The 72,089-nt window shown below is 45.4% G+C and overlaps 1 protein-coding gene and 3 pseudogenes across 4 annotated transcripts; 1 reads left to right on the top strand and 3 right to left on the bottom strand.

Moving 5' to 3' along the window:
* Nucleotides 1-22,943: 22,943 nt before the first annotated feature.
* On the bottom strand, nucleotides 22,944-31,280 carry LOC308171145 (inverted formin-2-like; annotated as a pseudogene). Its single transcript has 3 exons — nucleotides 29,423-31,280; nucleotides 24,673-25,202; nucleotides 22,944-23,094 (listed from the first exon to the last, which is right to left on the bottom strand). The product of its transcript is annotated as an inverted formin-2-like (transcript).
* Nucleotides 31,281-33,072: 1,792 nt separating this feature from the next.
* On the bottom strand, nucleotides 33,073-33,938 carry LOC308171144 (chromobox protein homolog 1-like; annotated as a pseudogene). Its single transcript has one exon. The product of its transcript is annotated as a chromobox protein homolog 1-like (transcript).
* An 897-nt stretch (nucleotides 33,939-34,835) lies between these two features.
* LOC308171143 (chromobox protein homolog 1-like) lies at nucleotides 34,836-35,701 on the bottom strand (annotated as a pseudogene). The gene has a single exon. The product of its transcript is annotated as a chromobox protein homolog 1-like (transcript).
* Nucleotides 35,702-50,505: 14,804 nt separating this feature from the next.
* On the top strand, nucleotides 50,506-68,395 carry LOC308171142 (zinc finger MYND domain-containing protein 10-like; the record flags this gene model as incomplete). The annotated part of the gene is made up of 15 exons (XM_080546001.1): nucleotides 50,506-50,600; nucleotides 55,253-55,358; nucleotides 55,990-56,106; nucleotides 56,313-56,366; nucleotides 56,659-56,811; nucleotides 57,354-57,442; nucleotides 58,074-58,168; nucleotides 59,381-59,556; nucleotides 65,359-65,464; nucleotides 66,059-66,142; nucleotides 66,523-66,583; nucleotides 66,744-66,951; nucleotides 67,271-67,494; nucleotides 67,587-67,720; nucleotides 68,379-68,395. The coding sequence occupies 15 exons, from the start codon at nucleotides 50,506-50,508 to the stop codon at nucleotides 68,393-68,395; spliced, it is 1,719 nt and encodes a 572-aa protein (XP_080402127.1).
* Nucleotides 68,396-72,089: the final 3,694 nt, after the last annotated feature.

The following is a 72,089-nucleotide window of genomic DNA, read 5'->3' as shown; positions in this document are numbered from 1 at the left end:
TGGCAAACTATTTCTCAGCTGTTTGCAATAAACAAATTACACAATAACTGTTTAAGTAGTTCAATGAAACTAATATTACACGTAAAAAAAAAAAAAAAAAATCAACACAAAATTCTACTTGAGTAGGCTACAGCTCAAGCAGGAGTTGAAAATGTGAGAAAGATGCGGTGCCAACAACAGATTAACATCGCTATTAAAATCGATTTTTCTCGGACCTAGCAAAAGTGAACCCTCGCATATGGAGTATACGGTTTTAGCAACAATGCATATCAGACTGAAAGGATATTATGGAAGGAGTCGCAGAGCTATATTATTTACAGTGCAATAAAATATGAAATAAAATTGTATTGGTCATTTAAACACAATATGCAAGACACAGCGTAATGAAGTGCTTTTGGGCAAACAATGATGCAACAATCAACAATACATTTTGTTGTCCTGGTGACGCCATGACGTAATAATAACGTAACGTCATCATACATTGATATATAGCCCATAACAATCATCAACAACATTCAGACACGCTGTATCTATCAGAGAGTACACGTATTGCGACAGACTGCGCTTACTTATCTATAGCCATGGCGATGTTACCGGACCGTTAACATGTCAGCCACTTCAACCAAATTCGTGCGCTTCCGCGTGCCCTTGCAGTCGTCTGCAAGCTTGGATCCAAGCTCGGTTCCAAGGTTGGTTCCCAGCTCGGAGCTTCAAGGTTTCGATGCGGTCATTGGATTGCAGCTCATGGTGTGTATCCTCTCCTTGCTCTGGCTCCTGAGCTGGATGATTAACCGGAGGAAAGGTGGCACCGGCGCGCTCCCGGCAAGCGAGGTAAACTGCGCGTCAATATTAATATTAATGAGCGTAAAGCACCGTTGGGCTAGTGCTGTGTGTTATGATTAGGGTTGTGTGTCAGGGCTGTGTGTTTTAATGCTGTGTGTCAGGGCTGTGTCTTAAGGCTGTGTGCTAGGGCTTGCGTGTATTTAAAAGGCTAATACTTACATTACATTCCCATTTTGTATTTGAACAGGAGGAAATCTCGACACCAACAATTGACCAAAAAATGTAAGTGTCATTAATTATGATTTGTCATAATTCTTTGTTAAACTAAAGTGGTTTGATGATAACATGAACAGCCTAAATGCCTGCTGTGTTAGCCAGAATGAGAGCCCTGTTTGTTGTCCTCCTGCAGAAAGCTGTTGAAGGAGTTCACAGACCAAATAAAAAAAAAGCGATTGGAGAAGATGCTGGACATCCTGGAGTTTAAGCTGGATACTCACCTGGGCTCTGACTCCTCCTCTGACTCCGCCTCCTGCTCCAATTGGCCCTCCTCGGCTCAGTCGTCCAGCTGCTGGTCTCAGAGGCCCTGTAGAACGTGTCGCCATAGGAACAGAAGAGGGGGGGGGGACAGGTGTCCAGGCGTGCCAGACTTCTTCCAGTCAAAAAGTTCAGCCTGCCAGCAAGACTCCGGTGCCTGTCACAGTTCCTCTGAGAACACGACCCGTGACCCCCTGCTGTCTCTGGAATTTCAAGACTCTGACCCGGACCTCCATCACAACCAGCACAAACAAGACCTGACCACTAACCCCCACGCCACTCTCAACCAGAGCCCCGAGCAGAGTACTACCCACGCCACTCTCAACCAGAGCCCTACCCCCAGACCGGGCCGGCTGGTCGTGCAGTGGAGGCGTGGACCCCCGGAGGCCCAGTGCCGCCCCAGACGCCCCCTGGAGTCCGGCACGAGTGCCTCCTGCCCACGGGCCAACTCTCCGTGCCAGCCTGTCACCACGGCAACGGAGGGCAAGCCCATCATGATGTTCCTGCGGGCCGCCTCCGTCCCCTTCATCTCTCAGGAGACCAGAGAGAAGTTGGAGTCGCACGTCCGAGGCAAACTCAGCCATCGTCTCTGGGGCTTCCCCCAGCGGGTCACCAGGTACGTGGGAGACCTGACGCCTCTTCTGGTGCCCTCGCTGGCCACGGGAGACAGCAGGGTCATGGGCCATGTGACCGGCTCTGTGTTCTCTCTGTGGGACAGCCGGCTGAGGGACAAGAGCAGACCACAGGTTAACCCCAACCTGAACACAAAGCCTAACCTGAGAACGGTCATCCTGCCCCACCCGGCTAGTACTGGTGACACCAACCCTTCCCAGAGGGCTTTGCAGGAGAAGCAAGAGCCCAGGCTGGACATGAGCCTGAGGAGGAAGTGTCTGGAGGTCAAACTGTCTCACAATCAGGGAGATTCCCTCCATGAACCAGCCAACCAGGGAGGTACCCTCCACCAACCATGTCATCAAGGAGGTTCCCTCCACCAACCAGCCAATCAGGGAGGTTCCCTCCACCAACCATGTCATCAGGGAGGTTCCCTCCACCAACCAGCCAATCAGGGAGGTCCCGTCCACCAACCAGATCATCAGGGAGGAGAAAAAAAAGCTCAGTGGCTGTCAGTGGCTGTCTCAGTGGCTGAGTCAGTGGCTGTCTCAGTGGCTGTGTCAGTGGCTGTCTCAGTGGCTGTCAGTGGCTGTCTCATTGGCTGTCTCAGTGGCTGTCTCATTGGCTGTCTCAGTGGCTGTCTCAGTGGCTGTGGCTGTCTCAGTGGCTGTCTCAGTGGCTGTCAGTGGCTGTCTCAGTGGCTGTCTCAGTGGCTGTCTCAGTGGCTGTCTCAGTGGCTGTCTCAGTGGCTGTGTCAGCGGCTGTGTCAGTGGCTGTGTCAGTTGCCGTGTCAGTGGCTGTCTCGGTGGCTGTCTCAGTGGCTGTCTCAGTGGCTGTCTCTGTCACGTCCTAACTCTGTCACGTCCTAACTCTGTCACGTCCTCTCATTTGAGTGAGGATGCTGCAGTCATGGCTGATGCAACAAGAAACAGCAGAAAAGCTGGTTCAACCCCATGGCTCCCGGACATATTAAGCATTATATTTTGGACATTTTGGATACAGTGGAAGATGTATACATTAAACTGTCTATCTTTCTCTACATATTTCTCAATTTTGTGTTCCTGAGCTGATTGTTGACTTCATGTAGCCTATGGGACCAGCCTCATTTATAAAGCTTTGCGTATAACTGGCGTAAACGGCTTGCGTACCAACGCAAAGCAAGAACATTTACCCACACCAACATTCGGATTAATAAAACGGTGCGCACGCCAGTGGCATTTGCAAGTCCCACACCTGCTTCCATTTATGAATCACAATCAACTCTAAAATGTTGTGCACGTGAACGAGCATCTTGTACCACCCTTTTGACGCCCATAGTTGCCTATAATAATAACTTTGTATTTGTATAGCACTTTTCCTGCAAACGTTGCATATAAATGGTCAGTCAAAAGCCAGACAGAACTCCGAAAAATGCCTGTAATAACTCCGCATAACCAGTAGGTAATGTGCGTACGTCAAGTCAATTACCTGACGTAGAGCTACGATCGTTTCCACGGTCAAATTGACTCACGTTGAAATTTTATAAATCACTACTTTGACGTGGTTTTCTACGTACGACACGGGTAAGATCAAATTTGATCCAAAGTACTTTCTATAAATGAGGCCCCAGGAAACGCAGATGCATTTCATGATCATCGACACCCCAAGAGGCGAGATCTTGTGAAACTGTGCGCACCTCTAAGCACACTGGCAGCCATGCGTACGCATAGAAACTGGAGAAATTATCAACTGCGCCTCCGCTGGCAGAAGTATGAAAGAGGAGAAACGCTTTGAAATGGATACCATTTCCACCGACATAAGAAATATTGCCTCATGTATTATGAAGGAGTGCACAAAGGATACGTGCGCACTGCACATATCTTATTCGTCCTTGTCCTGTACGCATCACACTGTATAGATATATCTTTACTGTACATATTGATATTCATGCAAATATATTTACTTTTTACATTCATATTCAGTGCACGTAGCGCGAGGCTACATTAACAACTTGACCACCGTCCGCATTGACTTCACAGTAATCAACGTCACTAATGACTATTCTGAAGAAAATATGCTTGCTTCAGCTTGATAAAAGTATGTACATGTCAATGAATAGACAGTAGGCTACAGTGGTTAATGTGGGGTAATATAACCAGGCTATCCAATTTTATGGAGAGTGAGGACACGATACTGTACTATCAATGAGCAACGACATGGTCACTAGGCTACCAAGGTATGGAAGCATATAGTAGACTTAACTCAAATGCTAATGCAATATGAGATTGCAATTGCATGTTCCACTTTTGCATGCATTCTTTCAGACAATATTCAAATTCAAATACAATTCTAATGATTTTCATTTTCATGTACCTGATGTGCACATTCACTGTCAATATTAAAATTATAATGCAAAGCCATTTGACATTTAATTTTCAAAGTCATGCGCTGCTTTGTAGCTGACAAAATTCTAAAGTTCATTCTAATGTGCAAATGACTATGCAATCCCAAAATAGCATATTCATTTGCCACTTTTGCCTGCGTTATTTGAGTCAATATTCAAATTGTAATGCAATAATGTGATTCGCAAAACCGATTGCTAAACCGTATACTCCATATGCGAGGGTTCACTTTTGCTAGGTCCGAGAACATCGATTTTAATAGCAATGTTAATCTGTTGTTGGCACCGCATCTTTCTCACATTTTCAACTCCTGCTTGAGCTGTAGCCTACTCAAGTAGAATTTTGTGTTGAATTTGGATTTTTTTTTTAAACGTGTAATATTAGTTTCATTGAACTACAGTTATTGTGTAATTTGTTTATTGCAAACAGCTGAGAAATAGTTTGCCAATAAACCTAATGTGCAATTGGGGGTTGAATAATTTTGATTGCAACTGTACAAGACAGGTTGCTAGTCTCGATTCATTGGTTGTGACCTGTGTGAAAGATGCTTTAGAGACGAGGAACAACTGCAGAACAATCATTTATAAATACTTTTATTAAGAATTCAGCAAGCCAAACATTCCACATAACTTATGTTAAACTAATGTTTGCTAACTATTTATTTTACAAAAATATTACATACCAGTCCAATAACATTTTAACAACGTATGCTCTTCAATGGTAACGCATGTAAGGAAGGAGACGAAGGAGGGAGACATATTTACTTGAACCGACATTTTGTCACACAGTGCGCCAAGTGTTCCATCAATCTTAATCAAGGTTATACAAAGCAAAACTGACAGCAACAATTATTTGTGTAAAACACAATAGCAAGTACAATAGATTTACGTACAACAACAACATACAGGGTTTAACTATACCACATCGATAATATCAGACTATACCTGACCTCTTCCCCCTCACTGGTTCCCTCTCAGCCTTACACCTAGTCTATAGGGCTTGGGGGACAGAGTAACTCCAAACACAGGAGTGTAGTCAGGTTCCCCTGCGTCCTCAGGCCAGACAAACTGGAAGCGTCGCAGAAGCGTCACCATAATCAGGAAAAGCTCCATACGAGCTAGTCCTTCCCCAAGACACATACGAGGCCCTGAAACATTAACAACAATAACAAGAAAAAAGCTCAATCAGCCATTTATTTCCATCCATCATCAACATTTATCTATAGCGATGTACTTTGTTTTGCGCTATATACCTGCAGAGAAGGGCAGGAAGGCCTCAGGCTTCTCAAACTCTCCCTGCTCATTCAGGAAGTTGGAAGGGTTGAAAGAATAGACTTTATTGTCCTTGTACAGTTGCCTATACAATGAAAATGTGGTTCTTCTGAAGGTGCAAAAACAGAAAAACATATTCACATATTCACAACAATATTAAGAAAATAAAAACAACTATAAAAGCAAGCTAAAAGACATGAGGTCAGTGTCTCATCTGGTTCATCAGTGGTTCATCTGTGTCATATGCGTATAATGCGGTGTGAGAGAAAACTATTATATGTAATAAGACATTTTTCTCTATTTAAGATTCAAACTTCACAACAGAAAATTGAATATCTAGAGAAAGCTATAGAAACTGATTTCCTGTTGTAAACACAAAATGAAACCAGTTTCTCTACTTGAAGCTTGACATTGGCTAGACAACAGACATAATTAAATGATTACAAAGACCTGATTGCTCTCTTTTCTACCTAGATGGACTAAGCCATCTAGAGCAGTTTTGGACTTTTGTGTTTCCCCAGACCCAGTACTCTAAGACCAGACTAAACCAGTTGTAGCCATTGTGTTCCTTTTTCACCTTTGTGTCTTTAGGAGAAAGTGGGGGCCGATTCCCCCTTAACCTTCATCCCCCATCATCTTCCTCGATGTACAAATCCACACCCATTGCTCATGATTGGTCTAGACCTCACCCGAGGGCGGACCTCTTACCTGAGGGTACCTGAGTGCATAAATACTGAGATGTAATGAATGATCTTGACTTTACGAGGAACTTTGAATCTTCAGATGCGTCTGACGAACCTGTAAACTTCCTCCTTCTATAGAGGAAAATATTAAATATCATTTCTTATACATCTTGAAATGAAACAGGCTGCCTTTATTGATAATTTGCTCTAACAGCGGTCAACAAAAATACATTGCTCCCCTCTCTCTCCACTACCGCAATGCAAGGTGCGCAGGTGCTTAAATTACCTTGCAATATCACCCCCCATAACCATATGACTTCTCAATACGGTGATCAAGGCAATAAACAAACAATCAAAGTAGGATTACAGACTTTCAGTCTGCCTCCATCCATGTGGATGAACCACCCAAAGACCTGAGGTGTTGTCGGAGGCATGAATATGATTTAGGGGGTATTTAGTATAAATTTAGTGGGTTTATTGTGAGTTTACTTGTTTGTTTATTGCCTTGATCACCGTATTGAGAAGTCATATGATGAGACACTGACCTCATGTCTTTTAGCTTGCTTTTATAGTTGTTTTTATTTTCTTAATATTGTTGTCTTTATTTGCACTTGACACCACGGACCTCATTGTCTCTTAGCTTGTTTTATAGCATTTTCGCTTTTGAATTTTTCTAGTGTGTAATATTTGTGATATGTTATGTGTATAGGTTTGTGAATATGTGAATATGTTTTTCTGTTTTTGCACCTTCAGAAGAACCACTACAATTTCATTGTATAGGCAACTGTATTCTATTCTATATTCTATACGCATTGTTTGTTATTTTTCTGGTTTTGATCGCTTATGGATTATTTTTGTACGTCGCCAAGTTTGATTGTTCTATTCAATAAATGCTCTAAAACGTACTTTTCATCTCAGCGGATTGTTTGGCGCATCATACAATTACCAGCCCAGACCCTGGTTGCGTCTCTCAGCGACTTTTTACTTTTGGCTCTATCTATCTATCTCGCTACAGGTGTCATATAACCCTAACCAATATCCTGTCATATAAAAGTACCTTATTGAATCTCCAGGTAATGTATTTCTGACATCCATCACTTTTGCTGTCGTTAAGATACTTTATTTTTCTGTTTTGGTAGTCTGTCCAATGTGACAATTGCCTTCCTCCACCGGCCCTAGTTTTGGATCTAGCTTGCTGTTCATTATTTTCACGTCATAACATCTTCATATACACCATACAGGATACATACTGATTAACAGTAGGCTACTTTGGCAAATGCCCATTGAACAGATTTATTTATTATCCTATCTTAAGAAAACTAATGTAACACTCATCTGGGGATTTACACAGCAAATCAACTGAAGAACTACAAATGCCTGATGACAGGGAGATGACGTATGACTGCTCTGATGAATCAACCCCTATTTCATTCATTTTCTCTATATAACGACGTCGATCATTGATCGGCAATGACACTATATAATAGTTTGCCTAACTGGCCATCGGATTTGTGCTCCTAATATCTAAAAAGCACTACGGTTTTCTTATTTTATCGGATTAAAGTAGCAAAGACCAGAAATTCCCATTGACCGCCAGTCAAACTTCTACTCTTCTATCACCCAAAAAGGGGCGTGGACATTACGGGAGGGGAAAGCACCCGGATGCGTTGCTCTGATGAATACCTCCATTGAGAAGTTGGTGGAGCTCACACAGGAACACCTCTCAAACTTCTCCAGGCACATTTATAATATCAAGCACCAGTTTGAAAGACTGAGGAGTTTGAGAGAAACCCTGACCCAGAATGACATAGTTATTCACGTAGACTATAGTGAGAACTATTCTTGTAAATATAGCAGAGAGATTAAAGAAACTCACTTTGAAGGTGGCAACCAGCAGGTAACCCTCCATACTGGACTGGAGTCATCTATCACAGTGGGGGCAGGGTGGAGTAATTTGCATCGCTTTCAGCCTGTCTTCAACACGACGCCACAGCCACATGGGCTCACCTTTACCCATGACCATGAGGCTTTGCGGCTGCTGCACCTAAACTTTGGAACAGCCTCCCCCTCCACGTACGGGCCGCTCAGACCCTGGAGATTTTTAAATCCCTCCTTAAAACACACCTGGCTCAAAACAAAGGGTGGCCGTGCTTTTACTGTTGGAGCTCCAACATTATGGAATCGCCTCCCCCTCACTGTCAGGTTAGCTGGGTCTGTACCACTTTTTAAAAAACGTTTAAAAACCGTAAAAACGTAAAAAACGTTTAAAAACCCACTTATATAGGATGGCATTTTTATACGTTGTTTTCTCTTTTTACTTCTGATATTTGCATTGATTTTATCATTCGTTCATTTTATCATTTGTTTTATTGCTTGTGTGAAATGCTTGTTTACTTTTTTATGAATTACGCTGGCTGTTTATTTGCTGTGTTATGCAATATTCTACCAAATGTACTGTGAAGCACTTTGTGACTGCTGTCTTAATAAGTGCTATACAAATAAAGAAAAGTACAGGATGTCTCTTTCTGGCACCATCATGAGGGACTGCGTTCCATATTGCTTTTGCAATTTGGGGTTTGTTCACTGGGAGAAACACTGTTTTTGAGCAGAGCGCAGGTGGATACCCACAGAGTTCATACTTGAAGGCTTCAGATAATTTGTTCAGTTTGACTGTGGATTTGTAATCCATGGTGACTGCATGTGCTTTCCTCTTGAAGGTATATTCTGTCACCCTTTTCCCTACCATGTCCTTTAAATGAAGGCTGTTCATAATCGTGGTGTAATCTTTCCAAAGTTAGAACTTACGTGGAGTTTTTCAAAATGTAGAAAGTCCTCCACATTCTCTTTGCAGACCGAAGCTATAAACGCCTCTCGCTTCGACATTGTTATCAAATGCCGTGAGATAGATAGCTATGTTGTGAGATTTAAGACCCTTCTACCAACCTCTTTTGAATGGTCCACATTCACCGTATTATGGGCTGTCACACCAGTGATTAGGTGTTGAAGGTGTTCATACCCGGCAACAGATTTTGTGACTCCAACAATCAAGTATCATCAAGTATTTTGATGTCTGCCTATGTCTGTTTATTTAGTGTCTGCGTTGTCTCTTTCCTGTGTTGATGCAGAACGGTCCTTGTGCTGTTCACTAGTTTCATAGTTTACCCATGTCACTTCTTTCATTGCATTGTTGATTTCAGATGTTGCAGGGTTGGAAAGAACCCACATCCACTAGAACCAAACGTTGTGTTTCAAACATTTCATACTTCGCATGAGGGCTTGTTCTAGTACAAGGTCGGGGGACCTTTAGCTCAGCTTTTAACACAATCATCCCCCAGCAGCTTGTACAAAAACTGGATGGGCTGGGAGTGAACACCTCGCTGTGCTATTGGCTGTTGGACTTCCTGACCGACTCTGTGAACCATAGACATTATGGTATTTCATGCAGTTGAAAATCAATCAATCAGCGGTGTTATGATACAGTTGACAGATGACATTTATATAGGCTACTTCATTATTGTCTAATTATGTATAATGAGTAAACATGTACTAACTGTTTATATTTTTTGCTTTATGTCCTGTTTCATTGCAGACAGTCAGCAGGTGAAAAAAAAAGAGAGCTTTAGCAAAGGCTAGGCTGACAAAATTCAGAGCCAAAATGTACACCGACCCAGAACTACAGGAAGAGTACAGAAGGTTACAGCGAGATACATTAGCATACAGTAGCCCATGCCCTTGTAGCCAAGTCAATATTGTCTATTATGCTATTTTATTTGTGTTGTGAATTTCCCCAAAATGAGATTGAGATGATTGGTTCCTACCCCGTTAATTACATTGCATACCTTTTTTTGTTTCACTAGGGAGCGCTATTACGGTGACACGCATGGTCCAACTTCAGAACGCGTTTTACTCTGAGCTCAGTGAGCTGGTAACACGGTCTTTTTCTGCTCTCTCCATCGTCAGTTATTTGAGATTTTGCGGTTGAATATTTTTGCGACACACACAGAATATAATGTGGATGTTTATGTGTTTGCTAAGCTGTGTAGAAGAAATTGTCTTCTTATATTTTGTTTTGATTAAGATTGAGGAGTGAGACTGGCTACTAGGTTGTATGCTAGCAGCTAGCCATCGTGTGAACGTGAGGGGAGAGGCGCGCGCTGGTCTTGAGAATGTACATTGTGCCAGTTGTAATGGCGATGTTGCCTCGTGATACAGTATATCGTGAGCTTAGAATGAGAAGGTTCTATCTCCATTTAGGGTAGTTCAGAGATATTGAGCACCAAAGTTTTTACATTCCATTATGTTCTATGAAATGGAACCTTTGTATTTGATTAATTACTAACTGAAAAATGTCAACATTTTAAAGATAACACCACACAGGCATTAATAAACACCTAATGGATCAGATTATGTAGAAAACTAAATGTTGACAAAAATTGAGATAGATATAATTCTAACGTCACAATATGTTGGTGTTCATCATTGTATTTAGTTTTTACAGTATGTGGATGGTGGAAGAGAACTGATGTGACACCTGTTTCTGATGTGTCTATGTTAAAGGGAATAAATCCACTGCTCATCCAACCGGTGTTTCTTCGTGAAAAAGACACAACGCAGAATACTAACCCAGCAGAAAGTAACCTGCTACACCCTCATACAGTGTAGGAAGTCAATACCCTACAGTGTTAGGAAGTCTACACACATTAATACTTTTTACAGTCGCCAAAAGCAAAGCCATATGCAAGCTGTGTGCAGTGGAGGTTACATTTTGTGGAAACACCACACATCTACGGAAACCACTTATTGAGGCATCACCCTGACGTGAAACATGGAAAAGCGGATCCGAAACAAGCCTCAGACATCAGAGCAGTCATACGTCATCTCCCTGTCATCAGGGATTTGGAGTTCTTAATTTCAGGGATTACGTCGCTACGACGGATTTCCGTCAATTTATTCCAAGTTGTGACGGATTTATTCCAAGTTGTGACGGATTTTACCTGGTGTAATATGATTTGTAGAGGCATACAATCTATTTTGATGTTGGTATTAGGTATATAAATGATATATAATAGCCTATATAGCCTACATAAAGGCCTTTATTGGCTACAACTATGCGACAGTAACAGAGCGGGGTGCACTGACGCTGAACCCCTCATAGTGATAAATAGGTGGACAATGCGTGGTGCTGAAATAGCCGACATGCGGTGTGTGGTTTGAAAAAAGTAACGCCAGCTCAGTAAATCATTCAAACTTAATGTTTACTTATAGGCTATGTGAATGTGACTGCACCACACATGTGAACAGTAACAAAGTAAATGCAGTTTAATTTTATGAAAAACATTGACAACAAAATCGGCGCAAAAAAAAAGAAAGCTGAATCCGCTTAGCCTATATGCTCCTGAAACGACAGAGCAAACACGCTACATTACTAGGGATAATAATTACAATGAGCCATTCATTAAAAATAGAAAAAATAATATTAGGCTATTAAATCTCACTTAATGAGAAAACTGGCATCTCCCATCGGTCACTATTTGTTGGCTATCTGGTGATATGGACGTCTTTGAGTGTCTAGAAAAGCGCTATAAGTCTAATGTATTATTATTATTATGGACGTCAATTTAATCCGGCAGTTCTCAAGGTTTTTATGCATCAATCGATTCCTCTAGTCTGTCTTTATCGCATTCATTGACGAAAGGACGACTCGCATGTATAGGTGGAAGGGAACATTCATTGTGAGCACGTAAAATGTGAGTCTCACAACGGCTTTGCATTGATGAAACCAGGTAGGATGAACGCATAGTTCGCTGTCCATTCCTCTTTAAATGCCCTGTTTTCACCGTCAACTTTCCTCTTTAGACCTTTGGAGAGTGACATTATGTGTCTCTTGCTAGCTAGCAGGTTAAATGTTTAGCTAACTTCACCCGGCACGCAAACAACCAATCCAATAATAATGTGACCTTGTAAGTCTGGGAGGAGGGGGGAATAATTATCACAATAAAACTATGTTAAATAATTATTAGAATAAGTTAGGCTGCGCTACATCGTCAGTCCACACATTTATTATTCAAAACTATGGAAAAGGGTGAAACTACGTTTCAACGTTGTTGAGAATCACAACACAAACTCGCTAGTCAAGCCAAAATACTGCAGCGAAATGGATTGGACTGCTACCTAGTTAACTAGAACACTACTTTACATTGTTAGCAGGCTCACAAAACAAGCTGTGTTAGTTGACTAGCGATGTGTCATTGATTTTATACAACGCGGAAATGTGTTCACATTTTTCGAAAGAAAAGTCAAAGCATTAGAACATAGAACGGAAAATCGCACGCACGCTTTGCGCACGGAAAGCCACCGGCCCCGATTTGGCCTGAATTTCTTTTTCCGTCAGGAGATTTTTTTTTGCTTTAATCCCTGTCATTTGATTTGCCGTGTAAATCCCCAGACTGCCCAAATCCGATGGCCAGTCAGGCAAACAATTATATAGTGTCGTTGCCGATCAATGATCGACGTCGTTATATGGAGAACATTTATGAAATAGGCAATGAATGTGTGTCCTTTCAGTCTGCCTCCATCCATGTGGATGAACCACCCGACCTAAAGGCCTGAGGTGTTGTAGGAGGTATAAATATGATTTAGGGGGTATTTAGTATAACAGGCTAATGGGTTTATTGTGAGTTTACTTTGATTGTTTGTTTATTGCCTAGATCACCGTATTGAGAAGTAATATGGTTATGGGGGGTGATATTGCAAGGTAATTTAATCACCTGCGCACCTTGCATGGCGGTAGTGGAGAGAGAGGGGAGCGATGTATTTTTGTTGACCGCATTATACGCATATTCTATACGCATAGTTTGTTATTTTTCTGGTTTTGATCGCTTATGGATTATTTTTGTACGTCGCCAAGTTTGATTGTTCTATTCAATAAATGCTCTAAAACGTACTTTTCATCTCAGCGGATTGTTTGGAGCGTCATACAATTACTAGCGACTTTTTTTATTAGCGACTTTTTACTTTTGGCTCTATCTATCTCGCTACAGGTGTCATATAACCCTAACCAATATCCTGTCATATAAAAGTACCTTATTGAATCTCCAGGTAATGTATTTCTGACATCCATCACTTTTGCTGTCGTTAAGATACTTTATTTTTCTGTTTTGGTAGTCTGTCCAATGTGACAATTGCCCTCCTCCACCGGCCCTAGTTTTGGATCTAGCTTGCTGTTCATTATTTTCATGATAAAACGTCATAACATCTTCATATACACACACCATACAGGATAAATACTGATTAACAGTAGGCTACTTTGGCAAATGCCCATTGAACAGATTTATTTATTATCCTATCTTAAGAAAACTAATGTAACACTCATCTGGGGATTTACACGGCAAATCAACTGAAGAACTACAAATGCCTGATGACAGGGAGATGACGTATGACTGCTCTGATGAATCAACCCCTATTTCATTCATTTTCTCTATATAACGACGTCGATCATTGATCGGCAATGACACTATATAATAGTTTGCCTAACTGGCCATCGGATTTGTGCTCCTAATATCTAAAAAGCACTACGGTTTTCTTATTGTATCGGATTAAAGTAGCAAATGTTACGGCTGGGCCGTCACACACGCCCTCCCCCGCCCCCACAACCCGAGCACAGCGTGCTCTCCGCCGCAGGTGAAGCTCGTTCCCGGTGATTGGAGGGTTATCCAGCCACAGTCAAACCCACACACCTGTCTCCACTCCCCAATCAACCCTCTGGCTACATCTACCCTGGACTCCCTTCAATCATCGTCAGTTCTTCCCTAAGAATGACCTGGCAAGTATCCGCTGTGATTAGTTATGAACTTTGCTCTTGTGCCTATTCTTGTGATTCGTTGATATCTTGTGTACTGACCTACCGTGGAGACTTACCCTGCTTTCCTGTTCCTCCACAGCCTATGCCAACCACTACCGCCATCCCGCCAGGTTGAAACCCCCAGCCCGCCAGGCTGAAACCTCCGGACTCATCATCTGTGTTTCCACCCACCTGCACTGTAAATAAATACCCTACGGGGCTAACACTATATTCTGCCTCCGGTGTCGTGTCCTTGAGCTCCCTCGCCCCCGTGTCATAACAGAAGAACTGACCATGCAATTGGGCTCAGACGACACGAAGGACCGGACACCATCTCCCACCCCTGGATCCGGCCCGACGGCTATCCAGATCCTCACGGAACACACTCACCTCCTCCAGGCGGCCGCTACAGCGTGCCAGGCCCTGAACACTCGCCTGACAACCCAGGAGGCTAACCAGGAGCACCGCGCCACCCAGATGCAGCACCTCATCTCTACGACCCAAGCGCTTACAGCACAGGTGGCCGCGCTCGCAGCCTTTGCCCCCCCCCCTGCTCTCCCTGACCCTGCCCAGCTACCGGCACCACCTACTGGACAGCCACGGGAGCCCCACCTAGCCAGCCCCCGCCCCTTCGACGGAGCCTTCGCCCAGTTCCGAGGCTTCATCCTCCAGTGCGAGTTGGTGTTCTCGCATCAGCCCAGCCAGTTCTGGTCGCCGGCAGCCCGGGTGGCGTTCATCACCAACCTCACCACCGGCGACGCCCTGAATTGGGTCCAGGCCACCCTCTGCGCCCGCCCTGACCTGTTCGGTGACTACGCTACCTTCCTCACGGAGTTCAAGAGGGTTTTCGACCACCCCACTGCCGGACAGGAGGTCGGGGCGCGACTGATGTCACTCCACCAGGGGAACCGGACCGCGGCGGCCTACTCTACCGAGTTTCGCACCCTGGCAGCCGGAAGCGGATGGAATGACAGGGCACTGCGATCTGCTTTCCGCCAGGGGCTGAGTGAGGCCATCAAGGACGAGCTCGTCCGGGACAGACCCGCCGCCCTGGACGAACTAGTGGCCCTAGCCATCGACGTTGACGAGCGCTCCCGGGAGCGTCGGAGAGAGAGAGGCCGCTACCAGACCAGCTCGCCACGCCCCCAGGACCCTATCGTCACAGCCAACCCCTCCTCCGCACGGGAGTCGACCTACACCCCATGCACTGGCGAGGAGCCGATGCAGCTTGGTCGAGCCCGCCTCACCACGGCGGAGAAGGAGAGGAGAAGGGCCCAGGGACTGTGCCTCTACTGTGGAGAGAAGGGACACCTCCGTGACACCTGCCCGTCCCTATCAAAAGGGCAGGCTCACCCGAAGGGGGAATCCGGGTGAGCCGTGCCTCTCAATCCCCACCTACCACCAGCCCAGCCAGGTTCTCTGTCACCCTCTCCTGGCAGGGGCAGAACCTCACGGTCGAGGCCATTATTGACTCGGGAGCAGACGAGAACTTTATGGACGCCCAGCTGGCCCGCTCAGCTGCCGTTCCCCTCGTTGCCCTCGAGACCCCCCTCTCCGTCTCAGCCCTAGACGGACACAGCCTGGGGCCTCTCACCCACCGCTCTACACCCCTCTCCTTGACCGTCTCGGGGAACCATGTGGAGGAGATCCGGTTTTACATCCTCAAGACCCCCCAGTCCCCGCTCATCCTGGGACGACCGTGGCTCGAGCTCCACATTCCCCATGTCAGCTATGGTGAGGGACGTATCCTGAGCTGGAGTACCGCATGCTACGCCCGGTGCCTCCGTGCCGCCCATACCCCCACATCGCCTCTGCGACCGCCTCCGGCTCCCCCTGACCTCTCCTCCATCCCAGAGGTCTACCACGACCTCGGAGAGGCCTTCAGCAAGGAGCGTGCTCGCACCCTGCCGCCTCACCGGCCCTACGACTGTGCCGTCGAGCTCCGCCCTGGCAACAAACTTCCGGTCAGTCGCCTCTACAACCTTGCCCCCCCGGAGAAGGCAGCCATGGACACCTACATCTCCGACTGTCTGGCTGAGGGGCTCATCCGTCCATCACACTCCCCGGTGGCAGCGGGGTTTTTCTTCGTGAAGAAGAAGGATGGAACCCTCAGGCCATGCATTGACTACCGTGAGCTCAATGCCATCACCGTCCGGAACACCTATCCTCTCCCCCTCATGAGCTCCAACTTTGAGCCCCTCCTTGGGGCCACCATCTTCACTAAGCTGGACCTCCGGAACGCCTACCATCTGGTCCGGATTCGTGAGGGTGACGAGTGGAAGACGGCGTTCAAGACCCCCCGTGGCCACTATGAGTACCTGGTCATGCCCTTTGGTCTCACTAACGCCCCCTCCGTCTTTCAGGCCCTCATGAACGACGTCCTCAGGGACATGCTGGACATCTTTGTCGTCCTCTACCTGGATGACATCCTAGTATTCTCCAGGAACCCTGAGGAGCATGTCCAACATGTCCGCCTAGTCCTCCAGCGCCTACTGGAGAATCGCCTTTTTATTAAGGCTGAGAAGTGCTCGTTCCACACTCACTCGGTGGAATTCCTGGGGCTCATCGTGGAGGGTGGGTTGACTCGCCCTGACCCCAAGAAGACTCGGGCCGTCGTCGAGTGGGGCCAACCTACCACCCGGAAACAGCTGCAGTCATTTCTCGGCTTTGCCAACTTCTACCGGCGATTCATCCGGGACTTCAGCCGGGTAGCCGCCCCCCTCACTGCCCTCACCTCCCCCCTGCGCCAGTTCACGTGGACACCAGCAGCCAGCGCTGCCTTCAGTGACCTGAAGAGGCTCTTCACCTCGGCGCCGGTCCTAATCAACCCAGACCCCTCTAGGCCCTTCATTGTGGAAGTGGACGCCTCAGACACGGGCGTCGGTGGCGTGCTCTCTCAACGATCGGAGGACCAGACCGTGCACCCCTGCGCCTTCTACTCCCGCCGTTATACCTCCGCCGAGGCCAACTACGACATCGGGAACCGCGAGCTGCTGGCGGTGGTGGAGGCGTTCCACGAGTGGCGGCACTGGCTGGAGGGCGCAGAGCACCCCTTCACCGTCTGGTCGGACCACAAGAACCTAACCTACATCAAGTCGGCCAGGCGGTTGAACTCCCGTCAGGCACGCTGGGCCCTGTTCCTCGGGCGGTTTAACTTCCACCTCACGTTCCGTCCGGGCTCCCTGAACGCCAAGGCTGACTCCCTTTCTCGGCTCCATGCCGCAGAGGAGGAACCCACCACTCCTGACACCATCGTTCCATCCTCCCGGGTCGTTGGAGTGGTCACCCTGGAGATCGAGGCGGTGGTCAGAGCTGCACAGCGCACCCAGCCAGATCCCCGACCGGGGTCCCCCGGCCGTCTCTTCGTCCCGGACGCCGTCAGAACCAAGGTGATGCAGTGGGGCCACGCCAGCCGCTTCGCCTGCCATCCTGGGGCCCTACGCACACTGTCCTTCCTGCGCCGGCGGTTCTGGTGGTCCACCATGGCCGCGAACGTCAGGGAGTTCGTCTCGGCCTGCCCTACCTGCGCTCGCAGCAAGGCATCCCACCGGCCGCCTTCAGGACTGCTGCGGCCTCTACCCGTGCCCGGTCGACCGTGGTCCCACCTCGCCATGGACTTCGTGACCGGCCTTCCCCCGTCCCTAGGCAACACGGTCATCCTCACCATCGTGGACCGCTTCTCCAAGTCCGTGCGGTTGGTAGCTCTGGCAAAGCTACCGACCTCGGCGGAGACGGCGGAGCTACTCACCACCCACGTCTTCCGGCTTTACGGGCTTCCCCAGGATGTGGTTTCCGACCGTGGCCCCCAGTTCACATCCAAGGTGTGGCAGGCCTTCTGTTCGGGGATTGGGGCCACGACCAGCCTCTCCTCCGGCTACCATCCCCAGACCAATGGGCAGGCGGAGAGAGCCAACCAGAGCCTGGAGTCGGCACTCCGCTGCATGTCCTCCCTCCATCCATCCTCCTGGAGCAAGGACCTACCCTGGGTGGAGTACTCCCTGAACGCCATGGTGAATGAAGCCACCGGCCGGTCCCCCTTCGAGTGCTCCTTGGGGTACCAGCCACCCCTGCTTTCTACCCAGGAGGGCGAAGCGTCGGTACCATCAGTCCAGGCACACCTCCTTCGCTGTCGTCGGGTCTGGACCTCCGTACGCTCGGCCTTGCTTCGGGCCACCGCCCGAACTACCCGAAGCGCCAACCGTCGTCGCACTCCAGCTCCGGTGTACCAGGTGGGCCAGAGGGTCTGGCTCTCCACGGCGGATCTCCCCCTCAATGTCCCCTCCCGGAAGTTGGCGTCGAGGTACATCGGCCCCTACGTCATCGACCGGGTCATCAACCCCGCTGCCATCCGGCTGGTCCTCCCTCACTCCCTCCGTCGGATCCACCCGGTGTTCCACGTCTCCCGGGTTAAGCCCCATGTCGCCAGCGACCTGATGCCACCAGCCCCTGCACCGCCCCCTCCTCAGTTGGTGGATGGCCACCCCCAGTGGGCGGTAAGGAGGCTCCTCAGGGCTCGTCGCTGTGGCCGGGGTTTCCAGTACCTGGTGGACTGGGAAGGATATGGCCCAGAGGAACGGAGCTGGATTCCCCGGTCCCAGATCATGTCCCCAGTCCTCCTCAGGGACTTCTATCGGGCCCACCCGGAGGCTCCGGGCCGGTCGCCAGGAGGCTCCCCCTCGGGGGGGGGTCCTGTTACGGCTGGGCCGTCACACACGCCCTCCCCCGCCCCCACAACCCGAGCACAGCGTGCTCTCCGCCGCAGGTGAAGCTCGTTCCCGGTGATTGGAGGGTTATCCAGCCACAGTCAAACCCACACACCTGTCTCCACTCCCCAATCAACCCTCTGGCTACATCTACCCTGGACTCCCTTCAATCATCGTCAGTTCTTCCCTAAGAATGACCTGGCAAGTATCCGCTGTGATTAGTTATGAACTTTGCTCTTGTGCCTATTCTTGTGATTCGTTGATATCTTGTGTACTGACCTACCGTGGAGACTTACCCTGCTTTCCTGTTCCTCCACAGCCTATGCCAACCACTACCGCCATCCCGCCAGGTTGAAACCCCCAGCCCGCCAGGCTGAAACCTCCGGACTCATCATCTGTGTTTCCACCCACCTGCACTGTAAATAAATACCCTACGGGGCTAACACTATATTCTGCCTCCGGTGTCGTGTCCTTGAGCTCCCTCGCCCCCGTGTCATAACAAGCAAAGACCAGAAATTCCCATTGACCGCCAGTCAAACTTCTACTCTTCTATCACCCAAAAAGGGGCGTGGACATTACGGGAGGGGAAAGTACCCGGATGCGTTGCTCTGATGAATACCTCCATTGAGAAGTTGGTGGAGCTCACACAGGAACACCTCTCAAACTTCTCCAGGCACATTTACAATATCAAGCACCAGTTTGAAAGACTGAGGAGTTTGAGAGAAACCCTGACCCAGAATGACGTAGTTATTCACGTAGACCACATGTGTCAAAGTCAAGGCCCGCGGACCAGATCAGGCCCGTGAATGAGTTCTCTCTCGCCCGCGGGATGATATTTAATTACTATTAAAACCGGCCCGCAGTATTCTGTGCCCGCAGCACCATAATACTACAAGTCCCAAGATGCACTGCGAGTGCATTGGCGCGTACCGAGTGCCCGCGAGCGAGCGCGACCCCGCGTCTTCTCCTCACGTCAGTACTAGTCATGAGCAGTAGCAGCACAGTCACAGTGGAGGTCTGAACATCGCCGTCAATTCCCGAGTACACAGTTTGCTGACAAACCGCCGAATTCAGGCGGAGATTTTCCGACTTTGAAGCCCAAAAAAGCAGGCTTCAACTGCTCAGCAATCCATTTGCAGTTGACGTGGAAAGTGCATCAGCAAATCTCCAAATGGAGCTGTAATGACACACTGAAGGCAAAATGGCGTCCGTGGCGCTGCTGAGTTTGCTCGTTTCATCCCCGACACAATGCCTGAGCTGCGCACCCAAGTTGCTCGCACGCTGTCTATGTTTGGCAGCACATACGTGTGTGAACTACTGTTTTCGTTAATGAAACTAAACAAAATATCACATAGCATCTTGGGCATGTGCATCTTACTGATGAACACCTGAACTCAATCCTGAGGATTTCCTCAGCTCAGAGCCTGACCCCAAACATTAATGAACTTGTACTCAAGATGAGACACCAAGTATCGGGCTCAGCCTCAGACAAGTGAGCAGAAAGGACTTGGACTTGATATTTCTTTGAAGGGAATTATTATTTTTTTCTCCAGTTGAATGGACCCAGGGAAATGTTGCCTAAGAAATTAATGCAACTGTTTTGCACGTTTGCACTAACTTTTCTAATTTTATTATAAAAGACAGTCATTGGTGAGGATCAGAGCAGCAAACTGATTTGTTTTTTAATGCATGCTGTTTCATTTTTGCATTTATCTTGCCATTGAGCTTTGAATGAAAATTACATTTTGCTGTTTACCTGTTAAAAAAAAGAAGAGAAAAAAAACGTTTTCAATTCATTACTGAAAGAGCTCCGCGACCACATCCCAGTCGCCGGCGCTGAGCCCCTCGGGATGGACTTGCCAAGGCTATCCTGGGTGAGGCTCAATCGTCTCCGGACCGGCGTCGGGCGTTTCCGCTCATCAATGCACAGATGGGGCTTGGCCCCAAATGCGTCGTGCGAGTGTGGCGCAGAGGACCAAACCGCAGACCATATTATCCTGGATTGCCCGGTGTACCACCCACCCAACGGGATGCATGGTCTGTCGGTATTAGATGACGAGACGATGACGTGGCTTCTGGAGGGGTGTCCAGAAATATAGCCCGGGTGAGCCCCTCAACCAGGTCTCGGGGTGGTAAAAGGGTAGCCCCTCGGCCCCGAGCCTGGTGGAGTGGAGAGGAAAAACAACTACCCATACGCCGAAGAAGAAGAAGAAGAACTGAAAGAGCCTTGAGAAAATATTGCAACTGATTTTATTTATGTTTTACTTAATTTAATTTAATGATTAATGTTAAGTGCAATATAGGCTGTGTTATTGGTATTGGTTCAATATGTGCAATAATTGCGAGTTTTACTAAACATTGAACCAGCCCGGCCCTCCACTTGTAACAATTTTTTATTTTGGCCCCCTGTGTATTTGAATTTGACATGACTGACGTAGACTATAGTGAGAACTATTCTTGTAAATATAGCAGAGAGATTAAAGAAACTCACTTTGGAGGTGGCAACCAGCAGGTAACCCTCCATACTGGACTGGTGTCATCTATCACAGTGGGGGCAGGGTGGAGTCATTTGCATCGCTTTCAGCCTGTCTTCAACACGACGCCACAGTCACATGGGCTCACCTTTACCCATGACCATGAGGCTTTGCGGCTGCTGCACCTAAACTTTGGAACAGCATCCCCCTCCACGTACGGGCCGCTCAGACCCTGGAGATTTTTAAATCCCTCCTTAAAACACACCTGGCTCAAAACAAAGGGTGGCCGTGCTTTTACTGTTGGAGCTCCAACATTATGGAATCGCCTCCCCCTCACTGTCAGGTTAGCTGGGTCTGTACCACTTTTTAAAAAACGTTTAAAAACCCACTTATATAGGATGGCATTTTTATACGTTGTTTTCTCTTTTTACTTCTGATATTTGCATTGATTTTATCATTCGTTCATGTTATCATTTGTTTTATTGCTTGTGTGAAATGCTTGTTTACTTTTTTATGAATTACACTGGCTGTTTATTGCTGTGTTATGCAATATTCTACCAAATGTACTGTGAAGCACTTTGTGACTGCTGTCTTAATAAGTGCTATACAAATAAATAAAAGTAAAGTAAAGTACGGGATGTCTCTTTCTGGCACCATCATGAGGGACTGCGTTCCATATTGCTTTTGCAATTTGGGGTTTGTTCACTGGGAGAAACACTGTTTTTGAGCAGAGCGCAGGTGGATACCCACAGAGTTCATACTTGGAAGTCTTCAGATAATTTGTTCAGTTTGACTGTGGATTTGTAATCCATGGTGACTGCATGTGCTTTCCTCTTGAAGGTATATTCTGTCACCTTTTTCCCTACCATGTCCTTTAAATGAAGGCTGTTCATAATCGTGGTGTAATCTTTCCAAAGTTAGAACTTACGTGGAGTTTTTCGAAATGTAGAAAGTCCTCCACATTCTCTTTGCAGACCGAAGCTTTAAACGCCTCTCGCTTCGACATTGTTATCAAATGCCGTGAGATAGATAGCTATGTTGTGAGATTTAAGACCCTTCTACCAACCTCTTTTGAATGGTCCACATTCACCGTATTATGGGCTGTCACACCAGTGATTAGGTGTTGAAGGTGTTCATACCCGGCAACAGATTTTGTGACTCCAACAATCAAGTATCATCAAGTATTTTGATGTCTGCCTATGTCTGTTTATTTAGTGTCTGCGTTGTCTCTTTCCTGTGTTGATGCAGAACGGTCCTTGTGCTGTTCACTAGTTTCATAGTTTACCCCTGTCACTTCTTTTATTGCATTGTTGATTTCAGATGTTGCAGGGTTGGAAAGAACCCACATCCACTAGAACCAAACATGGTGTTTCATACTTCGCATGAGGGCTTGTTCTATTACAAGGTCGGGGGATAGTCCAGCCTAGTATTAATTATTAATTATCAAGGTGCTGATCCCAATTTCCAGTTTTCTCCAATCTGATGAATGCACGGACTAGGTCAATCATCTCCATGTACTGTGGCCAGAGTGCTGCTGTCCGGTCATCTACCAAGGTTGTCTTCTCTGCCTCCAAGCGCTGAGCTATGATCTGGAGTAATTCACTTGCTTTGTCCCGGTTATGGTGGCAGCCATAACACTGTCATACAGATCTGAGGCTTCTGCTAGTTCCTCTGGTACTTTGGCATGGTCTGTGGATTCTCCATCTGGCTGATCAGAAACTGGTTAATCTGGAGCTGTTTTACTTGTGTGTCCTCGCTGTCATCAGCAACGGCACCATCTTCAGTCAACTCTGACACATCCTCTGGGTCTACTCTACACCATCATTTTATAGCCTACATACTTTTTTAGATGATATTTTAGATTAGATTCAGACAACGAAATGCAGTAAAACGTGTGTCTGAAGAGGGATTTGAACCATCATCTTAAAATGATGATTTAATACTATGGCAGCGGTCAAAACCACTATGTCATCGTGACAATATGACTATATGTAGCCTGCTACTGATATCACCACAGTAGTAAATATTCATTCATTAAAATATGAACATTTAACAATAACTGGGGCTAGTATGACCTACGCATTTAATCGGTCAGCAATTTCTTGCCAAACCATTTCCCTCGCCTTGTTAATTGCGGCAGTATTGCACTATTTTACATCTTATTTTTCGTCTTCTGTGAACACTGATGACATAAGCCTGATCCTCGTTCGAGGAATCACCTGAGGCTTGAATCCCATTCACGAGTTGCCTGAACGCAGCTTTTATTTTAATCACTGATATACTAATCAACGTACGTGGAATACCCCCCTGCATTGTTTACTAAGCTGTGTGTATGTACAAGTTTGTATGTTTATTGCCGACACACCGACAGTGAGTTACATGGCATAGCCAAATGTGTTAGTTTGTTAACTATGTAGTAGGTTACATTCCATAGCCAAACATGTTAGTTTGTTAACTATGTAATCACATTCCATAGCCAAACGTGTTAGTTTGTTAACTAGTGTACTGAGTTACATGCTAAGCTGTGTCAGTGTTTACTAGGCTAGCCACACAGGTGTTGGCTTGTTAGCTATCTAGCTTTGTTAGAAGCTTGTTTGTTTGTTTTTTGTTAGTGTGGTTTTGTTTGTTGTCTACGAACGTACACAAGTTATTGTGTGTGTGTCAGGGTTTTCGTTAGAAAAAATTGGTGTCGGTCAACGTGTCCGGGAAGATTTCAATTTACCGGACAAATGTGAGATATTCCGGTCATCATATTAAAATATAATATAGATGTTTGTCGCGGTGATTACTGTTGTGTAGCCTATATATGCCATTTAATGTCTATTTCTCATCCGATACGATTAGATGCGAGCTATATAATAAATATAATAATATAGGCTTTCATGATTCGCATGCGCGCTATGCCATATGTCCAGCGCTGAACGCGCGCCACACTGGGAACTGAACAGACTGCATCGATCAATGAACGGACTCCACATTACGTTAACTGAAGTCTGTTAAATTGTTTGGGATTAATGTGAGTTTTCTATTTTCTCTTTCCAGTTTTACCCTTTTTTATCAATAAAACAACGTCATTTCTATAACCAGGTCTCGCTGGTTGGGAAGGCATTTAGTTTAGCTGCCTGTCAAATCATACTTAATCGGACTCGGGAGTATGACAATGAGGAGAACATAACTGTTTATTGAGAAACAATTGATAGGCAGGCTGGGATACGTATATAAAGAAATACCACAATGTCTAGATTTATAACATTTTATTGAAAAGTGCAAGAGGTTACATGTAGGCTTCTGGCGTGACACATAGGCTAGCCTAATTTCCGTTCATATGCCTTTTATCAGATAAAATAAAATAAAATAAAAAGTCAGCTTGTCAGCTTGTCGTGGTCTCTGCCTCCGGCCAGCTCCGGTCAGCTTGTCGTGGTCTCTGCCTCCGGCCAGCAGCTCCTCCGTCTTCTTCTTCAGCTCGGCGCTCAGCCAGTTGTTCTGGTTCTGCAGGAGCTCCTTCTCCTGCTGCACACGCCTCTCACGGTGCTGGATGGACACCTCTGCTGACTGTATCTCGTCCAGTTGGAGCTGCAGCGCCACCTTGGCTGTGTTGGTCTCCAGCAGCTTGGCGTCCAGACGCTTCAGGTCCTCAGTGAGATTGTCCACCTCCTGGGTCCTCTTCTCCAGCAGGCGAGCCAGCTCTCTCCTCTCAGCCTCGATCTCATACTTAGCCTTGCCCTGTGTTTCTCCTGGTTTCTCTCCTGATGATTCATCATCCAGACCTTTCAGTTTGTTCAGTTCCTCAACGAGCTGCCTGTTATCGTACTTCAGGGCGGTGTAGACGCGGGTGTGAGACACCACCTGCTCCTGGCTGTCCGTCAGACGCTTCTCCACGTCAAAGAACTGCTGCTCCCAGTCCGAGGTGAGCCGCTCGCGCTACGTTCTGAGGGCGCCGTTCTCGCGCTGCAGGTCTGTGAGGCGGCGCTCGAGCTTGTTCTGCACCGCCTTGGGCAGCTGGTTGAGCTCGGGCCGCTCGAGCACATGGAGCAGCACGGCCGCCATCTCCCTCCTCTTCTCACGGTGTCAGAAACCCTCAACACGTCAACTGTCTCTGTCAGAAGTCAACTGTCTCTGTCAGAAGTAAACTGTCTCTCTCAGAAGTCAACTGTCTCTGTCAGAAGTAAACTGTCTCTATCAGAAGTAAACGGTCTCTGTCAGAAGTCAACTGTCTCTCTCAGATGTCTGTTTATTTAGTGTCTGCGTTGTCTCTTTCCTGTGTTGATGCAGAACGGTCCTTGTGCTGTTCACTAGTTTCATAGTTTACCCCTGTCACTTCTTTCATTGCATTGTTGATTTCAGATGTTGCAGGGTTGGAAAGAACCCACATCCACTAGAACCAAACGTTGTGTTTCATACTTCGCATGAGGGCTTGTTCTATTACAAGGTCGGGGGATAGTCCAGCCTAGTATTAATTTGACGTATGAACAACTTGCAGACCATCTTCCAGAAATCTTTTGTTAACTTGGGGATGTGTGTCTTCTATTTGGCGCATTTTCTGGAGGTATGGAAAAGATCTGAATATTCATTTATGTAAAATAAAGAAGGAACACTAGTATTTTGTCAATAATAATATCTGTTAAACAATAAATAACCAATGATGTCATCAAATACATGTTTGTAATACCATCAAAGATCTAGAAAAAGTTAAGAGACATTTGGAAAAGCTATCAATCGTTCACATTCAAATCAACGACGAAGAGAATTGTATTTGGCCCACATTTTCGCTGTGTATTCAAGTTACAGTTAGCAGGTGCGGGTATAGAATTATAGGATTATTGTATATTTCACATACAAGCTATGTCCGGAGGCAGCCGGAATGAATGGCATCATGTCTGTCAGGGTATCAAGGTGCTGATCCCAATTTCCAGTTTTCTCCAATCTGATGAATGCACGGACTAGGTCAATCATCTCCATATACTGTGGCCAGAGTGCTGCTGTCCGGTCATCTACCAAGGTTGTCTTCTCTGCCTCCAAGCGCTGAGCTATGATCTGGAGTAATTCACTTGCTTTGTCCCGGTTATGGTGGCAGCCATAACACTGTCATACAGATCTGAGGCTTCTGCTAGTTCCTCTGGTACTTTGGCATGGTCTGTGGATTCTCCATCTGGCTGATCAGAAACTGGTTAATCTGGAGCTGTTTTACTTGTGTGTCCTCGCTGTCATCAGCAACGGCACCATCTTCAGTCAACTCTGACACATCCTCTGAGTCTACTCTACACCATCATTTTATAGCCTACATACTTTTTTAGATGAGATTTTAGATTAGATTCAGACAACGAAATGCAGTAAAAAGTGTGTCTGAAGAGGGATTTGAACCATCGTCTTAAAATTATGATTTAATACTATGGCAGCGGTCAAAACCACTATGTCATTGTGACAATATGACTATATGTAGCCTGCTACTGATATCACCACAGTAGTAAATATTCATTCATTAAAATATGAACATTTAACAATAACTGGGGCTAGTATGACCTACGCATTTAATCGGTCAGCAATTTCTTGCCAAACCATTTCCCTCGCCTTGTTAATTGCGGCAGTATTGCACTATTTTACATCTTATTTTTCGTCTTCTGTGAACACTGATGACATAAGCCTGATCCTCGTTCGAGGAATCACCTGAGGCTTGAATCCCATTCACGAGTTGCCTGAACGCGGCTTTTATTTTAATCGCTGATATACTAATCAACGTACGTGGAATACCCCCCTGCATTGTTTACTAAGCTGTGTGTATGTACAAGTTTGTATGTTTATTGCCGACACACCGACAGTGAGTTACATGGCATAGCCAAATGTGTTAGTTTGTTAACTATGTAGTAGGTTACATTCCATAGCCAAACATGTTAGTTTGTTAACTATGTAATCACATTCCATAGCCAAACGTGTTAGTTTGTTAACTAGTGTACTGAGTTACATGCTAAGCTGTGTCAGTGTTTACTAGGCTAGCCACACAGGTGTTGGCTTGTTAGCTATCTAGCTTTGTTAGAAGCTTGTTTGTTTGTTTTTTGTTAGTGTGGTTTTGTTTGTTGTGTACGAACGTACACAAGTTATTGTGTGTGTGTCAGGGTTTCCGTTAGAAAAAATTGGTGTCGGTCAACGTGTCCGGGAAGATTTCAATTTACCGGACAAACGTGAGATATTCCGGTCATCATATTAAAATATAATATAGCTGTTTGTCGCGGTGATTACTGTTGTGTAGCCTATATATGCCGTTTAATGTCTATTTCTCATCCGATACGATTAGATGCGAGCTATATAATAAATATAATAATATAGGCTTTCATGATTCGCATGCGCGCTATGCCATATGTCCAGCGCTGAACGCGCGCCACACTGGGAACTGAACAGACTGCATCGATCAATGAACGGACTCCACATTACGTTAACTGAAGTCTGTTAAATTGTTTGGGATTAATGTGAGTTTTCTATTTTCTCTTTCCAGTTTTACCCTTTTTTATCAATAAAACAACGTCATTTCTATAACCAGGTCTCGCTGGTTGGGAAGGCATTTAGTTTAGCTGCCTGTCAAATCATACTTAATCGGACTCGGGAGTAAGACAATGAGGAGAACATAACTGTTTATTGAGAAACAATTGATAGGCAGGCTGGGATACGTATATAAAGAAATACCACAATGTCTAGATTTATAACATTTTATTGAAAAGTGCAAGAGGTTACATGTAGGCTTCTGGCGTGACACATAGGCTAGCCTAATTTCCGTTCATATGCCTTTTATCAGATAAAATAAAATAGAATAAAACTTTGAAAATAAATAGGCTGTTAGTGAGGTTATGGGAAAGGACTGTATAAGGTGAATAGTTCAATGAGAGTATGCTCCATTCGCCCCCGGGGCGTCGATCAGGACACACATGACAGGAGATTGACTTTGTGTTCAGGTTTCTTTAGTGGGTTCAGGCAGGGTACAGTTCAGGCATGGGTAGGATGATTGCAAACACTACAATGGGTGTATGTGTGGTTCTTGCAAAACCCGTCGTTGACTCATAATTACAGATTCATAAAAATGAAATAACAATTACAACAACATCTGACAATGGAGTTTCATAAAATAACAGTAGTGTTACTGTTGCCTTACTGTTGATGTCACACCGCTGGCTAACTGACTGGAGTTGTAACATGAGAAACTTGTGGTACTTTCAACTTCTTCTCCGATCTGAATCAATGCGGTCCTGAATGCACTGCGCACTTAAGGTGGCAGGTGATATTACGCACAGCTTAGCTCTTAAGGTGGAAATGCTAACCAAATATAATAATCATGAACTTAGAATATTGGAACCTTTCTTTTATTTATTTTTATTTTTTCCAAAGATTTGTTGATGTTTATTTATTGTAATTGGCAGGAAGAAGTACTAAAAGCATTAGCACTGGCTTTGAGGTTGGAAGGGTTTGAGACTGGCAATCTCAAAAGTGTTTGGTCCCCCTGGTGGATGTGTGAGAGTATGGCACCGGTAGAGAGGAATACATTAAGGGCCAATCCCGATTCCTTTTTCTACCCCTATGGCTCATTTTCGAGTGTGACTCGATTGGAAGCCAAGGCCTTCGAACAGAGCCGCAAGCCATAATGGTTGAAATCTACCCCTACTCCTTTGCTGCGTCTTTTCTTTGGACTTTATGTCTCCGTCAACTGTGGCCAAGGTAGGTGCTGACACTGGACACCCATCCACCACCGTTCCATCAGCCCCTCTCTGATCCATCACCTTTGTTTCTGTGTTTCCTTCCCTAGTAGCATCCCCAGTAGAGGATAATTCGTTACGGTTCACATCCTTAACCTCAACCCCGGATTCAGTAGCCATGCCCTCATCTCTCTCTGAAGATCCCTCCTTGAGCAGGGGATCCAATCCAGGATTGAGGGGGGCGATGGTCTCTGATGAATCCAGTTTGAGTCCTGTTGGAAGGCCTGATGTGGACTCCCCTGTGTGTGGCAGTCTGTCCTGCGATCCTTGCTGAATGGTTGATGCCACCTTGTCCACTTCTATGCCATCTTGGGTATCTACGGCTGATGATCGCTCAAGCTTGGCATGTTCAGGCTGGGTGCTATCCCTTTTCTTGTCATTAGAGGGCAGGCTGCCCCTGTCTGCCTGGGCCCTGGTGTTCTTCCTTAGTGCATAGCCCTTCTTGATGTCAGCCAACAGGTGGTCTTTGATGCAGCCCTCCTCCTGAACTGGGGGGGCTTTACGAATTATTTTTCCGTTCTCCCCCCTCGGTCTCTTGGCGTCATCCTCCTCTTGCTGTTTCTTCCTCTTCTCTGCCTTGATGGCCTGCTCTCTCCAGGTCTGGTTGTCCTTGATTGCTTTAAGGAAGAGTCCTCTGAAGGTCTTGATGGTGTTGAACAGCTCCTCTAGTGAGAGGCGGGACGTGTCCTCACACAGATACTCTGCTAGCTCTTCCTTCTTCTTTTCGATGGAGGCAAAGAGCTCCTGCAGCTCCTCACAGGCCTCCAGGTTCCCCTTCATAGCAGTGAGATACTGCTGCTTGATATCCTCCTGAGAAGAAGAGGACACTTTTTTCTCAGAACCCTTCAACCGTTTGACCAGTGAGCTCGACTCCGCCTGAATAGAATCCACATTTATTCCAGCAGCCTTTTCACAGATCTCTAGATCATCCGGAAGGTTCAGCAAGTCAGCATGGGTTTTCTCCGCCTCCTCCAGGATGTGATGGAGCAATGTGATACGGGACTTGTTGGCTTTGGTTTCTGTGAGCTTCAGCAAGGTGCTGATCTTGAAGCCATCTGCATTGCCTGTGTGACTCCCATAGTTGAGGAAGTTTCCAATGTCAAGTATGAGCTTGCAGAAACTTGGAAGGCGAGTGCTCTCCATCAAACTCTCACAGGCTGCGTCCAGCAGCTCAGCTTTGGGTTGCAGCATCTTTAACACAGAAGCGGTCTCCTCACAGAGAAGCATGCACTCGATCCTCATGGTGTAGCATGAAACTGATAGGAGCTCGAGGTAGAACCGATCCACACCGGCCAGCTTCTCTATCTCCCCTTGGTATGACTTGAGGTTCTCAATCTCATGTTTCTCCGGCAGTAACGTCTGCATCTGTTTCAGCACCTCGACGTCAAACTTGGAACGGTCCCCATTTTGGATCATAGCTACAACGTCTTTATGTGAGCATCTGAACTGCTTCAAGAATATGTTCAAATTTAGATTTTTCTTGGCATCAATGAAGGATATCTCTTTGGGCTCTCGTTTGACCGTAGTGTTGGTACTTTTGGCCTTTGAGTCAGTCACTGGCAGACAGAAGAGCTCCTCAATGCTGGAGTAGTCAGGTTCCAGGGAATCAGACTGCACTGACGACCACATGGATTGGCTTTCAGACACCACTCTGGAGGGCAGCTTCTGCCAGTTGAGCTTCTTCATGCGCAGTGTGGGACAGCGGCTGGCCTTGGGGAGAGGAGCGTAGTAGGATGCCCCCAAGAACTGCACGTTCTGGGGCACAATAATACCTCCTCCAATACCTGGGGGAGGGGGTGGTGGGGGAGGGGGACCCATACCAGGCAGGGGAGGGGGAGGTGGGGGGCCCATACCAGGCAGGGGAGGGGGAGGTGGGGGGCCCATACCAGGCAGGGGAGGGGGAGGAGGTGGACCTCCCTGCCCCATCCCTGGTAGAGGTGGTGGAGGAGGAGGTGGCATCCCAGGTAAAGGAGGAGGTGGTGGGGGTGCACCAGGGGTGGCGCACCAAAAGTGTGCCATAAGTGGTGCACCATAAGTGGTGCCTGGCAGGGGTGGGGGTGGGGGAGGAGGAGGGTTTGGGGTAGCAGCAGGAAGTGGAAGGGGGAGGAGGGGGAGTTACGGAAGCCATGTCTGATTGGTTGGTTGTGCTGCCGAGCAAGTCTGTCTGGATTGCCCTGTTGGTGGTCTTGGTCTTGGGACTGGCTGAGATCTGTTGTCTCATGGAAGAGAGCAGGCGCTCCATCAAACGTTCAGCGGAGTCCATTTGTGAGTCGTGGGCCAGCAGAGTGGCACGTTCAATATTGGAACCTTTCTAACATAGGATTTAAATGAACTTGCAATGCGCATACGCCTATGCCTTTTCTCAGATAGGGGATAGCCTTAAATAAAATAGCCTAGAGTAAAAACTCTGAAAATAAACAAAAAAATAACAATGGCTGCTCATATCATTCAGCTACTTATTACGTCGCTTTTTGAAAGCATTGAAGCGTGCAGCTGCGGACTTGAAATCAAAGGTGCAAAGTGTCTCTCCGCAACTTGCAATGCGCATTAGCCGTGTGACCTTGCCCTCCCCAAGGCGACTTCGGTGCGCAGTTTTAATTGGGTTCAGGCACACTGGAGACGGGAATCAAGCAGGCTATGTTGGCCAGTGTGGCCCACTCTGGGTAAATTTCGCTGAAGTCTCGGATGAGGACTTCGCAGGCTGTTGAGAAACGCAAGCCCCCATAACCACGAAGCGCTGTCATGACACCGATGGCATCTCGTTGCACGTTTGTGGCATCGATGACCGGGGCTGTGGCTGGTGCTGAGTCATCATCGCTGGTAATTTCTTGGCCAAAATGACCAATGATGGTCTGGATGGCCGGTTCGGCATATTCTTCAAGCGCTGAGTGGACGGAATGAGTGATAATGAATCAGTGATGGCCTGTTTTTTTTTTATGACAAAATGACATCAACAGCCAGATTAACTGAAAAGTAGGAAGGTTTAAATGTTATCCTGTTGTTTTCATCATTGTTGTTATTATAGCCTAATAATTATTATTGTTATTATGATGATGATAATTATTATTAGCCTATGATGGGCGGCGGCCATAGTCTACATTTCGCAATTTAGACAAGCATTTTAGGTTATTCAAAAAGGATAGGCCTATTTAAAGAATTATACTATGCATTTTGCAACCAACTTAATTAAATAGGCCTAGCTTCTACTTACCATCCTGCGTCTGTGGGTATTGGGAGGGGTTCAGAAGGATGTCGAAGCTGTTCAGTACATCTAGGGAATCTTCGGGGAATCACTCGTGTAGTGCATCTACTAGATGCTGGATGTAGCGTGCTCGGGCATTTTTAAACGCCTGAACGGACCGGTCACCTACATGTGTCACTCTGACATCATTGTACAGGCCGTCTTGGCAGTCTGCCTGGAACTTAACTTCTTCTGGGCCTGGGGCATCTCGTAGCTGTGTTAGTGCCGCTACGGATGCGTGAACCATTGGTCGGATCATGGCCAGATTTACGTCGTCTTTCTGGAAAACCAAGTTCAATTTGGTCATCACCGGTAGCACATCAGCCAGTGCGTGAGTCCAGGCGATAAAGCTATACGGCTGGATTTGACCTAGGAGGCCTTGGGCTTGGGCATTTCCTCCCACAGCCTCTTCATTTAGCTCCATCACCAGAGCAGGCCAGTTACGTTTGATACCCTCCACTGGGGTTCCATGAACATGTTTATTAGAGTTGAAAAGAGAAGAACACTGCTGCCATCCAGGTGTATTGTAAAATGTGAACGCAAATAAAGATATATATATATATATATATATATTTATTTTTTTAACAAAAAAAAAAGATTTATTGTCCAAAAACATCAAACAATTAAAAGTAACCCCTGGAAAACCGTGACGCCATAAACCGAGAGACATGAGTCAATGTAACACTTTAGTAAGAACCAATAAACGTCATATGAATACTGTGTAGCGTGAAAGAGTAGTAATGAAAGAAGCCACACCCCTCCCCCCAACCCCTCCTCCGCCCCCCCGCGGACGACCCACTCCCCTCCTTCCACTTTAGTGCCACGTCAGACGTTCCTGGTAGAAGTAGATGAGCACCTTGGGACACTTGATTTTGGCCTCCTTGGCCGGGACCAGGTCCATCTCATCAGAGTTCTTCCATTTCATGAGGAACATGAGTCTGTGGCTCCTATGATGCGTTCCGGATTAAGGCCTCTGGCGAAGCCCCGCGGTTTCTCTGCCTCGTCTTTCCTCTTCTTGGGCCGGCTCTCCTCTCCTCCCGCCTCCTCAGGGTCCGTCGTCTTCCTCTTCCCTCCCGCGGTCTCTTTCTTGTTGTCGCTCTCGGTGGGCTTGTGGTTCTGCATGTACTCGGCGATGAGATCTGGGCAGTCCAGGTTGCCCTGCGGCTCCCACGTGTTGTCATCGTCTGAGAAGCCTTTCCACTTGAGCAGGAACTCCACCCGACCCTTGACCATCCTGCGGTCTAGAAACTTCTCCACCACATACTCTTCCTCCTCCTCCTCTGCCACCTCCTCCACCTTCTTGTTCTGCTTCTTCCCCGCAGTGGGCACCAGCTTGACCTCTTCTTTGGGGGGCTCTAGTCGGTCCGTCGTCTTCCTCTTCCCTCCCGCGGTCTCTTTCTTGTTGTCGCTCTCTGTGGGCTTGTGGTTCTGCATGTACTCGGCGATGAGGTCCGGCCAGTCCAGGTTGCCCTGCGGCTCCCACGTGTTGTCATCGTCTGAGAAGCCTTTCCACTTGAGCAGGAACTCCACCCGATCCTTGACCACCATGCGGTCTAGAACCTTCTCCACCACATACTCTTCCTCCTCCTCCTCTGCCACCTCCTCCACCTTCTTCTTGTTCTGCTTCTTCCCCGCAGTGGGCACCAGCTTGACCTCTTCTTTGGGGGGCTCAGAGTTCATACTTGGAAGGCTTCAGATAATTTGTTCAGTTTGACTGTGGATTTGTTCATACTTGGAAGGCTTCAGATAATTTGTTCAGTTTGACTGTGGATTTGTAATCCATGGTGACTGCATGTGCTTTCCTCTTGAAGGTATATTCTGTCACCTTTTTCCCTACCATGTCCTTTAAATGAAGGCTGTTCATAATCGTGGTGTAATCTTTCCAAAGTTACGTGGAGTTTTTCAAAATGTAGAAAGTCCTCCACATTCTCTTTGCAGACCGAACTTAACTTCTTCTGGGCCTGGGGCATCTCGTAGCTGTGTTAGTGCCGCTACGGATGCGTGAACCATTGGTCGGATCATGGCCAGATTTACGTCGTCTTTCTGGAAAACCAAGTTCAATTTGGTCATCACCGGTAGCACATCAGCCAGTGCGTGAGTCCAGGCGATAAAGCTATACGGCTGGATTTGACCTAGGAGGCCTTGGGCTTGGGCATTTCCTCCCACAGCCTCTTCATTTAGCTCCATCACCAGAGCAGGCCAGTTACGTTTGATACCCTCCACTGGGGTTCCATGAACATGTTTATTAGAGTTGAAAAGAGAAGAACACTGCTGCCATCCAGGTGTATTGTAAAATGTGAACGCAAATAAAGATATATATATATATATATATATATTTATTTTTTTAACAAAAAAAAAAGATTTATTGTCCAAAAACATCAAACAATTAAAAGTAACCCCTGGAAAACCGTGACGCCATAAACCGAGAGACATGAGTCAATGTAACACTTTAGTAAGAACCAATAAACGTCATATGAATACTGTGTAGCGTGAAAGAGTAGTAATGAAAGAAGCCACACCCCTCCCCCCAACCCCTCCTCCGCCCCCCCGCGGACGACCCACTCCCCTCCTTCCACTTTAGTGCCACGTCAGACGTTCCTGGTAGAAGTAGATGAGCACCTTGGGACACTTGATTTTGGCCTCCTTGGCCGGGACCAGGTCCATCTCATCAGAGTTCTTCCATTTCATGAGGAACATGAGTCTGTGGCTCCTATGATGCGTTCCGGATTAAGGCCTCTGGCGAAGCCCCGCGGTTTCTCTGCCTCGTCTTTCCTCTTCTTGGGCCGGCTCTCCTCTCCTCCCGCCTCCTCAGGGTCCGTCGTCTTCCTCTTCCCTCCCGCGGTCTCTTTCTTGTTGTCGCTCTCGGTGGGCTTGTGGTTCTGCATGTACTCGGCGATGAGATCTGGGCAGTCCAGGTTGCCCTGCGGCTCCCACGTGTTGTCATCGTCTGAGAAGCCTTTCCACTTGAGCAGGAACTCCACCCGACCCTTGACCATCCTGCGGTCTAGAAACTTCTCCACCACATACTCTTCCTCCTCCTCCTCTGCCACCTCCTCCACCTTCTTGTTCTGCTTCTTCCCCGCAGTGGGCACCAGCTTGACCTCTTCTTTGGGGGGCTCTAGTCGGTCCGTCGTCTTCCTCTTCCCTCCCGCGGTCTCTTTCTTGTTGTCGCTCTCTGTGGGCTTGTGGTTCTGCATGTACTCGGCGATGAGGTCCGGCCAGTCCAGGTTGCCCTGCGGCTCCCACGTGTTGTCATCGTCTGAGAAGCCTTTCCACTTGAGCAGGAACTCCACCCGATCCTTGACCACCATGCGGTCTAGAACCTTCTCCACCACATACTCTTCCTCCTCCTCCTCTGCCACCTCCTCCACCTTCTTCTTGTTCTGCTTCTTCCCCGCAGTGGGCACCAGCTTGACCTCTTCTTTGGGGGGCTCAGAGTTCATACTTGGAAGGCTTCAGATAATTTGTTCAGTTTGACTGTGGATTTGTTCATACTTGGAAGGCTTCAGATAATTTGTTCAGTTTGACTGTGGATTTGTAATCCATGGTGACTGCATGTGCTTTCCTCTTGAAGGTATATTCTGTCACCTTTTTCCCTACCATGTCCTTTAAATGAAGGCTGTTCATAATCGTGGTGTAATCTTTCCAAAGTTACGTGGAGTTTTTCAAAATGTAGAAAGTCCTCCACATTCTCTTTGCAGACCGAAGCTATAAACGCCTCTCGCTTCGACATTGTTATCAAATGCCGTGAGATAGATAGCTATGTTGTGAGATTTAAGACCCTTCTACCAACCTCTTTTGAATGGTCCACATTCACCGTATTATGGGCTGTCACACCAGTGATTAGGTGTTGAAGGTGTTCATACCCGGCAACAGATTTTGTGACTCCAACAATCAAGTATCATCAAGTATTTTGATGTCTGCCTATGTCTGTTTATTTAGTGTCTGCGTTGTCTCTTTCCTGTGTTGATGCAGAACGGTCCTTGTGCTGTTCACTAGTTTCATAGTTTACCCCTGTCACTTCTTTCATTGCATTGTTGATTACAGATGTTGCAGGGTTGGAAAGAACCCACATCCACTAGAACCAAACGTTGTGTTTCATACTTCGCATGAGGGCTTGTTCTATTACAAGGTCGGGGGATAGTCCAGCCTAGTATTAATTTGACGTATGAACAACTTGCAGACCATCTTCCAGAAATCTTTTGTTAACTTGGGGATGTGTGTCTTCTATTTGGCGCATTTTCTGGAGGTATGGAAAAGATCTGAATATTCATTTATGTAAAATAAATAAGGAACACTAGTATTTTGTCAATAATAATATCTGTTAAACAATAAATAACCAATGATGTCATCAAATACATGTTTGTAATACCATCAAAGATCTTGAAAAAGTTAAGAGACATTTGGAAAAGCTATCAATCGTTCACATTCAAATCAACGACGAAGAGAATTGTATTTGGCCCACATTTTCGCTGTGTATTCAAGTTACAGTTAGCAGGTGCGGGTATAGAATTATTGTATATTTCACATACAAGCTATGTCCGGAGGCAGCCGGAATGAATGGCATCATGTCTGTCAGGGTATCAAGGTGCTGATCCCAATTTCCAGTTTTCTCCAATCTGATGAATGCACTGACTAGGTCAATCATCTCCATGTACTGTGGCCAGAGTGCTGCTGTCCGGTCATCTACCAAGGTTGTCTTCTCTGCCTCCAAGCGCTGAGCTATGATCTGGAGTAATTCACTTGCATTTCTCCCGGTTATGGTGGGAGTCATACAGATCTGAGGCTTCTGCTAGTTCCTCTGGTACTTTGGCATGGTCTGTGGATTCTCCATCTGGCTGATCAGAAACTGGTTAATCTGGAGCTGTTTTACTTGTGTGTCCTCGCTGTCATCAGCAACGGCACCATCTTCAGTCAACTCTGACACATCCTCTGAGTCTACTCTACACCATCATTTTATAGCCTACATACTTTTTTAGATGAGATTTTAGATTAGATTCAGACAACGAAATGCAGTAAAAAGTGTGTCTGAAGAGGGATTTGAACCATCATCTTAAAATGATGATTTAATACTATGGCAGCGGTCAAAACCACTATGTCATCGTGACAATATGACTATATGTAGCCTGCTACTGATATCACCACAGTAGTAAATATTCATTCATTAAAATATGAACATTTAACAATAACTGGGGCTAGTATGACCTACGCATTTAATCGGTCAGCAATTTCTTGCCAAACCATTTCCCTCGCCTTGTTAATTGCGGCAGTATTGCACTATTTTACATCTTATTTTTCGTCTTCTGTGAACACTGATGACATAAGCCTGATCCTCGTTCGAGGAATCACCTGAGGCTTGAATCCCATTCACGAGTTGCCTGAACGCGGTTTTTATTTTAATCGCTGATATACTAATCAACGTACGTGGAATACCCCCCTGCATTGTTTACTAAGCTGTGTGTATGTACAAGTTTGTATGTTTATTGCCGACACACCGACAGTGAGTTACATGGCATAGCCAAATGTGTTAGTTTGTTAACTATGTAGTAGCAGTGGCGGCTGGTGCTAAATTTTTTGGGTGGGGCACAGCAGTGTGGCGGGGGGGTCCTCTTTCGCCCGCGCAGCGCGCGTTTTTTTTCGCGTGCACGGTTTTTTTCCGCGTGCACGCGCATAAACACGCACTGGCGTTACAACCATTGTATAATTTCAACTTTCACCCTTAAAATGACCGTGTGGGCCATGGAGAAGTTACCCTGTCAACTACAGACACTGAGGTGGAAGAGTGACCGGTCTATGGACGTCGGTACGGTCCAATACCCAGTGTCAGACAAGGAGGAAGTCTAGTCAACAAGGCTAGTACAGGCCTCACAGCTACACTCAGGTTAATAAAGGTAGCAGATGAATATGTGTACTATGTGTCTGTGTGACATGGCTACATCAATGAGCAGAGATGAATGCTGCAGTCAGTAGTACAGTACTATCTATTTCATAGACACATGATGGATGATGATGGAGAGTGATGGTGGTCAACACATCACAGCAGGTCAACACATTCAATGATGTATCACAACCAGACCATGTCAGAAACACAACCAGACCATGTCAGAAACACAACCAGACCATGTCAGAAACACAACCAGACCATGACTGTAACACAACCAGACCATGTCTGTAACACAACCAGACCATGTCAGTAACACAACCAGACCATGTCAGAAACACAACCAGACCATGTCAGAAACACAACCAGACCATGTCAGAAACACAACAATGCATCAGCTGAGTTAAAGAAAACCAACTCTTACCTTTGATGACAGAACATGAGCCGTGTTTACCCGTACCTCCGCCTTGCTCCGCGCATATTGCTATGAATAGTTCGAAGATAGGTGCTTGCACGTTAGGTGCGAGGCTGCTTGGTTAACCCATTAGCGGGAACATTATTAGTTGCACAAAATAGGCTGATTTAATTGACCATGAACATCAGAGACAGACATTACGAATGTTCATTTAAAATACTCCGGAAGCCCGAAGTCCGGAAAACCGGAAGTCGGGAGTCCTCAGCATAATGCATTGTCTGCAATACAACAGGAGATTCAGGAGGACGCACATTTGTGCGCCCTGGCCAAGAAATAGAGACAGCCAATTGGAGCGCTGCTACAGCTCACGTGTAAACGAAAAGTATTCGTCCTGGCATAGACATCCATTGACCGGCGCCCCCGCGTTCTCCCCTATGTATTTTAACAGTGAGTTTTACACACACACACACACACACACACACACACACACACACACACACACACAGATAAAAATGTTTATTGTATTGGAGGATTTTTAATGAATGCTGATAGGCGCCGACAGAATATCAGCCGCATTTTGTGAATAAACAATGTTTATTTAAAAAAAAAACTTTTTTTGTGAAGGTGGGGGCGGCGCCCCAGCGCCCTCTATCGGCCAGCCGCCACTGTGTAGTAGGTTACATTCCATAGCCAAACATGTTAGTTTGTTAACTATGTAATCACATTCCATAGCCAAACGTGTTAGTTTGTTAACTAGTGTACTGAGTTACATGCTAAGCTGTGTCAGTGTTTACTAGGCTAGCCACACAGGTGTTGGCTTGTTAGCTATCTAGCTTTGTTAGAAGCTTGTTTGTTTGTTTTTTGTTAGTGTGGTTTTGTTTGTTGTGTACGAACGTACACAAGTTATTGAGTGTGTGTCAGGGTTTCCGTTAGAAAAAATTGGTGTCGGTCAACGTGTCCGGGAAGATTTCAATTTACCGGACAAACGTGAGATATTCCGGTCATCATATTAAAATATAATATAGCTGTTTGTCGCGGTGATTACTGTTGTGTAGCCTATATATGCCGTTTAATGTCTATTTCTCATCCGATACGATTAGATGCGAGCTATATAATAAATATAATAATATAGGCTTTCATGATTCGCATGCGCGCTATGCCATATGTCCAGCGCTGAACGCGCGCCACACTGGGAACTGAACAGACTGCATCGATCAATGAACGGACTCCACATTACGTTAACTGAAGTCTGTTAAATTGTTTGGGATTAATGTGAGTTTTCTATTTTCTCTTTCCAGTTTTACCCTTTTTTATCAATAAAACAACGTAATTTCTATAACCAGGTCTCGCTGGTTGGGAAGGCATTTAGTTTAGCTGCCTGTCAAATCATACTTAATCGGACTCGGGAGTATGACAATGAGGAGAACATAACTGTTTATTGAGAAACAATTGATAGGCAGGCTGGGATACGTATATAAAGAAATACCACAATGTCTAGATTTATAACATTTTATTGAAAAGTGCAAGAGGTTACATGTAGGCTTCTGGCGTGACACATAGGCTAGCCTAATTTCCGTTCATATGCCTTTTATCAGATAAAATAAAATAGAATAAAACTTTGAAAATAAATAGGCTGTTAGTGAGGTTATGGGAAAGGACTGTATAAGGTGAATAGTTCAATGAGAGTATGCTCCATTCGCCCCCGGGGCGTCGATCAGGACACACATGACAGGAGATTGACTGTGTTCAGGTTTCTTTAGTGGGTTCAGGCAGGGTACAGTTCAGGCATGGGTAGGATGATTGCAAACACTACAATGGGTGTATGTGTGGTTCTTGCAAAACCCGTCGTTGACTCATAATTACAGATTCATAAAAATGAAATAACAATTACAACAACATCTGACAACGGAGTTTCATAAAATAACAGTAGTGTTACTGTTGCCTTACTGTTGATGTCACACCGCTGGCTAACTGACTGGAGTTGTAACATGAGAAACTTGTGGTACTTTCAACTTCTTCTCCGATCTGAATCAATGCGGTCCTGAATGCACTGCGCACTTAAGGTGGCAGGTGATATTACGCACAGCTTAGCTCTTAAGGTGGAAATGATAACCAAATATAATAATCATGAACTTAGAATATTGGAACCTTTCTTTTATTTATTTTTATTTTTTCCAAAGATTTGTTGATGTTTATTTATTGTAATTGGCAGGAAGAAGTACTAAAAGCATTAGCACTGGCTTTGAGGTTGGAAGGGTTTGAGACTGGCAATCTCAAAAGTGTTTGGTCCCCCTGGTGGATGTGTGAGAGTATGGCACCGGTAGAGAGGAATACATTAAGGGCCAATCCCGATTCCTTTTTCTACCCCTATGGCTCATTTTCGAGTGTGACTCGATTGGAAGCCAAGGCCTTCTAAAGGGATGGTCTGCCGTCTGTAAAGAGTGTTTGTTATGTGTAACAATGCTCTTTATTGACGCAGGTTTATTATGCCTGATAATCCGAATGTTGGTGTGGGTAAATGTTCTTGCTTTGCGTAGGTACGCAAGCCGTTTACGCCAGTTATACGCAAAGCTTTATAAATGAGGCTGGTCCCATAGGCTACATGAAGTCAACAATCAGCTCAGGAACACAAAATTGAGAAATATGTAGAGAAAGATAGACAGTTTAATGTATACATCTTCCACTGTATCCAACATATCCAAAATATAATGCTTAATATGTCCGGGAGCCATGGGGTTGAACCAGCTTTTCTGCTGTTTCTTGTTGCATCAGCCATGACTGCAGCATCCTCACTCAAATGAGAGGACGTGACAGAGTTAGGACGTGACAGAGTTAGGACGTGACAGAGACAGCCACTGAGACAGCCACTGAGACAGCCACCGAGACAGCCACTGACACGGCAACTGACACAGCCACTGACACAGCCACTGAGACAGCCACTGAGACAGCCACTGAGACAGCCACTGAGACAGCCACTGAGACAGCCACTGAGACAGCCACTGACACAGCCGCTGAGACAGCCACAGCCACTGAGACAGCCACTGAGACAGCCACTGAGACAGCCACTGAGACAGCCACAGCCACTGAGACAGCCACTGAGACAGCCAATGAGACAGCCACTGACAGCCACTGAGACAGCCACTGAGACAGCCACTGAGCTTTTTTTTTCGGAATAATATTCCGGCGTTTCATGACCAGGTTCTCCTCCACACGCCTCAAAGCTTCCTGGGTCATAAACAACGATACCTTCCTCCTGAGGAGAGCTGCTGCTTGATGATAGGCTGGCTGAAGGGAACCTCCCTGATGACCTGGTTGGTGGAGGGAACCTCCCTGATGACCTGGTTGGTGGAGGGAACCTCCCTGATTGGCTGGTTGGTGGAGGGAACCTCCCTGATGACCTGGTTGGTGGAGGGAACCTCCCTGATGACATAGTTGGTGGAGGGAACCTCCCTGATGATCTGGTTGGTGGACGGGACCTCCTTGATTGGCTGGTTGGTGGAGGGTACCTCCCTGATGACATGGTTGGTGGAGGGAACCTCCCTGATTGGCTGGTTGGTGGAGGGAACCTCCTTGATGACATGTTTGGTAGAGGGAACCTCCCTGATGATCTGGTTGGTGGACGGGACCTCCCTGATTGGCTGGTTGGTGGAGGGAACCTCCCTGATGACATGGTTGGTGGAGGGAACCTCCCTGATTGGCTGGTTGGTGGAGGGAACCTCCTTGATGACATGGTTGGTGGAGGGTACCTCCCTGGTTGGCTGGTTCATGGAGGGAATCTCCCTGATTGTGAGACAGTTTGACCTCCAGACACTTCCTCCTCAGGCTCATGTCCAGCCTGGGCTCTTGCTTCTCCTGCAAAGCCCTCTGGGAAGGGTTGGTGTCACCAGTACTAGCCGGCTGGGGCAGGATGACCGTTCTCAGGTTAGGCTTTGTGTTCAGGTTGGGGTTAACCTGTGGTCTGCTCTTGTCCCTCAGCCGGCTGTCCCACAGAGAGAACACAGAGCCGGTCACATGGCCCATGACCCTGCTGTCTCCCGTGGCCAGCGAGGGCACCAGAAGAGGCGTCAGGTCTCCCACGTACCTGGTGACCCGCTGGGGGAAGCCCCAGAGACGATGGCTGAGTTTGCCTCGGACGTGCGACTCCAACTTCTCTCTGGTCTCCTGAGAGATGAAGGGGACGGAGGCGGCCCGCAGGAACATCATGATGGGCTTGCCCTCCGTTGCCGTGGTGACAGGCTGGCACGGAGAGTTGGCCCGTGGGCAGGAGGCACTCGTGCCGGACTCCAGGGGGCGTCTGGGGTGGCACTGGGCCTCCGGGGGTCCACGCCTCCACTGCACGACCAGCCGGCCCGGTCTGGGGGTAGGGCTCTGGTTGAGAGTGGCGTGGGTAGTACTCTGCTCGGGGCTCTGGTTGAGAGTGGCGTGGGGGTTAGTGGTCAGGTCTTGTTTGTGCTGGTTGTGATGGAGGTCCGGGTCAGAGTCTTGAAAATCCAGAGACAGCAGGGGGTCACGGGTCGTGTTCGTAGAGGAACTGTGACAGGCACTGGAGTCTTGCTGGCAGGCTGAACTTTTTGACTGGAAGAAGTCTGGCACGCCTGGACACCTGTCCCCCCCCCCCTCTTCTGTTCCTATGGCGACACGTTCTACAGGGCCTCTGAGAGCAGCAGCTGGACGACTGAGCCGAGGAGGAGGGCCAATTGGAGCAGGAGGCGGAGTCAGAGGAGGAGTCAGAGCCCAGGTGAGTATCCAGCTTAAACTCCAGGATGTCCAGCATCTTCTCCAATCGCTTTTTTTTAATTTGGTCTGTGAACAACAGCTTTCTGCAGGAGGACAACAAACAGGGCTCTCATTCTGGCTAACACAGCAGGCATTTAGGCTGTTCATGTTATCATCAAACCACTTTAGTTTAACAAAGAATTATGACAAATCATAATTAATGACACTTACATTTTTTGGTCAATTGTTGGTGTCGAGATTTCCTCCTGTTCAAATACAAAATGGGAATGTAATGTAAGTATTAGCCTTTTAAATACACGCAAGCCCTAGCACACAGCCTTAAGACACAGCCCTGACACACAGCATTAAAACACACAGCCCTGACACACAACCCTAATCATAACACATAGCACTAGCCCAACGGTGCTTTACGCTCATTAATATTAATATTGACGCGCAGTTTACCTCGCTTGCCGGGAGCGCGCCGGTGCCACCTTTCCTCCGGTTAATCATCCAGCTCAGGAGCCAGAGCAAGGAGAGGATACACACCATGAGCTGCAATCCAATGACCGCATCGAAACCTTGAAGCTCCGAGCTGGGAACCAACCTTGGAACCGAGCTTGGATCCAAGCTTGCAGACGACTGCAAGGGCACGCGGAAGCGCACGAATTTGGTTGAAGTGGCTGACATGTTAACGGTCCGGTAACATCGCCATGGCTATAGATAAGTAAGCGCAGTCTGTCGCAATACGTGTACTCTCTGATAGATACAGCGTGTCTGAATGTTGTTGATGATTGTTATGGGCTATATATCAATGTATGATGACGTTATGTTATTATACGTCATGGCGTCACCAGGACAACAAAATGTAATGTTGATTGTTGCATCATTGTTTGCCCAAAAGCACTTCATTACGTGTCTTGCATATCTCTTTTCAAAGGTGCTTTTCCCTGGGGCGATGGGGGAGGTGGGGGTGGAGGGGAGGAGGAGGAGGAGGAGGCGGTGTGGAGCAGCCTGGCCGGGTGGAAGAGAAGGAGGAGGAGTGGGGTGGTGGTGGGGGTTCCTCCAGGAGGATGGTGTACTGGCTGTGGCTGGAGGAGAGCCAGGGGTTGTTCTGGTCCTTGTGAGCGTGGGCACAGAAGTCCATGCAGGCGGTGACCCCAGAGAAGGGCCTGGTGGTGCTTTTCCCTGGGGCGATGGGGGAGGTGGGGGTGGAGGGGAGGAGGAGGAGGAGGAGGAGGCGGTGTGGAGCAGCCTGGCCGGGTGGAAGAGAAGGAGGAGGAGTGGGGTGGGGAGGTGGGGGTGGAGGGGAGGAGGAGGAGGAGGAGGAGGCGGTGTGGAGCAGCCACAGACCCGGAGGCTTCTGCTGCTGCTGCGGTAGCCCCACCAGGGGGGCCTCCGTCTCCGTGCGCCGACCCAGGGAGAGAGAGGGCGAACGGGCCAAGCTGTCCTGGGGGGCACCCTGAGGGGAGGTGGCGGAGGAGGAGGTGGAGGGGGAGAAGTAGGGCTCGTCCCCGGCCCCCCCGCTACCCCAGACGCCGCCCCCCCCCCACCGCCATATTGGTTATGAAATCAAACATACTGTATTTACATATGGTTTTCCCATTTCAGGCATGCAAGTTGTTTTTTGATGCATAAATTGTCGTTGATTGTCTGCCCCAATTATTTCAGGGGATCATCCGAGTGCCTGCACCCTGCCAGTATGCCTACAAGCTTGCTTTCCTGGTGGGACAGAGCATCCACAGAGAGACCAACATGAACCTGGATGACTTCCTCTACTACCTGTGAGAGGGGAGCAGCTACCTGAAGAGCACTTTGGAGTGAACTTGCCTGCCCTGGCAGTGGTGGTGGTGGTGCTTTTCCCTGGGGCGATGGGGGAGGTGGGGGTGGAGGGGAGGAGGAGGAGGAGGAGGCGGTGTGGAGCAGCCTGGCCGGGTGGAAGAGAAGGAGGAGGAGTGTGGTGGTGGTGGGGGTTCCTCCAGGAGGATGGTGTACTGGCTGTGGCTGGAGGAGAGTGTCCCGCCCAGACCCGGAGGCTTCTGCTGCTGCTGCGGTAGCCCCACCAGGGGGGCCTCCGTCTCCGTGCGCCGACCCAGGGAGAGAGGACGCACGGGCCAAGCTGTCCTGGTCCATAGTGTAGGCCTATGTCTTCACTGGTCCATAGTGTAGGCCTATGTCTCCTACTGAATCACTGGTCCATAGTGTAGGCCTATGTCTTGGTCTCACCATCACTTCCTACCGATTGTCGGAAGAGAAAAAAAACACACAAGTTAAATGCCAAATGACAATGACATGATTGACACCAACCAGTCTTCAATCATGTCTTCATCTACTCTCCACCAGTCCTGTAGCTCCCTCTACTGGCCAGACGCTGCATGCTCCCCACAGGGGGCCCAACGCCCAAGTGTTTACACAATTTAGTCTGGCAGTATTGTTGTTAATAGGACCACAGTTATAGTCTGGCAGTATTGTTGTTAATAGGACCACCGTTATAGTCTGGTAGTATTGTTGTTAATAGGACCACAGTTATAGTCTGGTAGTATTGTTGTGAACAGGTCTACACAGTATAAATCCTGATTTTATGACATTATAATTGTACTGTGACCGTCATATTTTTTCTCCGCCAACTTGGAATGGATCTCTTATCCTTTAAAACCATAAGAAGAGACATGCACCATGCATGTCCATATGCAATTTTGGACCAATCAGACTTACAGGTGATTTTAAGTTAATTTTTATAAGTTTGGCCAGATTTTCCACCTTCAGAAAAATCCATCATGGCGGACCTTATCGGTTCTTGAGGCAAATATGTTCCCCATGAGGAAAGACACATACGTACCAAGTTTCATACATCCGGGGTGGAAATGCCAGCATTCTGAAGTTAATTATTTACTTTTGGTTATTATAGCGCCACCTATGGTTTAATCATGGTCATTCTTTCTGCCATAGTTACTGATGCTCTCTAGTTGTGGCATGCAAATTTATAGCATTTTCGGTCAGGGACTTTTTGAGCTATTTGACCAAAGCGGGGAAAAAGAATAATAAGGAGTATACCACCAATAACAATACTGTTCCTACGTAGTAGTAGTAGTAGGAACACTAATTAAGACAAGTATCCCAGTTCTAGTGGCAGCCGTCATGTGAAAAAGATAGGATACTACATGAAAACCATTGTCTTTTTCAACATATTTAAACATATGGACATTTGATTTTCATTTGAACAATATTGATGGATGGAGGTAATATAACTAATCAAATGAAACAGAAATGATTATTTTCTTAAATATTTTATCTATTTGTAAAATGGAATTAATGGAAATGCAATTTTCTTGTGAGCAAAAACAAGACACCCCCCACATGTATTGCTACTTTGTGTATTGCTACTCTGTGTGTAAATGATTAGAACATTGTTAGAGAGGATTTTGGAGGAGCCTGTCTTATTTAAACCTCAGACATTTAGTTTGGTTTGCTCTTGATTGTTGAAGTGAGTGGTGTCACCATGGAGAGATAAATCGAGCTCTCTGAGGCCTGCAGAAAGAGGGTTGTAGATGTGGATGAGTCTGGGAAGGGATTTTATTTTTTTTAAAAATAAAATAAAAATAAAAATGAAAAAAAAGCTCAAAAAAGCGTATCAATTAATCGATAATTGATCGTTAATTATTGCGATTATCGAAAAAGAAATGTTGATTGTTTGCCCAGCCCTAGTTGTGGAGTACCCTAGTGGTAAATGTCTCCACAACCCCCTGCCCTCGAATGGTTAAATTGCTTTTCTACAAAAGCTACCACATATTGTAAAAAATACACAGATGTAACATTATTAAAAAATACACAGTTGTAAGTTGTAACATTAAATTCATTTATTTACAATCATTAATCATTTCTTGACTTACTTGACTTAGGTCCCTTTTCTTCGGGTGTGAAGAGTAGGGCCTCCAACGAGTTTACGCCGCCGGTCTCTGTCCCTCGCCACAGCGGCCGCCGCCTCCCGGGGTCTCAGACCCGGCATGTCCCGCTGCCTCTCGACGGTTCTCCTCCAGGTTTCTTTGGGGCGTCCCCCTTGTTCTTCGTCCATCAGGGGTCCATCTGAGGGCTGTGCGTTGATGGTCATCCGGGCTTTTCCTCAACACGTGGCCGATGTACTTCCATCTTCTCTTTCTGACCTGCGTGCTTACTTACCATCTCTATACCAGCACGTTCTCTCACTTCTTCGTTTGACGAAGACTGACTGCTGTTCCACAACTTCTATCATTTCAGAATACATATATCCTTCCGCCACAGAATATAGTCCCATAAAACAACATTAACGATTGCATTGTAGGCTTGGCCACATTCACTTGGCTTTGAGCCAACTTGTTCGTGATTGGTGCCTTGGAATGACACTCCAGATTTGTCGACCGCTATTGGCTAAACAGTGGGCGGAGTCAGCACAGGTGTTCTTAATCAGATTGATTGGGAGGCGCATTGATACTGGAAATGCGGTCGGAGCTGAACTGAAGGGAGTTGGGGGTGTTTACCACTGTTGCTAGCCAATCAGAATCCAGTATCCAAACATGAATCCTATATTGTATCACAGGGTGCTTGAGGAAAATGTGAGACCATGCAAAACTGAAGCTAAAGCAGATGTGGACCATGCAACATGACAATGACCCAAAACATGCCAGTAAATCCACCAACGAACGGCTCAAAAGAAAGAAATGGAGAGTTCTGGAACGGCTGAAGTGAAAGCCCGGATCTGAATCCTATTGAGATGCTGTGGGGTGATTTGAAACGGGCTGTGCATGCAAGACAAGACACCCCTCAAACACCACACATCTGGAATAATTCTGCACGGAGGAATGGGAAAAACTGTGTCAGAGATTTAATTGAGGTTATTTCAGCCCAAAAGTGCAATACCAGCTATGAGGGCAAGTTAGTTTTCATTTTTTTTTGAACACATTTCACTTACTTTCAGAATGTCCTTTTGGCCATTTATTTGTTATTTATAGCTCATGGACCTCAATATATCCTGTGTATCAACAGCCAGTCCAGGTGCGTCCCAATGATCTAAAGCAGCAGCGTCCTCCTCTCTCTATCTACATATCCTAAATACAAAGGTTCCATCTCACAAAACATAATGGAATGTAACAACTTTGACGCTCAATATCTCTGAACGACCCTAAACGGAGATATAACCTTATAATTCTAAGCTCACGATACTGACCAGGAAACACAGGACAGAAGAAGACAAGAGGGACTTTCAGCTGATGGTTTTAATCTGTTCAGGTCTATATTGTCAGTGCAGAAGAACAGTAGGAGACAAAGAGAGAAGTAAAGGCAGCACTCAAGATGAGGGGGGGTGGCATGGCCCCCCTGAAATAAAAACAGTCAAAATCATCCCCCTTCTAAAACTGCCCTCCCCCCTTTCTATCCCTTATGTCATTTTATCAGTGAACGTGGTATTACTGCTATTTCAACATTTAGTTTTGCGCATATTGAGTAAAATATTGTGGGCGAGGGGGGGGGGGGGGCACGCACACATGCAATGACATTTTTACCAAGTCACTGACACTGAAGCCACTGACGATGAAGTCACTGACGCTGTGGGGATGCTCAAATTGTCCCCATATGATAAAATCCACCTCTCCCCTGATTGTCTTTTACAACTTGAGTACTGAGTAAAGGAATGGAGGTTCTAGGGGGGCGTTTAGGTGGCGTAGCGGGTTACCCCGCTGTAACCGCAGGGTCCCCGGTTCGATTCCGGCCGATTCTTAACCAAAGACGCCACCTCCTTCACTCTGACTGGGAGACACGTAACAGGAAGTCTGTATTCAAAGGCAGAGACTTTGGGGGATTTGTATCCTGTTATGTCGGCCATTTCACCTCTTATCTATGCATCAGGTTTTGCCATCCGGTCCAGACTGAGAATGTTACATCACAAGGCTTCATTAGGAAACTAAATGCTAATGAATTTATACAAGCCTTACAGAAGTGGAGTATGATCTGATGATACGATATGATTGATTGTAAGTCGCTTTGGAATAAGGCGTCTGCTAAATGCCAAAAATGTAAATGCAAATGATACGTATGTGATTTTAACACAACTACTGTCTGTATGCAATGTTGCAGTGAAAATAAACTGACTTATTTGGGGTTGAGTGACCCACTTGACCCTGTTTGTTTGTCCTCGCCTCTTTGTTAAAGTTATTAACTTACAGTACCAAAGGTAATACAGGTAGCAAAGATAATAGTGTCCTCTTATGTACCTGCCTGCTGAATAAAGTGGGGTTCTGCTGCCCCCCTCTGGCGGTAAGGTGTAAGTGTGAGTGTACAGTAACCATGACAACCAACGACGACAACTGAATTCATCAGAGCAATTGCGCGTCATCACCCTGTCATCAGAATGATCACGCCCCTTTTTGAGTGATAGAAGTGTAGAAGTTTGAATGGTGGTCAATGGGAATTTCTGGTCTTCGCTACTTTAATCCGATACAATAAGAAAACCGTAGTGCTTTTTAGATATTAGGAGCCCAAATCCGATGGCCAGTTAGGCAAACTATTATATAGTGTCGTTGCCGATCAATGATCGACGTCGTTATATAGAGAAAATTAATGAAATAGGGGTTGATTCATCAGAGTAGTCATACGTCATCTCCCTGTCATCAGGGATTTGTAGTTCTTCATTTGATTTGCCGTGTAATAGCTAAGCTCTTTCTGGGCTCTGATATGGGAATGTAAACGCAGCATTTAAGTAATCACTTAAGGACATGGGGAGCTTGGGGGGGGATTGGTCTGCACTCTGGTACCCCTTTTAACCTATTTAGGCGCTATGCAGTATCAACTGAAGAACTACAAATCCCTGATGACAGGGAGATGACGTATGACTACTCTGATGAATCAACCCCTATTTCATTCATTTTCTCTATATAACGACGTCGATCATTGATCGGCAATGACACTATATAATAGTTTGCCTAACTGGCCATCGGATTTGGGCTCCTAATATCTAAAAAGCACTACGGTTTTCTTATTTTATCGGATTAAAGTAGGGAAGACCAGAAATTTCCATTGTCCGCCAGTCAAACTACACTTCTATCACCCAAAAAGGGGCGTGGACATTACGGGAGAGCAAAGTACCCGGATGTGTTGCTCTGATGAAGAAGTGAACACCTTCCTTGGCAGTTATCGTAACTCGCTCCTTTTATTTCTAAACGTCACACGTTGTTTTACATCGCTTTGTTATTTAACAAGTCTGAGATATGGAGTCAGTTACTTTGTTACTTTCGCCTGGAGAGGCAGAAGGATTCGTCCGAAGTCTGCAAACGTTCTCTCTGAAGGAGATGGGCTCTCCCAGGTGTGGAAAGCTGCTCAGCATCGCAGGGACACACACTAGCTAGCGGCTAGCTGGTTCGCCTCTAGTCTAACTGAACTTTACATTTTGAATTTCGTGAGTTTAGAATGATAAGGTTCTATCTCCGTTTAGAATGAGAAGGTTCTATCTCCGTTTAGAATTATAAGGTTCTATCTCCGTTTAGGGTAGTTCAGAGATATTGAGCGTCAACGTTTTTACGTTCCATTATGTTTAGTGAGATGGAACCTTTGTATTTTATTAATTACTAACTCAAAAATGTCAACATTTTAAAAATAACACCACACAGGCATTAATAAACACCTAATGGATCAGATTATGTGAAAAACAACATTTTGACAAAAATGGAGATAGAACCTCACGATTTGTCAGCAATATGATTGATTGATTGATTGAAAAACTTTATTAGAAGATTTGCAGAAGTAGGTACATGAAAGTACATATTACATACAAGGCCAACTAACAGGATAAAAACCCAAGAAAGCCACTGGCTTATTTCAATTGGGGTCCTTGATTCTCAATTCATCGTTACATCTAAGACAGACAAAAAAAACTAGTACTATCTACAAGATAATACAGACAAATAACTATTACTATCTACAAGATAAACATACATCCATCATGGGAAGAACAATACAACAAAACATAAGGTATGTACAGCGGGTAGGACAGGTGGGGACATACACCACAGGTGGGGGCGGGGGACAAAACACAAAGTATGTACAGTGGGTAGTTCGGGTCTTTTAATCTGATTTTTGATTTAGAGGGTCCAGTTACGGATTGCAGCCTCCTGTAAATGTTTTTTGAGAGTGGTTTTGAAGGTGGGCAGTGTTTTGCACTCCTTTAAGATTATAGGAAGGGCGTTCCACATTTTTACTGCATAGTTTGCAAACGAGTTTAACCCCTTGTTTGTGGTGCAACGCGGTTGAACGTGGTTCGTGGAGCTTCCTCTGGTGTTGTATGTGTGGACGTTGTTCACTTTTTGGAAGTATGTTGACAGGTACTTGGGTGTCTTTGTGGTGTAGCGTATCTTGAAGACCAGGCCCAGTGCAAGCTGCTGCACTCTGTCAACTACTCGTAGCCAATCCAGGCTCAAAAAATGAGCAGCGGTTAGATGTGTCCTAGGGTTGAGGCCTAGCAGAAGCCTAACCAGTTTATTTTGGGCTGTCTGGAGTCTTGTTTTATGGGCCTTTGTGGTTCTATAGTACCATGATGTTACGGCATAGTCGAAGTGACATTGAATGAGAGTTCCTGATAGGGTCCTCAGTGTGTTTTTACTGACAAGTGAGGATATCCTGTACAAGAATCTAGTTCTATGGTTCACTTTTTTGATTACTTTTGCTGCCATTTTATCTCCGGAAAGATTTGCCTCTAAGATGGAGCCCAGGTATGTAATATCCTCTTTTCTTGTGATATTAATGTTACCCACTTTTATTTTAAAATGTTCAGCCTTTCTGAGTTTAGATGGGGATCCGTATAGGATGGTTTCAGTTTTACCTAGGTGTATTGATAGTTTATTGTCAGCTAGCCAGATGCAGATTCTACTCAGTTCAGTGCTTAGCGCTTTTTCCACCTGCAATATGTCCCTGTCAGAGACCAGCAGAGCCGAGTCATCCGCGAACAGGAACAAATTGCAATCACATGCTGATGACATGTCATTCACATATATTAGGAACAGTAAGGGTCCCAATATGCTTCCTTGTGGAACGCCGCAGGTCACTGGGAGGGGGGGGGACAGTGTTCCGTTCACACTAACCACCTGTTCCCTCCCCTCTAAGTAGGATTGCATCCAGCTCACCGATGTTCTATCGAACCCAATTGCTTTCAGTTTATCTAACAATATGTGGTGATCTACTGTGTCGAAGGCCTTCTGGAGGTCCAGCATGACCATGCCGCAGTACTTGCCCGAGTCCACCTCATGGTTGATGTGGTCGTTCAAATAGAGAAGGCATGTGTCAGTGGAATGGGATGTTCTGAATCCTGATTGAAATTCATACAATTCATACAATTCAATTCAAATTCATTTTTCGGTAAGGTACCTATCAACCTGTTCATAAACTATTTTTTCCATAAGTTTTGAGATGGAATTAAGAATAGAAACAGGTCGGTAGTTGCCTGGGTCTAATTTGCTTCCTTTTTTATACAGTGGGGTTACCCTTGCTATTTTAAAGTCAAGGGGGACGTGTCCCTGTTTGATGGAGAGGTTTATTATGTGGGTGATGATTGGGGTAATGGAGGCAGCTGAGTCTTTTAGAAATCTGGCTGGAATATTGTCATGGCCCGTGGCCTTTTCTGAGTGTAGAGCGCCCAGCTTTTTAAACACCTCATCGTTTGACACCATGGAGAGTTTAAAATCATCTTTGCGTACACCAGGGTTTCCGTTAGAAAAAATTGCCGCCGGACATCGTGTCCGGGAAGATTTCGATTTACCGGACAAACGTGATATATTCCGGTCATCATATTAAAATATTAAAAAAAAAAATAAAAAAAAAAATAATAATAATAATAATAATATAGCTGTTTGTCGCAGTGATTACTGTTGTGTAGCGGCCTATATATGCCATTTAATGTCTATTTCTCATCCGATACGATTAGATGCGAGCTATATAATATATAATAATATAACATGATTCGCATGCGCGCTATGCCATTATGTCCAGCGCTGAACGGGCGCCTCACTGGGAACTGAACAGACAGCATCGATCAATGAACAGACTCCACATTACGTTAACTGAAGTTTGTTAAATTGTTTGGGATTAATGTGAGTTTTCTATTTTCTCTTTCCAGTTTTACCCTTTTTTTTATCAATAAAACAACGCCATTTCTATAACCAGGTCTCGCTGGTTGGGAAGGCATTTCGTTTAGCTGCCTGTCAAATCATACTTAATCGGACTCGGGAGTATGTCAATGAGGAGAACATAACTGTTTATTGAGAAACAATAGGCAGGCTGGGATACGTATATAAAGAAATACCACAATGTCTAGATGTATAACATTTTATTGAACAGTGCAAGCATGTAGGCTTCTGGCGTGACATCGTACCCCTAACGTTCTTAGGGCTTGTTTGAAAAGCTTAGACTGAAAGTTAGTGCCCTGGTCAGATTGTATAACAAGAGGAAGACCGAATGTGGAAAAAAACGTTGTTAAAGCTTTCACCACTGAGCTGGCTGATATGTTACGCAACGGAACAGCTTCGGGAAAACGAGTAGCAGCGCACATAATAGTAAGCAAATACTGACTTCCACTTTTAGTCCTAGGCAAAGGTCCAACACAATCAATTATTACACGTTCAAATGGCTCCCCTATAGCAGGAATGGGATGCAATGGTGCGGGTGGAATGGATTGATTAGGCTTACCCGCCATCTGACAAGTATGGCAACAGCGGCAGTGCTTGGCAACATCCGCCTTCAGTCCGGGCCAAAAGAAATGTTTCAATATCAGCTGATACGTTTTAGTTATACCTAAATGTCCTGACCACTGGCTCTCATGTGCTACAGATAACACCTGTTGTCTATAACCCACAGGCACAACCACTTGTTTTACAGTATTCCACTCACAACCATTTGCATTAGGAGGAGACCATTTACGCATTAATATCCCATCGTTAAGGAAATAAACTACGTTGCCCCCTATTTCAGATTCCTCACTAGCTGCATGTAAAAAACATTTGTTTAATGACTGATCAGCTACTTGAGCGACACGCAATCGCTCGCCGGTTACAGGCAGAGATAGGCTGTCAGCGGATGGTATGGTAGGACTCGGGGAGGATGGTAACTCTACCACTTTCTCCCTGGGAGAAGCTGAAACAATCGGGTTCTCATCCCTTTCAGAAAAGGCTTGCATAATCACACTATCACAGAGAGAAACATCGCTATCCTCCTCTCTGCCTCGACTCGATTGTGCACGAGTTATAGCGCACACCGGAAACAACCGCTGTTTCGCATAGGCAGCCTACACACTAGGAGTCATCATCATGCCGGTGTCAAATCATATCATAATAAAATAAATACATAGCCTATATATTCGTCTTTTTTAAAATAGAAGGAATCAGAATGTGAACTTTAGCGAATTGTATTCAAATTGTGCTTAGAGGGAATTATTTTCACCGGACATTTATGTCCGACGAGTTTTCAAGTTGTCGGACTTCAACAACTTTTACCGGACAAAGTCCGGGAATTACCGGTTAACGGAAACCCTGGCGTACACCCAGTTTATTGTAGAACGCACGGATGTGCTCTACACCATAACGCCCTGAGTGGGGTGGTAGATTGTTAACTAATTTAGTGGCTATGGTTGTAAAGAAAGTGTTTAAGCACTTAGCCACATCCAGCTTGTCTGTAAGGAGAGAATCTCCAGATTTTATGCTGATGTTTGTAGACCTGGTTTTGAGTTTTTGACTGCAACCTAGTTGGCTATTAAGTAGCTTCCAAAGGTCACGTGGTTTGTTTAAGTTTTCTTCGATTTTGTTATCGAGGTATTCTTTCTTAGCAGATTTGGTCATGGTAATTACCTGATTGCATAGTGATGTTCTGTTTGTAGCTAATTCCGTTGTGTTTCTTGATCGCCAGGTGGTAATTACCTGATTGCATAGTGATGTTCTGTTTGTAGCTAATTCCGTTGTGTTTCTTGATCGCCAGGTGGTTCAGACAACACGAGTATATAGAAAAACTCTACATGCAGGCGATAGTCGCTTCATTCACGCAGGACGAGTTCATCAAGGAGCTCCTGGTGTCGCACGGGAAGGTGAGCTTAATTAACCAAAATAAGACATTTTGGGCCGGTTTCACAGACAAGGCTTAAGCCTAGTCCTGGACTAAATCACACTTTCAATGTAAAATCTCCATTGAAGATGCTTTTTAGTCCAGGATTAGGCTTAAGCCTTGTCTGTGAAACTGGCCCTTTGTCTGTCAAGATGTCTTAAGACCTAACCTGAAGACATGCACACATGCACTCACTTAAGACATGGAGCATAAGAGCCATATTTTCTGTGTCTTGAAGACACAGAACATCTTGAGGTGTCTTAAGACACTGAATATCAATGTCTTAAGACAGTCAGGCGATCTTGTTCCAATTGGAATAATTCAAGTATAATAATGATAATAACACTAGTAGTGTGCTTCCAATGATGGGGCCCATTCGAATACTCTAACGATGCGTCCTTCCTTCCTCCCCCTTGAAGTAACATACTCAATTAGCTTGGATTGGGTTTGGTTTAAACACGCTTTGCACAGCATGCATTGCCTTCACCCATCGAGTCATATCAGATCAGTGATTTCATTCAGTCTAGAAAGGAAGGAAGGATCAATTATAAGACCACTCATTGCCCTGGCTGGTTCCATTGACAACATTCATTCTCCTTTTCCCTCTTCCTCAGATCCCCACCTTGGTCCATGAGATGATTCTGGTGGAGGTTTGGAAACAAAAAGTGTTTCCTATTCTTTGTCAGCTTCGGGACTTCGATCCGAAGAGCACGTTTCCTCTGTATATGGTGGTGAGAGGAGAAACCGTGTCTGACCTCCGCTGTGATCATATTACAGTGGAGGCTGGTGGAGGTAGAAATCGGAGGACGGGGCTCAGTGTAATGCAAGGAATGCACCACCTCCTACCTCCACTGACATTCTGTATTCACATGCTGATGTCGTTGTTATACTGACAGTTCATTCCATTGTTTCTTCTGCTCTATTGTCTGACATTCAGATTCGCCACGAGGTTTCAATCATAAACCTTCTGGAAACAGTTATGTATCATAAGGTGAGCAGTAGTTTACATACGCCTCAGCACAACACTAGCAATGTTTGCAGTTTGCTTGTTTTTTTTTAAACATCTCAGGATCATTGTGAAGCTCTATGTATATTTTATATGTGTACTTTAACTGTGTAAATTACAATCGAACCATCAGTGAGGTGCAGGGTTGGCCGGTGGAGGTAGAAATTGGAGGATGGGCTCATTCTAATGCATGGGACGGAATGAGGAATGGTATCAAACACACATGTGTATCATAGGATGCTCTGAATACAGTTTGTGTGTGCTGCCATGGTTACAGGATTCCTGTGAGGCAGCTGGTGACTCGGTCCTGGACCTGGTTGATTACTGTCACCGCAAACTAACCCTGCTGGTTGGCCGAGCCTCCAAGGACGACACCCCCAAGCAGGACAGACTTAATGGAAAACCGAGTGCAGACCTCTCCTCCATACAGGTGAAGAGTGTAGCAGTGTTGACTTCAATTCAGTTGAACAGAACTGTATTCATCCCAGAGGAGCAAATCACACGTGATATAATCATATATTATTATTATACAGATATAACAATAATCACGTGAAAATATTTAAATAGTACACAACACCAGCGTTTCTCCTACTATTAACCCTAACCCCACCCCCTCCACGTTGGACTGGTAATCAGAAGGTCTTGATTTCAAATCCCAACCTGGGAACACCACCACTAGTGTGCCCTTGAGTAAGGCACTTAGCCCTAAGTTACACCAGGGAGACTGTCCCTGTAATCTATCTAACTATAAGTCACTTTTGAATAAAAGCGTCTGCTAAATGGTAAGAATGTCAAATGTAAATGTACCCTGCTTAAGAAAACATCTGAGGGAAACGCAACATAAAAACATGAATACAACACTGAAAAATCTGCCGTCTGGATTCCAGGCAAGTAGAGCGTTGTTTAACCCAGGATAGAGGAGGTGGTCCTTTGGTTGTAAGAGCTCTACTGTGCTGTGTGTGTCTGATGCAGGAGTTGCAGGGGCAGAATACTACACTGGAGTTTGATATCTCCCTCAAGGCTCTGTCTGTCCTGTGCTACATCACAGACCATACTGACAGGTATGGGATTCACTGGGACGGGTCCGTTAGGGACTTAGATAATGTGACTTAGATAATGTGACTTCGAGAATGTGACTTAGATAATGTGTTACATCGTGGGACTTGAAGCACTAAGATCAACGATTGCATTGTAGGTCAGCACAGGTGTTCTTAATCAGATTGGGAGGCGCATTGATACTGGAAATGCAGTCTGAACTGAAGGTTGTTGGGATATTTACCACTGTTGCTAGCCAATCAGAATCCAGTATCCAAACATGCTGTTGTAGAAAACTCAACTATGTAGTTCATGTAGATGTTCAGTAGATTAATCAAAACTATCTTTTTGGGAGTATTAATACAAATATTAACAAACAAAAGTGATTGGTGATACTGATCTGGTGAACAGACTTAATGGTCTCACCAGATTTCACCCACCGCTTGACAGCACATTCATTGAACAATGTGGTCCTTTTTCTTGTTTAAATTGTATGTATGCTCCCTTGTAAAAGAGACCTTGATCTCAGTGGGACTCCCTGCCAAAATAAAGGTTACATTAAAAAAAATAAAAAAATAAAAAAAATCTTTAGATATATAGATTCTTGTGATAATAGTAATGTTGCTGATGAAAATGGTTGCCCTTGTTGTTTTACAGTATAAGTGTGATCAGTAGGATGCTGTGCACTCATAACCTGCCCTGTGTCCTGGTGCAGCTGGTAGAGAACTGCCCCTGGAGTCGCTACACTGCAGGTTTGTCACACGCACACACACACAAATGCATGCACATGGTCACATGTTAACGTACTTAAATCTGTGGATAGTCTAAGTGCATGCACACGCTCAGACACACGCACACACACTAGGGATGGACGGTTTCCAATTATTGAAACCGAAAAACCGTCAGAGAGTAAAACCGGGGTTTTCCGGTTAACCGAAAAATACATTAAAAAAAAGAAAAAGACAAAAAAAATTTTTTTTGAAAAAGAAGAAAAAAAAAGAGCGCCAATTTCAAATAATTGAGCCCTACTGCTACAATACACTCATGTCGAACACCATTAAAACACCGTAAGCACAGTCGCAACACATTTAGGCTACTTAGTTTCACAAATATAAGTGGAAAGGCAGACTTTTGTAAGCTACACCATACATGAAAACACATGAACACTTAACACACCAGCTCCGCTGATCCAGGGTGCACGCCTGCACGGAAGATCATCTCTTGGAACAGCGTCTTCATTGGATGAACTGCTTTCTCAATATCTTGGTTCTTAGACAAAGTTTCAGCTGCTGCTCAATGTATTTAAATATTTGAATACTGCTCAATAATCACTGAAATATTAGACTTAGAATTATGCAGTGAACATACTGCAGCTTTTCATAAATACTGCAGCTTTTCATAAAAACCACATGCCGCGAGACTGACTCGTCCTGAACTGTCGTTAGTCAATCAACAAAGAATGCTTCACATTCACGTTATTCTTCACAACTGACCAAACCTCTCACTCATTGCGCGGCAGATTCAGACTGTATCATTGTTATTTTCACACACGACAAACATGTGACATGTTCCAGTTTTATTCTTATTCTATTTTATTCTTCTAAAAAATAATAATAATCCGGTTTCAGACGGTTTTGATAAAAAAACGTTTCTATTTTTATAAACCCCGGTTTTCGGTTTAACCGAAAAACCGTCCATCCCTAACACACACACACACACACACACACACACACACACACACACACACACACACACACGTCACTGAACATCAATCTGGAAAATAGATCAAAAGACAATTTTTGGTTTGATAACATGAAGTTAACATAAACATGATCTTTATAGCCACTACAGAAACAACTGATACACTTTGATACCGTTTTTTTCATTTCCATTAAACAATGAATTAAGCTTGCATGGCCCTTACCCTACATATCATTATAGCCGTACTCTGTCTCCCCCTACAGGCGAGGTGGAGAAGTACATGGCAGGTGGCAAATGGCAGAAGATTCCACCGGAGGACCGTGTGAAGATGACGAAGCTGGACGGCCATGTGTGGATCGCTCTGTACAACCTGCTGCTGAAGGAAGACTGCCAGAGGAAGTACGACTTCCACAACTACAACAAGAACCAACTGATGAAGGTAAACAAGTTCTCTACTGTAGATAAGGTCCCACATGTCTATTGGTCTTTATTTTGTATTTTTATATATTTTATTTGGATTATTATTCAATTGTCACTTTATTTTGTTGTTGTTTTTGTGGTCAGAGCTTCTGAAACTCGTGAATTTCTCTCAGGGATCAATAAAGGATCGATCTATCTATCAATCTATCTATCTATCAGTGGCGGCTGGTGCTAAACATTTTTGGTGGGGCACAGCAGTGTTTCCTCCAGGATTTTTCACATCAGTGGCGGGGGGGTCCTCTTTCGCGCGATTTGTTTCCCCCGCGTGCACGATTTTTTTTCCGCGTGCACGCGCATAAAACGCGCACTGGCGCTCAAAACAAAGACGTAATTTCACTTTACCCACGCAATACCCACTTAAACATGTGTGAGGATACGTAACGGCGTTTTGTGACAGAACTTTCACTTTCATTCATGAAATTCACCCATCTGTGTTACGAAGCACTTGAATTTTGGACCATTGCGACTGACTATAGCGTCATATACCATCAAAGGGGGGAGATGCGACATGAAATATGTCAGAATGCAGCAATATCATGCACAGATCAGCCTTAATACTCTCGCTGCTATGTTATGATTAGCTAAATTGATGCTAACGTAGCATGCAAGCTACGAGCTAGATAACGTACAGTAGGTGCGAGCACCACAATGACAATAGGCTACCGTAGCTAGCCAGCTACATAGCTAACGTTACTAACACCAGAAGACAAGACATACAAACTGTGGTGAGCTACATTGCTTGTGTAACATTAGCTAGTAGCTATCCATTTTTCACTCATACACGGCCGGAAAAGTGAACAGAAATACAACGCTGACTTACGGTGGTATCTGTCTTCACAAAGAGCTCCAGGATGCTTTCGCTTGAGGTGCTCGTTCATTGCAGATGTACTCCTGTGATAGGCCATTTCATTTCTGCACAGTTTACAGACCACCACATTGTTTTCTTTTTTTGTAAAAGCCGGAAATTGCAAAACGTCACGTTTGACGTCAGACTTAACAACCGGATATTCAGGACGCACATTTTTGCGCCCCGGCCTAGAAATAGGAGACAGCCAATTGGAGCGCTGCTACAGCTCACGTGTAAGCGAAAAGTATTCGGCCTGCCATAGACTTGCATTGACCGGCGCCCCGACGCCTCCCCCTATGTATTTTAACAGTGAATTTTACACACACACACAGATAAAATGTTTATTGTATTGGAGGATTTTTAATGAATGCTGATAGGCGCCGACAGAATATCAGCCGCATTTTGTGAATAAACAATGTTTATTTAAAAAAAAAACTTTTACAAATCGCAACTAGGAAGTGAAGGTGGGGAACTAGGAAGTGAAGGTGGGGGCAGCGCCCCAGCGCCCTCTATCGGCCAGCCGCCACTGCTATCTATCTATCTATCTATCTATCTATCTATCTATCTATCTATCTATCAGAACCCTTAGTTACCTTCATCTCCCACTACTAAGAGATATATATTTTAATTTTTGCTATATACCAGGGGAGACTGGTGGAGATACAAACAGGAGGATGGGCTCATTATAATGGAACGCAAACATGTGTGCTTGATACTATTCCCTGTTCCATTCCCTGCATTACAATGAGCCTGTCCTCCCATTTCTACCTCCACCAGCCTCCCCTGCTATCAGCTCAACTGTGGTAGTTGTGTGTAGTCGTGTAACTGTGTGACACACCCTCGTTACACTGCCTCACTTCACTTCCAATAATGCACGGCTACATCCTAGCGACCCCTGACCCTCAGCTTTCAGAGCTGTATCTCAGGAAGATGGTCAGTGCCAGATGATTGTCCTCTGACAGTCTTATCTGATCTCTTGGCTGATTACAGGACAGATGTGGTTAATTCAGGCTCTGTTTCCACTGAGGGGTTTCTTCATAGGATTATTTCCAAGGTTTTTCCCTTCTTCCTGACTGTGCAGGGGAGGCTGCTGGAGGTCGACGGGTTCATTGTAATACATGTGTTACAATGAGCCTGTCCTCTGGTTCCTACCTCCACCAGCCTCCCCCGTCACTGAGAGCACAGCCATAGCTTACCACTTGGCTGAGGAGGAGATAATTATCAAGCCCGGACTATCCGTATATTGCATCGGGTGAACGCCCTGGGGCACCAGCCAATGGGGGGGCACCAAATTATTCGGACAATGAAGAGACCTCTAAAATATTTTGCGCACATTTTTTAAATATAGGCTATATTTACTGGAAGTCATCCACATAGGTACAAAACTAACGGTTATATTTAGGCTATCATGTATAAAAAGATAAATAATTGCGATTTCGGTGTAAGTGCCCCCCCCCCCAGTCACAGACAAGTCCGCGATGACGCAGTGCCGCCAAACTATCAACGAAGAAATCCAAATGTCCAGGCGACAACTGAGTGGCTCTGCCAAGCGAAAAACTAAGCAAGGCAAAGACTCCAGACATACGGCCACACTTAAAAATTGGACTTTTTTATTTATTTCACCTAGGCCTAAAATTAGCACCGAAGTTAACAGTGTGTGTGTAGCAGAGCGAGCGAGCCCATTCACAGCCACACTGGAGCAAGTCTTGCTGAATGTGGAGTAGGGCTGCACGATTAATCGATTTTAAATCGAAATCGCGATTTGAAATGATGCGATTAGCTAATCGCAAAGCCTGCGATTTGCCTGCGATTTTTTTTTTTTTTTTTTTTTTTTTTTTAAACCTTTATTTTACCAGGAAGTCACATTGAGATTAAAACCTCTTTTGGAAATTTGATCAGCACTCATGGAATGCCTCTTGTCCAATCAAATTACTTGGTCTCTTTATGACTTTGAACCCGGCGCTCTCAGAGCGAATTTACGAACGCAGGCATAGGTTGTGTCACGACAGTCAGTCCAATTATTATGAGACTTTGGGCTAACGTAACAGAGACAATTAGACACCACTTGGCTTACTGGACGTATGCTAAACGTTAGTATGTTATAATTGCGACAGGTAAGTGTACAATTTCACTATACTAACTGTACCAGCCAAGTGCATGTCGGTGCTGTTAGTCCAGCCTTAAACTTAGCTTAGCTAACTTGTAGTCTTCGAGACGGTAGCTTAGCTTAGCTACTCATGCTAACCCGGCGTTAAAGTACAGCCACAGAGTTGACAGTCTCAGCAACCTGCGGGTTGGTGTTTATATAGTATAGCAGGCTTATGGATACATGGAAGTTAACTGTTCTGTTGTCAAACATGAATGTGTCCTGTATGCATAACCTCATACCATTCGTTCATACCAGCCGGCTTTAAAGACGCAGAGGTTAGCCTAGCCTAGCCTTGGGCTGAAGTATGTCACAGATTCCTAAGTCAAGGTGACGTGTGTCTGTGCTCCATAGTCAGAGACCACCATTCTATCATTCATCAGTTCGACTGTTGACCGAGTCATCTAGATGTGGTCCTTTCAGTTATAGTCACAGTGTATCCCCAAATGATCATTTTAATAGCTGGATCATCTTAGAAAGTAGCCACCTGTCTAGATGAGATATACAATTCGTATCTTTTAAGTTCTCATCCTTGCATTAGAATTAGAGCAGTTAATAGTTTGATGGTATCATGTGGTAATGCTCTCTGAAAATAGGTGATAGACAGATTCATCCAATCACCTGCCAAGTATTTTTTGAAAGTACCTGCCCTTTTCCAAACAGCTTCCAATTAAGCTTTCCTAGATGGTTGTGTGAAACAAACCACCTGAGTCAGGTTAGTAATGCTCCATCACATGTTTTAATCTGAAGCTTGATTTTAAAGCAACCCAACTTTAAAGCAACCCAATGTAAGTTTAGTTCTTTCACTCGTAGCTCGGGCTGTGGGGGTGCTAGAGGAGGGAGCCTCTAAGTCCCCTGAAGACGTACAAACAAACTGCACGTTGATACGACCTTCCTAGCCGGAGATATGGCCACACTTTACAAAAACTCCCCTTTTTTTTTTTTTTTTTTTTTTTTTTGCTAGCCCTAATGTGGAGTAAGAATGGTTCATGTCATGACCTGAATGTGTAGTAAGAATGGTTCATGTCATGACCTGAATGTGGAGTAAGAATGGTTCATGTCATGACCTGAATGTGGAGTAAGAATGGTTCATGTCATGACCTGAATGTGGAGTAAGAATGGTTCATGTCATGACCTGAATGTGGAGTAAGAATGGTTCATGTCATGACCTGAATGTGGAGTAAGAATGGTTCATGTCATGACCTGAATGTGGAGTAAGAATGGTTCATGTCATGACCTGAATGTGTAGTAAGAATGGTTCATGTCATGACCTGGGGTTAGACATGTCGGGTAAATATAACGGCCTCCAGGCGCATCTTAAAAAAGCAAACCCCCTGATTCATTACGTGCCCTGTGCTGGACATTCCCTTCATGGTGTCGGTGTAAACAGCATTAATAGCTGTAAGGATGCGAGTGATTTCTTTGACCTACTTCAGTCATTGTATGCGTTTTGTGCAGCATCCCCTCACCGATGGAGCCGGATATTTAAAAAGAAGGATGTGAACATCAGCAGGACTCTAAAACCACTGTCCAGTACTAGATGGAGTTGTAGGACTGACTCTACCAAAGCGTTGAGAGAGAACTATAGTGCAATAAGAGAGGCCTGATAATAATAAGATTCCCTGCTGGCAATTGAATCCGAGTTGGTCAAAGAGATGGACTTTGAGGATTTAGTAAACGACTTTGCCTGCGTAAAATCAAGAAAAAATAAGTTCTGCTAAAGGTAAGGCTTATTTATGATTATTTGGGGCTAATATGAGGCTGTGGCTGATTTGGGCAGGCTGTGTGATGCACAGGGCTATAGCCTACGTCTGATACAGCATCACAGGGCTATAGCCTACGTCTGATACAGCATCACAGGGCTATAGCCTACGTCTGATACAGCATCACAGGGCTATAGCCTACGTCTGATACAGCATCACAGGGCTATAGCCTACGTCTGATACAGCATCACAGGGCTATAGCCTACGTCTGATACAGCATCACGAAGGTGAGCAGAGCGGCAAAGAGAGAGGCGCTGTTTATTTCCATAATACCTGTAGTACGCTTCATTAATGCTGACAGACAATATGTTCTTATTCTTATATGCCTGCAACAGTCGTTATTGGACTTGGTTGGTATTGAGCTTGTTTTATTGTAGTATACAGTATGTGCATTTTCCCCCTTTGTTATGGTTTAGCATGTAGTCTCAGGCCATTTATGATGGAAATAATTAGCCTATATATAGAAAGTCGTGTTGCATTGTGATGTGAGTTGCATTCAGATTTGAGCATCAGTGTAAAGGCTATACTACGGCATTAGGCCCAACTGTGATGAGCCTGTACTGTAGTTATATGCTCTTGTAAATCTATGGGTTTTGTAACCATAGTAAATATCACACTTTCACTTGCAAAGTAGGAGGGTGTGTGTGTTGGGGGGGGGGGGGGGGGCACACATCATGTCTGGTCACCCAAGGGCACCCTAGGGCGTTAATCCGGGCCTGCCGGCGCTACCTGATTGGTTGGCGAAGCAGGGAAGGTAGGGCAATACCGCTACCTGATTGGTTGGCGAAGCCCCCTCATTGGCTGGCGAGTGAGGGGGCTCTTCACGATGAGGGGGCTCTTCACGACAACCAATCAGGTAGCGGTATTGCCCTACCTACTGGCGAGTGAGGGGGCTCTTCACGATGAGGGGGCTCTTCACTCCAACCAATCAGGTAGCGGTATTGCCCTACCTTCCCCTACCATCCTAGGTTCTGCGACCGGGGGCTGGTGCGTTCTCTGACCCAGAGGGGCCTCAGCGTGGACAGCAGAGACAACCGTGGCTGGAACGCGCTCCACGAAGCTGCGGCGCTCGGTGCCACGGCGTGTGTACGTGTGCTCCTCAGGGCTGCAGGTGAGAAACGAGTGGGAGAGCTTTGCGATGATGGCTGTCTGCATGCTTGGTGTTAAAAATGAATATTTACATTGTCACTTTAGCCATTTATGCTCTGGTGAAATAGAGAGGATGAAGAGGACGGTGCCAAATTAGGTAGTTGAAACATGCCACGATATGTACTCCCCCTCTCAATCTTCCCTATTGTTGTGACTGTAGACCTTGTGCACTCTCACCTAAGATTCCCTCTCTCCATTGACTCTGAGCAGCAGGTTCCTCCCGCGGTCATTGTGACTATTCATAACTCATTGTGAGCAGTTAAGATGTAACCTGAAGAGATAGGTCTTCAGTCTACGACGGAAGATGGGTAGTGACTCTGCCGTTCTGACAGCCGCGGCGTGGGGAGCTCATTCCACCAGCGGGGAGCCAGTGTTGTGAAGAGACGTGATCGGGCAGCCCGACTGCTGTGTAGAGGAGGTGGGGCCAGTCGGGCACACACACACACACACACACACACACACACACACACACACACACACAGCAATTCACTCCCACTCTCTCCTCAGGGTTACAGGGAGATTGTGTGTATCCTGGCGGGCAAGTGTATTCTTGAAGTGTATGACGACTACAAGATCACACCCTTGTTTGTAGCTGCACAGTACGGACAGCAGGAATGCCTGCAAATCCTCATTGATGCAGGTACACAGCTCTGCATCTGTATGCTTTTTGTAAATGGCTGCTTGTGTGTGATGGCTTACTGGTGGAGTTGTTTATATTTTTCATGTGCATAATCATTACAGTTGTTTACACGACAAAAAAGATGAAAGACAAGCATCCAATGCTATGTATGTATGTATGTATATATATATATATATTATATGTATATATAAATATTATGGGAGCCAATATACTGCCTATAAATACTGTGATATATTGCATATTAATATATGTCTTGGTTGTAGGTGCGAATGTTAATGCCCAGGCATGGGACTTGGCTACGCCCTTGATGCTTGCCTCTCAAGAAGGGCATGAGGGTTGTGTGGATGTTCTCCTCACCCACGGTGCTGACCCAAACCTAGCCTGCCATGGCGAATGGCCACAGCTCCCCATCCACGCCGCAGCGCAGTTCGGACACATCAGGTATGCAAACATGCATTTGAAACATATTTTCTCCTGCTCAAAGAAACATGGCATCTTCTCACATGTGTGTGGGTGTGTTTGTGTGTGTGTGTGTGTGTGTGTGTGTGTGTGTGGGTGTGGGTGGGTGGGTCGGTGGGTGTTTTTGTCTTTGTCCTTGCAGTATCCTAGCCAAGCTTATTACTGTGACGGATCGTGCATGTGACCGTGGAGAGTCTTCAGTGAGTCCGTTGTACATGGCTGTGGTGAATGGACAGAGCCACGCTGTGGAGCTGCTGCTGAGAGAGGGCTTCAGCCCAGACGGCCAGAACTGTAACTCTGTCTTTGGCTCGGAGTCACCCCTATCCTACGCCCTCAGAGATAACCGCTCTGTGTGTGTGTTGAGGTATACACACACACACACACACACACACTATGAGTGACATGGATTGATTACTCACACACACACTTCCCTTGCACTCCACCAGTCTTACCTTTACCCTCATCTCTCTCTCTCTCTCTCTCTCTCTCTCTCTCTCTCTCTCTCTCTCTCTCTCTCTCTCTCTCTCTCTCTCTGTGTGTGTCTCTCTCTCTCTCTGTGTCTCTCTCTCTCTCTGTCTCAGTGAATCTGTCCGGTTGTTGTTAGCTGTGGGGGCGAGTTTAAATCAGGAGGTATGGATTTATGCCATTTGCACCCACAAACCCGAGCAGCTGCAGCAAATAATCCAGCAAAGGAGTATCTCCAGACCAGAGCAGTTGAGTAAGAGCATCAACATATCCGGACCAGAGGAGAAGAGCAGAAGCATGTTCACGCCAGAGGAGTTGAGTGAGCTGTTGTATGTGGCGCTGAACACAGGCTTACGGACTGCTCTCTACTGGCTTCCCGCTCTGTTGCAGGCAGGACTGGAGCCCTCCCTTTTCCTGCAGCCCATCATGTAAGACACACACACACACACACACACATACAGAAACTCTTATAAGCTAATGTCACTGCTTTACATCGTCTGTTGTGTTTGATTGGTTTCAGGCTGAAGAAGGCGGAGCCTGAGGTGCTAAGTTACTTCCTGGAGTTTCAGAATTGGTCGACTCTCCCGCGGCCGCTATTAGACATACTTGACCAGCGACGGACACAGAACACCTGGACTCCACGCTCACACCAAGGTAAGACACATGTCAAGTGTAAAACAGAATATAGCTGCCCAATTGCATATTGCCCTGATCCCAACACTCTACCCTGATAGTAGAGGTGTACAGAGATGTCATTATCGGTATATGTATCTTACTTTCCTGTCTGTCTTCACTATATCTGTCCAATAAAATTAGAAATATGAGTGGGACTGCCCCACTCAGAAAAAAATACTTAAAAAGAAAAATCGTATCGAATCGTGAGTTGAGTGTCCTATGTTGCAAACAAAATGGGCATTTTTATTTTGTGGCCATCAACAATGATATGAATCGATTTGAAGAAACATAATGGCTGACGCACAGACATGTCAATCATAGCTTTTTTCCGAATAATAACGAGCAACTTTGGGTAGAATCTGTGTCTGGTTCCATCGCATTACTTGTGCTTTCATCTCTCACATTTCACGTGTGTATTCTCATGAACTGCCAATTATGTAGTTCACTTGTTTTTAGGTGGTATGGGCTAGTGGTCTATTTGGCGAGTATATAACAGCCACATATGTGTCTGTGTCTGTGTCTGTGCGTGTGTGCGTGTGTGTGTCTGTGTCTGTGTGTGTCTGTGTCTGTGTCTGTGTCTGTGTCTGTGTCTGTGTCTGTGTGTAGTGTCTCTGCCCTCTCTCTCTCACCTCTGCAGGCTCCAGATCAGGGTGATGTTGGGCTCTGAGACTCTGATGCAGACAGCTGTAGTTCAGCAGCTCCCTCTGCCCCCTCCACTACAGACATACCTCCAGTTTACAGACATCCTACCACCCTCACAAACATGTTTGCACCCCCACCCTTAGAGGCATCCTCATGTCCCAGAGGTGCCTGTAATCGGGCCCCTATTATAGGGGATGTACGCAAACATAAGATTCAGCTTATGTCATGCCAATTTGACGTCATTCAGTTTGTCACGCCTACAGTTTCACCTCATTCAGTGCTATGACAGCTGCATTTCTTTATGGTTTGATGAAATGCGGACAGGCAGGAGCAACAATGGTAACTTGTTGGTCTTCAGTAACTACTTATACTGCAATAAGAAAATGGAAAGACTGGAACCCATGCTGCACGCAGACTTAACTGTCAATGAACTGCAATCTGTCAACAATGCGCTGTGAGGTGAGTTTGTAGGAATGATGGCAAGCTGTCTTAGCACTAAATGTGTAATGCACAACTTTAAGGTTGACCTAAACTTAACACAAGATGGCAGCATTGAGTTATTTTTTGTTTTGACATTTGTCTTTTCTAATCCACATTTGACATAAGAAGATTGCAACACAAATGTACAAAGATGTCCATACATTTTAAAATGTCATTCATATTTGAAAATAAAGAAATTTAAATAAAAAATGTAAAAAAATAAATAATAGTTTTAAACATTTTAAACATGTAATTAAACATGACGGTGTCTGTTATTGCAAATGAAAGTACTATACTAAAATTATAAAACCAGTTTGGTTATATGATACCATTTCAATATTGCTTTTACACCGTTCACACTGAGTGGGCTGGCATGGTACAATTGTTCAACACTTGCCTCTGCTTCACTTTTGGTGAGTTTGGCAGCAGACCGCATAGTCTTGCTTGAAGTCTTCTTTGCCATTAAAAACACAAGAGGTCTATTTTCCACTTCATGGCATGGTTTACCCCATCTGCCATTGTGACGGCCAGGAGCTTAAGTTGCACCAACAGAGAGTTGCCTTTGGGGGGCTGCAGGGACTGGTGTCCTTCTGTTAGCACTGTTCATGACGCTGTTCTGTGTGGCTCTTCCCATGTGGTATTCCTCCATAATGACTCATTGCATTTTCATTAAGTATGCTAGGTGGAATATGCCTAAAGACACGTAGAGGAAAATCACTTAGAAGTGTCATTTATTATATTGCTATTGTATGACAGTTTCTTTTTTGGATTTAGCTTATTTGATATGTTGTTTGCTCGATTTGATAAGCATTGTGGGGTGAGTGTGATACAGTGTTCAAATGATTAAGAAATGTGACATTTAAGAGTTTTAGAAAACATGAAAGCCCAGTTTAATATGAAGGATCTGGGAAAAATATCATCTTTCCTGGGCATTCAGTATGAGCAAAAGGGAGAGGAAATCAAAATGAATCAGAAAACATACATCCAAAAAAATGCTTGATAGATTTGGAATGTCAAACTGTAAACCTAGATATACACCATGTGAACTAAAAGTGGAAGGTGACCGAAACGAGGAGAGTGACACCAGCAAAGATTATAGGCAGTTTGATCTATGCTATGACTTGTACCCGACCAGATATTAGCTGGATAGTTAGTAAACTATCACAAACACTGGCAAACCCAAAAGCAGAGAACCTAGTAGCTGCTAAACATGTTTTGAGATACATAAAAGGGACAAGTGACTATGAGTTGTGCTTTAAGAAATCTGATGAAGACTTAAGTCTTATAGCTTATAGTGATTCTGATTGGGCATCTTCTGTGGAAGATAGACGTAGTACTACAGGGTACTGTTTTAGCCTGACAAAACAAGGCCCTGCCATATCTTGGAAGTCAAAGAAACAACCCACTGTAGCACTCTCGACATGTGAGGCTGAATACGTCAGTCTAGCCACCACTACTCAGGAAAGCATGTATCTAACTCAACTATTAAACGGCATGGATAATAGAGTCTACAGTATTTAAAGCTATCGTATTATCGCTATCCAACTGTTTCGTTTAGTTTGTCAAGCTGTGACATCGGGAGGTAAAGTTTAATTAGTGTTGTACAAAGATTTATGAAGACAACCAGGGAGCCATCGCACTAAGTAAGAACCCAGTGAACAGACAGGTCCAAACACATTGATGTAAAATATCACTTTATTCGTGATGCACTCAGTGAAGGAAAAATAGATATTGTTTACTGTCCATCAGAAGACATGGCTGCAGATACACTTACAAAGCCAGTAGTTAAGTTTAAGTTCAGAAAATTCAAGAGTTTTTTCTTTGGAAACTAATATGGGTATCATCATTTTTGGCTTCAGATGATGAGAACAAGTGGGGGTGTTGGGATGTGTGTTCTCATGTGTTAGGATGAGTGTACATTCATGGTACATATTTGTGTTGTAGTGCCTTGTGCACATTTATTGTGAAGGTTATATTGTTATCTGTACATGTGACATGTGTAACACGTGACGTTTATGTATATATATATATATATATATATATATATCACGTAACGTTTATGTATAAATATCCGTTTTGGCGCGAATGTTGTTTCAGACAAGTTGATGGATACCACAGTATTGAGGAGTTTGCTGGTGCTGTGAAGATTTTGGTAAATAAACCAATAATATGAACATGTGAGTGTGATAGTCCTTCTTTTTATATGGACGAGGATAATATATTGCACATACAGATGGCGGATCAAGAAACTGAACGTCTTACAGAGATTATTTCAACTTGCGTACGTGCCTAGCTACGGAATGTTTTCTCCTCAATAATCGTGTTTTCACATTCGCAAGCTCTCAACGATCATATTCTGCTGTTGCACAATATTCTACTGCGCCCCATAGTGTCTTGGTGGTAAAGTGCAGGCAGTCAAAGGCATACTGTCATTCACAGGAGATTAATGCTGGTGCGTGTAGTTCTTTTGGAAAACGTGTTTATTTTAGAATATTTCTCATATAAATAAATATAAATAATACTCATTACATTTACATTTTTGATCAAATAATGGTTGTGGTCATGTATTATTAGCGACCCCCACAGATGTAGGATTTAGTTTCTCTTAGAGAGAGAGCTGTCAAACACTTGTGATCTGTACATTGTGACATCATAAAAGGTGACATTTCAGTGATGTCATATGATTCTATAGTCAAAACAAAGGAACGCAGTTTCAGACAGTCTTTCATTTCAGTAGGAGATGTAAGAAGTATAGCTAACAAGAGAGAGAGACGATTAATTAAAAGATGAGTTGTGTTCTAAACCAGCTGGGAGGACGCAAATGTGTCTGTGTGGCTGGCCTGGCAGCCGCTGCTGGTTACTACATCTATAAAACCTGGGGCTCTGAAGAGGCCCCTGTTATTATCACTGAGGAGGAAGGTAGGTTACAGTTATCTCTGAACTGCCCTAAACGGAGATAGAACCTTATCATTCTAAGCTCACGAAATGTCAATGTCATTATTCCTTCTAGTCCACCGAGTGGACAAAGTTGGATGGTAATTTAGCTACGGCAAGCATGGCTCGAATTTTACAAATCAAGTTACAGTACATAACATCAACCCACTATAAAGTGCATTTATTAGTTCAGGGGGCCTCATATATAAATAAAAATAAATAAAAAAATACTTGAACGTCATCTCATCTTTGACTTTCACGTAAGCACATTTTTCTAAACGGACGTGAACAA

This window comes from Nansenia antarctica, assembly GCF_963989245.1.
Source record: "Nansenia antarctica genome assembly, chromosome: 15".
Lineage (NCBI taxonomy): Eukaryota > Metazoa > Chordata > Actinopteri > Argentiniformes > Microstomatidae > Nansenia > Nansenia antarctica.
The sequence above is the reverse complement of the archived record's forward strand: the minus strand, read 5'-3'. Positions and strand labels throughout refer to the sequence as shown.